The sequence below is a fragment of the Procambarus clarkii genome, chromosome 17, assembly GCF_040958095.1.
Source record: "Procambarus clarkii isolate CNS0578487 chromosome 17, FALCON_Pclarkii_2.0, whole genome shotgun sequence".
NCBI lineage: Eukaryota > Metazoa > Arthropoda > Malacostraca > Decapoda > Cambaridae > Procambarus > Procambarus clarkii.
Genome location: NC_091166.1, coordinates 19,161,131 through 19,233,219, shown reverse-complemented (window position 1 = coordinate 19,233,219; position 72,089 = coordinate 19,161,131).

Genomic DNA, 72,089 nt, shown 5'->3' with positions numbered 1-72,089 from the left:
TGGGTAAAGCAGGTCCTAGTCAACAACGGCTTCTCCAATGGTTTCGTTGAAAACATCATAAGAAGGAAAGTGAAACGCCATGCAACCTCTGAAGACACAACTAACACAACACCTATAACCCCTATTAGACTATTTTACAGGAACTTCTTTTCCACAGCTCATAAAAATGAGGAAAGGGTCCTGAAAGATATTGTTAATAGAAACGTTATCCTTACAGACAAAAATCAGAAGATACAACTGACGATTTACTATAAAACCAAGAAAACGGCCAGCCTACTCATGAGAAACTCTCCAGACACAAAGCAGAACGCTTTAAAAGAGACCAACGTCGTCTATGCCTTCATGGGGACTGTAAGCCTCAAAAAACTCAGTATATAGGCAAGACAACAACATCTCTTTCTACGCGTTTAACGATGCATAAGCAACAGGGCTCCATTAAGGAACATGTAATCTCTTCCCACAACCAAACTATTACCAGAGAAATCTTAGCAAACAACACAGAAATCATCGAAAGATACAGCGATAGCAGGCGGCTTGACATCTGCGAGGCACTACACATCAAGAAGTCAACACCAGCAATCAACAGCCAATTAATGCACAACTATATTCTACCCACTTCAAGACTCCGCTCCAATATAGAAGCATCAAGAAATATGGGCCAATAGGCCCTCTGCAATTACTTCCATTCTTACCTTCAATACCAATTGTTTCGTGTTCTATCCTTTGTTGAAAGTTTTGTTCACCTCATCCAAAACTGTTGTAACATATCACCTCACCCAAAATGCGGGTATAAAATGAAAAATGAAAGCTGTTTAAATCATAGCATAAGTAAGAACTCTGTTTAGTGTTTGCAGGTAATACGTAGTACTGACTCTCTCTCTAGATGGCATTTTAGATCAATTAGTTCATCTGAGTCTTTTACTATTATGAATATGTCATCTACATAACTGCAATATATAGTTTGTCTGCTACTGAAGACTCTGTCTTCGATGATTTCCATATAAAAATTAGCAAATAAAACTCCTAAGTGGGAGCCCATTGCTACTCCGTCTATTTGTAAATACATGTCTCCTTGTGGACTGATGAAAGGGGCTTCCTTTGTACATGCTTCGAGAAGACTCTTCAAGTGTGGCTCAGGTATGTCTAATTTGGGGGTGCTCTCATCTCTGTACACTCTGCCCAGTATCAATCCTATGGTTGTGTCGACTGGGACGTTGGTAAATAGGGATTCGACGTCCATGGAAGCAATGATTCCACCGAGCTGAGTAGATTTGATTAATTCTAAGAAATCTGCTGATGATTGTAGACTATACTTACTTGGAGTGTATGGACCTAGGAGTTCATTGAGTCTTTTTGCCAGGTGATAGGTTCGAGTGTCTATTAACGTTTCTATTAACAATATCTTTCAGGACCCTTTCCTCCGTTTTATGAGCTGTGGAAAAGAAGTTCCTGTAAAATAGTCTAATAGGGGGTACAGGTGTTGTGTTAGTTATCTCTTCAGAGGTTGCATGGCGTTTCACCTTCCTTCTTATGATGTCTTCAACGAAACCATTGGAGAAGCCGTTGTTGACTAGGACCTGCCTTACCCTACAGAGTTCTTCATCGACTTTCTTCAATCCTGAGCTGTGGCTGAGAGCACGGTCGACATAAGCGTTAACGACACTCCTATTGTACCTGTCTGGGCAGTTATTATTGGCATTGAGGCACATTCCTATGTTTGTTTCCTTAGTGTAGACTGCAGTGTGGAAACCTCCGCTTCTTTATATTACTGTTACATCTAGAAAGAGCAGCTTACCATCATTCTCCATCTCGTAAGTGAAACGCAACACAGAATTCCGCTCAAATGCCTCCTTCAGCTCCTGCAGATGTCTGACATCAGGTACCTGTGTAAAAATGTCGTCAACATACCTGCAGTATATAGCCGGTTTAGAGTTCATGTCGACTAAGACCTTTTGTTCGATGGTACCCATGTAGAAGTTCGCAAACAGGACACCTAGGGGAGAACCCATGGCGACCCCATCTACTTGCTTATACATGTGTCCATCCGGGCTCAAGAAGGGTGCCTCTTTAGTACAAGCTTGGAGTAGTTTCCTTAGAATGTTTTCTGGTATGTCAAGAGGAGTACAGGCCGCATCACGATACACTCTGTCCGCTATCATCCCGATTGTTTCATCCACAGGTACGTTGGGAAACATGTTTAGTGTCTGCAAGTTATAGTTGTGTGAGTGTAAGCTAAAGTCTTTAAAAATGCAATCAATTTTTACGAAACGCGTTCAAGTGTCGCGTCAGACTAGAAATAAAAATGAATTTTCGATATTTGATTTTTCAATTACCATCAACAATGAAAAGAAATATAAGAAATATTGAGAAAATTCGTGTTAGAATATATATATATATATATATATATATATATATACATATATATATATATATATATATATATATATATATATATATATATATATATATATATATATATATATATATATATATATATATATATATATATATATATATATATATATAAGCCTATACTTGCATAAACCACAAGTGAAGAATAACAATCTTTGGACAACACCCACCAGTGGGACTCGAACCCAGAAAGCACAACTACCTTCCAGTAGCCGGCATAACTAGTATGCTTTAACCCACTACGCCATCAGACCTTACAAAAGAAGTAGATAGTTCGAGATATAGAGATGTTTGAGATATATATCTCGAACTATCTACTTCTTTTGTAAGGTCTGATGGCGTAGTGGGTTAAAGCATACTAGTTATGCCGGCTACTGGAAGGTAGTTGTGCTTTCTGGGTTCGAGTCCCACTGGTGGGTGTTGTCCAAAGATTGTTATATATATATATATATATATATATATATATATATATATATATATATATATATATGCAGAATAACCACATATGAAAAATAGAAAATGCTTAACGCGTTTTCGGCTAATTCGCCTTCATCAGAGCAAAGTAGAATCCAAAGTAGGATTCTACTTTGCTCTGATGAAGGCGAATTAGCCGAAAACGTGTTAAGCATTTTCTATTTTTCATATGTGGTTATTCTGCATACTTGGATCAGTGTTTTTGTGATCATTGTTGCATATATATATATATTACCAAATCACCTCATTCTATATATATATATATATATATATATATATATATATATATATATATATATATATATATATATATATATATATATATATATTAGTATATTTTGGTAGCAGTCTTTCCTGTAGACATATATTATTAAATATGACCGAAAAAGTAAGATTAATAATTCTAACACGAATTTTCTCAATCTTTCGTACATTACGCTTCACTGTTGGAGGTAAATCAAAAATCACTTCTCCAAAATTCATTTTTATTTCTAGTCTGACGCGACACGGGCGCGTTTCGTAAAACTTATTACATTTTCAAAGACTTCACAAATACACAACTGATTAGAACTTGCGTTTCTCTGATTTTATATCTACATTTGAGTGAGGTGGGAAGGGTGATGTGGCATTAACACACGACAGAACAATAGGGGATATTAATAGGGTATTAAAAGTATCAACACAAGACAGAACAGAAACAATGGGTATTGAATAGAAGTGTTTGTAGAAAGCCTATTGGTCCATATTTCTTGATGCTTCTATATTGGAGCGGAGTCTTGAGGTGGGTAGAATATAGTTGTGCAATAATTGGCTGTTGATTGCTGGTGTTGACTTCTTGATGTGTAGTGCCTCGCAAACGTCAAGCCGCCTGCTATCGCTGTATCTATCGATGATTTCTGTGTTGTTTACTAGGATTTCTCTGGCGATGGTTTGGTTATGGGAAGAGATTATATGTTCCTTAATGGAGCCCTGTTGCTTATGCATCGTTAAACGCCTAGAAAGGGATGTTGTTGTCTTGCCTATATACTGGGTTTTTTGGAGCTTACAGTCCCCAAGTGGGCATTTGAAGGCATAGACGACGTTAGTCTCTTTTAAAGCGTTCTGTTTTGTGTCTGGAGAGTTTCTCATGAGTAGGCTGGCCGTTTTTCTGGTTTTATAGTAAATCGTCAGTTGTATCCTCTGATTTTTGTCTGTAGGGATAACGTTTCTATTAACAATATCTTTCAGGACCCTTTCCTCCGTTTTATGAGCTGTGGAAAAGAAGTTCCTGTAAAATAGTCTAATAGGGGGTATAGGTGTTTTGTTAGTTGTCTCTTCGGAGGTTGCATGGCTTTTCACTTTCCTTCTTATGATGTCTTCGATGAAACCATTGGAGAAGCCGTTATTGACTAGGACCTGCCTTACCCTACAGAGTTCTTCGTCGACTTGCTTCCATTCTGAGCTGTGGCTGAGAGCACGGTCGACGTATGCGTTAACAACACTCCTCTTGTACCTGTCAGGGCAGTCGCTGTTGGCATTTAGGCACATTCCTATGTTTGTTTCCTTAGTGTAGACTGCAGTGTGGAAACCTCCGCCCTTTTCCATGACTGTTACATCTAGAAAAGGTAGCTTCACATCCTTTTCCGTCTCGTAAGTGAAACGCAGCACGGAACTCTGCTCAAATGCCTCCTTCAGCTCCTGCAGATGTCTGACATCAGGTACCTGTGTAAAAATGTCGTCAACATACCTGCAGTATATGGCCGGTTTCAAGTTCATGTCGACTAAGACTTTTTGCTCGATGGTACCCATGTAGAAGTTTGCAAACAGGACACCTAGGGGAGAACCCATGGCGACCCCATCTACTTGCTTATACATGTGCCCATCCGGGCTCAAGAAGGGTGCCTCTTTAGTACAAGCTTGGAGTAGTTTCCTCAGAATACTTTCTGGCATGTCAAGAGGAGTACAGGCTGGATCACGATACACTCTGTCGGCTATCATTCCGATTGTCTCGTCCACAGGTACGTTGGTAAACAGCGATTCCACGTCCAACGAGGCTCTTATCCCTGTGGCCCGTGCGCCCCGCAGTAAGTCCACAAATTCCTTTGGAGACTTCAGGCTGAAGGCGCAAGGAACATAAGGAGTCAGCAGGCCGTTGAGTCGCTTCGCCAGTCTGTACGTGGGTGTGGGTATCTGGCTAATGATTGGCCGAAGTGGGTTTCCAGGCTTGTGCGTCTTGACATTTCCATACGCATATCCAGGTTTATATTCCCCAATAATCTTGGAGTGATGGTGGAGTCCGGATTTCTTGGCATTCACAGTTTCGATCAGTTTGTTGACCTTTGCTTTCAATTCGGCTTTAGTGTCCTTCGTTACCCTTTGGAATTTAGTTTGGTAAGAGAGTATGAGGTTCATTTTCGCCAGATATTCGTCTTTTTTAAGAATGACGTATATTGGCGACTTGTCACCTCTCCTGACAACTATCTCCTAGTTCTCACGAAGGCTTTTAGCTGCCGCTTTGAGCTCGGGGGACAGTATGGTGCTTCTGTAATTGCCTCGATTCTTTCCTACTTCCGCAATAAGTTCTACTTGTAAGGTATCTTTGGTAGTGACCTTCTTTTGTGTCTCGAGGTCGAATATGTCGTCCAACAGAATTTCCAACTCCACTTTCCGGGCCATCTCACTCGGTCTGGACATAACGTGACAGTTTATACCCAGATTTAGGAGAGTGACTTGGTCCTCAGTGAGGTTAATTCCTGCAAGGCTCAGGAAGCCATCTCCTGGTCGTGGAATTGCCATAGGTCCTCCATATAACGTTGTTAGTTTCTTGATAATCCTTGTTTCAGTGCTGAGGTGATGTCGGTCTGTGAGGATGTCGAGGTGTTGTTCAATGCGGGTACGGAGACTTTCGTCGATGTTGCTATTTCTCCATTCGTTTGTAGCATGAAGTAGTTGCGTTTTGTTGTCTTTGATTTCATTTTCTGCCTTGTATATCTGATCACGAATCAGATCCTGGCGATATTTTATCGTGAAGGCTTGATTCCTTGCTGCTGGGTCGTGCGTTTTAATATTAGTATATTTTGGTAGCAGTCTTTCCTGTAGACATATATTATTAAATATGACCGAAAAAGTAAGTTTAACCCTTACACTGCTCAGGGGTCCTGGGGACATTTACACCCCTGTGCGCAAGAAAAAAAAAATTCAAAATTTTTTTTTCGTCTTCTAAACATGTTAATTTGTGTCCCCTGAGCACGGGAAAAAAAAAATCGTAGGTGACATATTTTGGGCGCAATTGACGGAGGAAGTCTGGCAAAAAGTGGGCTTTGACAGAGCGGTCGTCAGACCCGGTCAGCGTCACCCGCGCTGACAGATGGGAGTTGCCACAAAGATATTATTACCTAATTGTTTCAATGTCTCCGATTGATTTTTTCTTAGTTTTTTTGCAGTAATATTATTCAATAGTGTGTATTGTAATATATTTATATAATAAAAGTGGTGAATAATCGCTATACTCAAAAGTATGATGTGCACATTAGTGATTCAATTATTATGTTTATAAAACATAAACATATTGTTTTGCTGCTATTACACTCTATACACAGGTTATATATAAGTATCTGCATGTTTTGATCACCATAACGAACCACTAAGTTGGTATTGAGAGTCGAAAAGCAACGAGGAGTTACCGCCACACACCAGCCAGCCACTCGCTGCCACTCCCTCAACACACGCACTAAACTTTCTTCCCCAATAATACCATTTGTTGTGTTATTACACTATATACAGACGTTATATATAGGTATGTATATATTTTGTTCACCACAACTGTACAGCTAAGCTGATATAGTTAGTTCAGGCACTAAGAGTCCTCGCTATACACAGATGGCGGCTGGCGGCTCCCTCACTCTGTCAAGGTCACACGCACTAAACTTTCTACCCCAACAATACTGATTGCAGTGTTATTACCCTATATACACATATTATATATAAATATCTACATGTTTTATGCACCGTAACTGTACACCTAAGCTTGTAGTGCGCCCAAAGAGCATAGTGGCCACCCTCTAAACAGCTAGACAAATCGTGCAGACGACGTCACCTCCGTCACCCATATGGCTCCTCCCAGCATAATCCTTTTGCTGTTATTACACTAATACACACATTATATATAAGTATCTACATTTGTGTTCACCATAGAGAACCACTGACCTGGTATGGTGAATGCAAACAATAACAGCTAGCCACACAGTCAGTAAACGATGCTGTCTCCCTCCATCTCTCAGCATCACTCCTCTCACAGCGCTAATTATTACAAATCCTGCTATTATCACAACCCTGGTTATTTATATCACAGTCATGGGTCATCTGTAATATTGTCATCGCTAAATAATAACAATTATATATTTATTTTTACATTTTTCGGCGATGTTGTGGTCACAAGCTGAACATCAATGCTGTTCGCTCATGCTGCGTGCGCCGGCCTTGGTTGCTCCAACAGTACTGTGCCTCTCACACCTGAGAATATTGCCCACGATTTTTTTATTAAATGGCATCTGTTTACAAGAGCCCTGAGGAAGCTACTGTGAACCCCGTGTAGCCGCGGGCCATTTGAATCAGACCTGGCACCCTATGGCGTATATATACGCCATGCGCACCATGGGACATGTTACTCAGGGTGTATATATACGCCATGCGCAGTTTAAGGGTTAATAATTCTAACACGAATTTTCTCGATCTTTCGTACGTTTCTTTTCACTGTTGGTGGTAATTCAAAAATCAATTCTCCAAAATTCATTTTTATTTCTAGTCTGACGCGACACTTGAGCGCGTTTCGTAAAACTTATTACATTTTCAAAGACTTTAGTTAACACATACACAACTGAATGGAACTTACACATCGAAAAATCCGGAAATCCGGACTCCACCTGCCAAAGATTATTGGGGAATATAAACCTGGATATGCGTATGGAAATGTCAAGATGCACAAGCCTAGAAACCCACTTCGGCCAATCATTAGCCAGATACCCACACCCACGTACAGACTGGCGTAGCGACTCAACGGCCTGCTGACTCCTTATGTCCCTTGCGCCTTCAGCCTGAAGTCTCCAAAGGAATTTGTTGACTTACTGCGGGGCACACGGGCCACAGGGATAAGAGCCTCGTTGGACGTAGAATCGCTGTTTACCAACGTACCTGTGGACGAGACAATCGGAATGATAGCCGACAGAGTGTATCGTGATTCATCGGGGGGGCACTCACTTCTACCGTTCAGGCATAATCCTATGTTGGTGGGCTTAGTATATACGTTGGTGCTTAAAGGGGTTCCTGTTTTTGTTATTAGTACATCCAAGAATGGCAGACTGTTATTTTCACTATTTTCATGTGTAAATCGGAGTACTGACTCTCTCTCTAGATGGCTTTTTAGATCAATTAGTTCATCTGAGTCTTTTACTATTACGAATATGTCATCTACATAACGGCAATATACAGTTGGTTTTTGTCTGCTGCTGAAGACTCTGTCTTCGATGGTTCCCATATAAAAATTAGCATATATGACTCCTAAGGGGGAGCCCATTGCTACTCCGTCTATTTGTAAATACATGTCTCCTTGTGGACTGATGAAAGGGACTTCCTTTGTACATGCTTCGAGAAGACTCTTCAAGTGTGGCTCAGGTATGTCTAATTTGGGGGTGCTCTCGTCTCTGTATACTCTGTCCAGTATCATTCCTATGGTTGTGTCGACTGGGACGTTGGTAAATAGGGATTCGACGTCCAGGGAAGCAATGATTCCACCGAGCTGAGTAGATTTGATTAATTCTAAGAAATCTGCTGATGATTGTAGACTATACTTACTTGGAGTGTATGGAGTTAGGAGTTCATTGAGACTTTTTTCCAGGTGATAGGTTGGATTTGGTTTTTGGCTGATTATAGGGCGTAGTGGGTTACCTGGTTTGTGTGTCTTAATATTGCCATAGGCAATATTAAGCCATAGTCGCCTTGAAGTTTATTCAAATGCACACTACCTTTCTTTGCGTTGATTGCTGTAATTGTTTTGTTTACTTTCCGCTTAAGGTCTTCCACAGGGTTCCTCGTGATTCGTTGAAATTTGGTGTCATCACTAAGGATGTCGCTAATTTTGTTCATGTATTCTTGGGCAGGAATCAATACACATGCTGCTGTCTTGTCGGCTTTTCTTATTGTTACGTCTTTCAGATTTTTTAGTTGTTTTGCTGCTTCTTTGAGTCGTGAGGTTAAGATTGTAGATAAATATGTTCTTTGTTTTTCCCCTGCTTCTGCTAGTTGTTCAGCCTGAAGTGTGTCAGTGGTGATGATTTTTTGTTGTCTTCTATCTTATGGATGTCGTCCAGAAGCATTTCGATTTCCAGACGTTTTTGATGCATCTTTGGTTTAGATATGAATTGTCAGTTTAGACCAAGAATTAAGAGGTCTCGTTGGTCCTGGGTAAGATCATAAGAAGTCAGGTTAATGTAGCCATCTTTAGGACGAGGGATTTTTAACTGTCCACCGTTTAGGGCTGTTAACTTACGGAGTGTCTTTGTTTCTACGCGAGTTTTATGTTGTTGTTTCAGGTTAAATAATTCACTGTTGATGGGTTACTTGAGTTGGATAGGGATGTCGTACTGGGTCCATTTGTTTAACAAATGCTCAGCTTATTCTGTAAGGGTTTGGAGGACTTCCTTCTTCTTGTTTAGTTGATGCCGTATGAGCTCTTGCCTATACTTATAGGTAAACTCTGTATTGCAGACTGCTGGGTCATGTGGGTTTATATTGGTGTATACTGGCAGCAGGTTTTCTTTTAAACATGTCTTATTGAATATGACCGCATATTCTGTATTTACTATTTTCTGTTTTAGGGCCTTTATCCCTCTAACTATTTTCTTAGCATCAGTGCTTAGCTGAAAGAGGAGTTCTCCAAAACTCATTTTCGTAATTTTAAGGTGAAGAAAAGAAGTGAATTACTATAGAATGTATTACACTTATTTATACAATTTGCACAACGTTTCGAACCTCCATGGTTGATTCTCAAGTGAAAGGAATTTTCGTTGTTGTTATTGTTAAAGATTTAGCTACTCAGGACGAAGTGTCCATGTAGCACGGGCTATGGTGAGCCCGTAATGAAGGAATTTTCAGGTTTGGTTGATTTTATACCCGCAATGGGTCAGGTGATAAGACAATAAAGGTGAAAACATGGGGAGATAGATAAGAACATAAGAATAGAGGTATCTGCGTTAGGCCTATTGGCCCATACGAGGCAGCTGCTATCTACATACAAAGATTAATCAAGTGTAATTGGCCTGTAGTGTTGAACGGTGTCTTCTGTGTTGGCATCGTTATGTTCTGGTCTTGTCCTTACTCTCATGGTGGGTAGAGTAAATAGTTCTGTGATTTGGGTGTTCATGGTAGGTTGTTCTATTCTGATATGAATTGCTTCAAGAATTTGTAATCTTCTTGCATCTTGGGTTTTGTCTATTATACAGATATTTTTGTTCAACATTTCTTTTGTTAGGGTGATGTCATGGGCTTGTCTCATGTGATTCCTGGGGGCACCGGATTGAAGATGGCATGTCAAACGCCTCGTCAGCTTTGTCGACGTCATACCTATGTACTTACTTTGAAGGTTACATCCTTCGTGGAGGCAAGTGTACATGTATACAACGCTTGACTGCTGTAGAGGGTTCTCCGTCGGCTTCGGCTGTTTTTGATAAGGAGTTCGGAAGTCTTCTTGGTTTTGTAGAATATTATCAGGTTTATGTTTTGTTTAGGAGTAATATTTTTTACTCCTTTACGGATTATTTCTTTCATTATTCTTTCCTCTTTTATATGTTCACTGTGCATGGTTGATTTGTAATATAATTTTAATGGAGGTATTGTGGTTTCTGTTCTAGGTTCAGGATTATACCAACGGTCAAAGTGTCTTCTTATAGCAGCGTTTATTTCCGCGTTGCTGTATCCGTTGTTCACCAATACCTGAGTTACTCTTTCAAACTCTCTACTCACGTTGCTCCATTCAGAGCAGTTTTATAAGCGCTCGACGAATATAAGCATTGAGAACACTGGCTTTGTATTTTTGGGGGCACTCACTTCTACCGTTCAGGCATAATCGTATGTTGGTGGGCTTAGTATATACGTTGGTGCTTAAAGAGGTACCTGTTTTTGTTATTAGTACATCCAAGAAAGCCAGACTGTTATTTTCACTATTTTCATGTGTAAATCGGAATACTGACTCTCTCTAGACGGCTTTTTAGATCAATTAGTTCATCTGAGTCTTTTACTATTACGAATATGTCATCTACATAACGGCAATATACAGTTGGTTTTTGTCTGCTGCTGAAGACTCTGTCTTCGATGGTTTCCATATAAAAATTAGCAAATAAGACTCCTAAGGGGGAGCCTATTGCTACTCCGTCTATTTGTAAATACATGTCACGTTATGGACTGATGAAAGGGGCTTCCTTTGTACATGCTTCGAGAAGACTTTTCAAGTGTGGCTCAGGTATGTCTAATTTGGGGGTGCTCTCGTCTCTGTATACTCTGTCCAGTATCATTCCTATGGTTGCGTCGACTGGGACGTTGGTAAATAGGGATTCGACGTCCAGGGAAGCAATGATTCCACCGAGCTGAGTAGATTTGATTAATTCTAGGAAATCTGCTGATGATTGTAGACTATACTTACTTGGAGTGTATGGAGCTAGGAGTTCATTGAGTCTTTTTGCCAGGTGAACTGGCATTGTGAGAAAGTATTCAGAAAGATGTTACAATACGAAACTGAAAAACTGTAATTCAGGAACAGAGGTATTGGGACTGAGAGGTAGGAGACATCTTTACATGGAACATGCTGTAGAACACAAACCTGTGGGGAACTATAGGTAGTAGACATCTCTAGAAGGAACACGTAGAACACATACCAACGGAACACTAGAGGTAGTAGACATCTCTACAAGGAACATGGTGTAAAACACAAACCTGTGGGGAACTATAGGCAGTACACATCTCTACAAGGTACATGGTGTAAAACACAAATATTCAAGGAATAATATGAATAAGACATATGTGAAGGAGAAGTATTGAGAGGAAAAGCAAGTAGGAAATATTTAAGAGGTGAGGAACAATATTACGATGTTTCAAATGAGGAAAATTTAGAAATGGTGACACGAGGTGTAATTAGGATATGTTGACATTATGTCTAATAACATTGTCTTCATGTGTTTTATCATAAAATTGTTTTCCTGTATTATCACATGTAATACTGTTTTCTCTGGTAACAGGGCGGCCCTCTCCTGAGTCAGCATGGAGGAAGGTGATACAAGGAGGACACACCCGGCTCGCTCACCAGATTCTGCAGAGAAACATAACAAGTACCTATAAAATCTCTTGTAAGTTGCACCTTCAGTATTGAACTTGAGATTTTATATCCCGTCTTTCCCACTGACGGTCGTCAAATGGATTGACTCCTGTCCAACATATTTATCGCACAAATATATATTAACTTGGGATTATTATGGTATATTTAAATTCAGATTTGTGTGCAGGTACTAGAAACTGCTGACTTATTTCTGTGTCTTGCACATGTATTGTGTAAATGTGTTTACTGTGTAAACACATTTTACGGGCGAGGAGGAAGGAGGAGGAGGACAAGGAGGAAGAAGAAGGTGGACAAGAAGGAAGGAGGAGGATAAGGGCTAGGAGGAAGTAGAAGGAGGAGGAGGGCAAGGAGGGAGGAATCAGGAGAAGGACGAGGAGGAAAGAGGAGAGCGAGGAGGAAGGAAGGAGAAGAGCAAAGATGAAGGAGGAGGCCTAGGTGGAAGGAGGAGGAGGAGGGTGAGGAGGAGGAGCAGGGCAAGGAGGAAGGAGAAGGAGGGCGAAGAGGAAGGATGAGGATTAGGGTGATGAGGAAGGAAGAGGAGGGCAAAGAGGAAGGAGGAGGAGGGAAAGGAGAAGAAGGGCGAGGAAGAAGGAGGAGGAGGAGGAAGGCGAGGAGGAAGGAGGAGGAGGAGGGCGAGAAGGAAGGAAGGGGAGGAGGGCTAGGAGGAAGGAGGAGGGCGAGGAGAAAGGTGGAGGAGGTGGGCTAGGAGGAAGGAGGCTGAGGGCGAGGAGGAAGGAAGAGGACGAGGAGGAAGGAGGAGGAGCAGGGCAAGGAGGGAGGAGGAAGAGGAGGAGGAGAAGGAAGGGGGAGGAGCAGGGCAAGGAGGAAGGAGGAGGAGCAGGGCAAGGAGGAAGGAGGAGGAGCAGGGCAAGGAGGAAGAAAAAGGAGCAGGGCAAGGAGGAAGGAGGTAGAGCAAGGCAAGGAGGAAGGACGAGGTGGAAGGAAAAGGAGGAGGAGGAGGGCAAGGAGGTAGTAAGGAGGAGGAGGAGGAAGCCGAGGAGGAAGGAGGAGGAGGGCGAGGAGAAAGGAGCAGGAGGGCGAGGAGGAAGGAGGAGAAGGGCAAGGAGGAAGGAAGAGGTGGGCGAGGAAGAAGAAGGTGGAGCAGGGCAAGGAGGTGGAGGAGGGCTAGTGTGAGGAGGGCGAGTAGGAAGCAGGAGGAGGAGGAGGAGGAGGGCTAGGAGGAAGGAGGAGGGCGAAGAGGAAAGAAGGAGAAGAAGGAGGAGGGCGAGGAGGAAGGAGGAAGAGGAGTGCGAGGAGGAAGGAGGAGGAACGCGAGGAGAAAGGCGATGAGGAAGGCGAAGAGGAAGGAAGAGTACGAGGAGGAGGGCGAGGACGAAGGAGGAGGAGGATGAGGAAGGAAGAGTACGAGAAGGAGGGAGGAGGAAGAGGAAGAGGAGGAGGAGGGCGACGAGGAAGGAAGGAGAAAAAGGAGGAGTAGAAGGGCAAGGAGGAGGAAGAGGGTGAGGAGGAGGAGGAGGACAGCGAAGAGGAAGGAGGAAACGGAGAGAGAGGAGGAAGGAGGAAAAGGAGGAGGAGGAGGAGGGCGAGGAGGAAGGAGGAGGAGAAGGAGGAGGAGCAGGGCAACGAACAAGGAAGAAGAGCAGACCATGGAGGAAGAGGAAAAGAGCGAGAAGGAAGGAAGGAGGAGGAGGAGGAGGAAGGAAGGAGGAGGAGGAGAAGGAGGAGAAGGCGAGGAGGAAGGAAGGAGGAGGATGAGGAGAAGGAGGAGGAAGAGGGCGAGGAGAAAGGAGGACAAGGAGGAGGACGAGCAGACCGAGGAGGAATGAGGAGGAGGGTGATCAGGAAGGAGGAGGAGCAGGGCAAGAAGGAAAGAAGGAGGGGGAGGAGGAGGAGGGCGAGGAGTAAGGTGGAGGATTAGGGTGAGGAGGAAGGAGAAGGATGATGGCGAGGAGGAAGGAGGAGGAAAAAGGCAAGGAGGAAGGAGGAGGAAGAGGGCGAGGAGGAAGGAGGAGGAGGAGGGAGAGAAGGAAGGAGGAGCAGGAAGGCGAGGAGGAAGGAAGGGGGGAGCGAGAAGGAAGGAAGAGGACGAGGAGGAGGAGGGCGAGGAGGAAAGAGGAGGAGCAGGTCGAGGAGGAAGGAAGGAAGAGGACGAGGAGGAAGGAGGAGGAGGACGTGGAGGAAAGAGGAGGAGCAGGTCGAGGAGGAAGAAGGAGGAGGAGCAGGGTGAGGAGGAAGGAGGAGGAGGAGGAGAAGGGTAAAGAGGAATGAGGAGGAGGAGGAGGGCGAGGAGGAAGGAGGAGGAGAAGGGTAAAGAAGAATGAGGAAGAGCAGAGCAAGGAGAAAGGAGGAAGGAGGAGGAGCAGGACAACGAACAAGGAGGAGGAGCAGGGCAAGGAGGAAGAAGAAGGAGCTGGGCAAGGAGGAAGGAGGAGGAGCGCAAGGAGGAAGGAGGAGGAGCGCAAGGAGGAAGGAGGAGGAGCGCAAGGAGGAAGGAGGAGGAGCTGGGAGAGTAGGACAGAAGGAGGAGGAGGGCGAGGAGAAAGGAAGTAGGAGGAGAATGAGGAAGGGAAGGAGGAAGAAACGAGGAGGAGAGGAAGGAGGAGGAAGGAAAGAAGAGGAGGAAAAGGAGGGCGAGGAGAACAGAAGGAGGAGGAAGAGGAGGAGGAGGGCGAGGAGGAAGGACGACGAGGAGGAGGAGGGCGAGGAGGAAGGAGAAGGGCGAAGAGGAAGGAGGAGGAGAGCGAGGAGGAAGGAGGCGGAGGGCGAGGAGGAAGGAGGAGGAGGGCGAGGAGGAAGGGGGAAGAGGAAGGTAATTAGGAGGAGGGCGAGAAGGAGGAGGAGAAGGGCGAGGAGGAAGGAGGAGGAGGAGGAGGAGGAGAGGAAGGAGGAGGCCGAGGAGGAGGAAAAGGAGGGCGACGAGAAAAGAAGGAGGAGGAAGAGGAGGAGGAGGGCGAGGAGGAAGGAAATGGGTGAGGTGGAAGGAGGAATAGGAAGGTAATTAGGAGGAGGAGGAGGGCGAGGAGAAGGAGGAGGGCAAGGAGGAGGAGGAGGGCGAGGAGGAAGGAGAAGGAGGAGGAGGAGGGCGAGGAGAAAGTAAAAGGACGAGGAGGAGGAGCAGGGCGAGGAGAAAGGAGGAGGAGTAGGGCGAGGAGGAAGGATGAGGGGGAGGAGGAGGAGGGCGAGCAGGAAGAAGGAGGAGCAGGGCAAGTAGGAAGTAGGAGGAGCAGGGGAACGGACAAGGAAAAAGAGCAGGGCAAGGAGGAAGGAGGAGGAGCAGGGCAAGGAGGAAGGAGGAGGAACATGGCCAGGAGTAAGGAGGAGGAACATAGCCAGAAGGAAGGAGGAGGAGCAGGGAAAGGAGGAGGAGGGCAAGGAGGAGGAGGGCGAGGAGGAAGGAGGAGAAGGGCGAAGAGGAAGGAGGAGGAGGAGGAAGGAAGGAGGAGGAGGAAGACGACGACGACGAAGAGGAAGGAAGGAGTAGGAGGAGGAGGAGGGCGAGGAGGAAGGAAGGAGGGGGGCAAGGATGAAGGAAGGAGGAGGAAAAGGAGGAGGAGTGTGATGAGAAAAGAAGGAGGAAGAGGAAAAGAGCGAGAAAGAAGGAAGGAGGAGGAGGAAGAAAAGGGCAAAGAGGATGTAAGGAGGAGGAGCAGGAGGAGGAGGAGGGCGAGGAGGAAGGAAGTAGGAGGGCAAGTAGGAAGGAAGGAGGAGCAGACCGAGGAGAAAGTAGGATGAGCTGGTCAAGGAGGAAAGAGGAAGAGCACGACGAGGAGGAAGGAGGAGAAGCAAGGCGAGGAGGAATGAGGAGGCCGATCAGGAAGGAGGAGGAGTAGGTCAAGGAGGATGGAGGAGAAGCAGGGCAAAGAGAAGGGAGAGGAGGGCGAGGAGGAAGGAGGAGGAGCAGGAGGACGAGGAGGAAGGAAGGAGGAGGAGGAGGAGGAAAGAACGAGGGGGAGGAGGATGAGGAGGAACGCGAGGAGGAAAGAGGAGGAGTGTGAGGAGGAAGGAGAAGGAGAAGAGCGAAGAGGAAGGAGGAGGATTAGGGCGAAGAGGAAGGAGGAGGATGAGGGCGAGGAGGAAGGAGGAGGAGGAGGCAAGGTGGAAGGAGGAGGAAGGAGGGAGAGAAGGGCAATTAGGAGGAGGACGAGGGCGAGGAGAAGGAGGAGGGCGAGGAGGAAAGAGGAGGAGAAGGAAGGAAGAGGAGAACGAGAAGGAAGGAAGAGGACGAGGAGGAAGGAGGAGGAGTTCGAGGAGGAGCAGGTCGAGGAGGAAGGAGGAGGAGAAGGGCAATGAGGAATGAGGAGGAGGAGGGCGAGGAGGAAGGAGGAGGAGAAGGGCAATGAGGAATGAGGAGCAGGGCAAGGAGAAAGAAGGAGGGGCAAGGAAGAAAAAGGCAAGGAGGAAGGAGGAGGGCGAGGAGGAAGGAGGAGGAAGAGGAGCAGGGCGAGGAGGAAGGAGGAGGAGAAGGGAGAGTAGGAAGGAAGGAGGAGGAGAAGGGAGAGGAGGAAGGAAGGAGGAGGAGAAGGAGGAAGGCGAGGAGGAGGGAAGGAGGAGGAGAGGAAAGAGGAGGGCGAGGAGGAAGGAAAGAGGAGGAAAGAAGGAGGAGGAGTAGGGGGAGGGCGAGGAGGAAGGACGACGAGGAGGTGGACGGCGAGGAGGAAAGAAGGAGAAGGGCGAGGAGAAAGGAGGAGGAGGGCGAGGAGGAAGAGGAGTGCGAGGAGGAAGGAGGAGAAGCAGGGCAAGGAGGAAAGAGGAGGATCGGGGCGAGGAGGAGGAGCAGGGCGAGGAGGAAGGAGCAGGGCGAGGAGGAAGGAGTAGGAGGAGGGCAAGGAGGAAGGAGGAGGGGGGAGGGCGAGGAGAAAGGAAAATGACGAGGAGGAGGGAGGAGGAGAAGGGCGAGGAGGAAGGATGAGCCGGGCTAGGAGAAAGGAGGAGGAGCAGAGCAAGGAGGAGGAGTAGGGCGAGGAGGAAGAAGGAGGGGGAGGGGGAGGAGGAGAAGAGCGAAGAGGAAGGAGGAGGAGGAGGAGGAAGGAAGGAGGGGGAGGAGGAAGTAGAGGGCGAGGAGGAAGTAAGGAGGAGGATGAGGAAGACGAGAATGAAGGAAGGAAGGAGGAGGAGGGCGAGGAGGAAAGAAGGAGGGGGAGGAGAATGGCGAGGAGGAAGGAGGAGGAGGTGGGTGAGGAGGAAGGATGGATGAGGAGGAGGAGGACGAAGAGAAGAGAAGGAGGAGGAGGAGGAGGGCGAGGAGGTGGGAGGAGGAGGAGGGCGAGGAGGAAGGAAGGAAAGAGGAGAAGAGCGAGGAGGAAAGAGGAGAAGAGCGAGGAGGAAAGAGGAGGGGGAGTAGGAAATAGGAGGGCGAGGAGGAAGGAAGAAGAAGAGCGAGTGTAACAAACTAGGCTGTTGTAAGAATTATCCAGAGTGGTTTATCGACAAAAGAGAATGGGAAGCTGAGCCGCATGGTGACCTGACCCCCAGGGGGATTCGCGGTGGAAATAACCGACGCGTTGTTCATAACTGCGTATAATGAACCATCCTATAGTATTCAGTAAATTAGAGAAAATTAGCCTTTATTCATTTTGCATTAAAATTGTATTGTATAATAGTACTGGATACAATATCAAGAGTATTCTAATTATTGAGTTTAAGTCACCATCAGTGACGTCACGAATCGGATCTAACTTTTAAGGCGGAGTGACCGGCGGTCATAGGTCAGCAGGGTTGACATGTCTAATATTTCTCAAAGTTTTATTAACCATTTTGGGGATCGGGAACAGCTCTGCCGTTAGATGTTTGTAATTTAATTCAGTAAAATAATTCAACCAGTCTGGATCAATTAAGTACAACAGAGTTTAATTGTTATAACTTAAACCTGGCTAGTAACTTGGTAAAACTTTGACTAGGCGGAAGGATACAAGGTTCTAGTCTGGGCTAGGCCAGACGAGGACAAATCAGTGTGAATACGGGAGCAGCTGGGAGAGGTCAACCATCTTACCTCTCCCCAAACCAGCACAACATCTTAGCTGGAAAACATAGAGGTATAGTTGCTATGGTTATGTATAGAAATAGTCTTCTCATTTGCCATTCAGGTCAAGTAGGGAGTGTTAAAGTGATAGGGAGTGAACACATTTAGATTTTGTTTTAGTTTTCTTGTAATAAATTAAATTTGTTATTAATTTGCATTTTATTGTTTCCATGTGTTTTATGTGTATACTTGTCCTGGTCACGTGGTCCACACGAGGCGGAGTTGCATTGGGCGCCGATTCTAACATCGAATCGGAATTATCATTACCGTGTAATTTATTCCACACTCAAGGTCATCGTTTATAGTGGGGATCAAGCCCCTAGGTTGATTAATTAGCGTGATCGATCCAGACCTCGATCATGGCTCTTGTATTACTGGTCTGGTGGTGGCAGCAGAGGTGACTCTAGGGTTTTGTTCAGAGCTTAGGTCACGTCATACTGGGTGTAGAATCCTAAGTCGGTCAATCGTCTTAGGACCACGTGGCGTGGAGTTGGCTTTGGTAAAAGTTTTGGAGTCCCTTGGTTTAGAAATAAAAGTAAGAATACGGGTAGAGGGAGTAGAAAGAAGGAAGTAAAGAGAGAGGAACCCGAACCCGTGTTACAATGGTGCACAGCGGTGGTTTCAACAATTTTGTTTGAAATTGTTGAAAGGCTCACGCGTCTAGCCGTTCGAACACGTGCGCGGATGTTAAGGAGACAGCCGTGGGCCAGGATTAGCAGTGCGCCCCACAAGTGCGTTTGAGTGGGGATTGGCGAATCTTGGGTCATGCGGGCTGATATGATTAAGGTTAGTTAGTAAGATTAGAATTAAAAAAAAAATAGATTTATTGAAAAGGAGACCGCTCCGAGTTGATTGGACTGGGTACCATACTCGACCCATTGCAATTAATTCAGAGGTGTTGGGAGCCACCATACTCTCAACAGCAGTTCCTTGAGGGCTGTCGGGGGCGGATATATCTGTGGGACGCCAGTAGATAGTCCGAGGGCGTTATTAGACGACCCAAAACGCTAGGAAAAACGTAATCCGTGAAGGGCGTTGCGGCCTCCGAGGGACGGACTAGTAAACTACCTAGCAGCGATTCAACAACTAAGTGATCGCACACTTAGTGGAGGTTGAGTCGTCCCTAGTCATAATTGTTGCTGAAAGCTGCGTGTCGCTCTGTTGGAACCTAGATGGTGTGGCCTCTAGGCTAGGTGTGGTACGGCGAGCCGGTAGGAACAATAATAAGATTAAGTCGAGTGCATTTTTTTAATTAAGTATACTTAAATTTATAAAGTAATTTCCGTTTATTTGCGTTGTTCTAGATTAATTTTTTTTCCCTAAATTCAATCCCCGGTTAAAAAATTTTTTTTTATCAAAGTGTTTAGCGTTTTCTTGCATATTAGGCTAAGTGCGTACATTTTTTTGCTATTCCCTGTTGTATTAGTCTAAGTCAGAGGCGTTGTTGCTAGAGTGTAGTTAATCCTCTGGACTTAGGGCTATATGTCGGTCACGATAGATAAGTGAAGGAGTTTAAGGGATAGTAAGTTGCGTGTAAATGTTATTTGTCCGCGGAATATTTCTAAGTATTTTGGGATAAGTTTTCGGCTAAGTCGATGTCGGAAACTCGTTAACTAATTAATTTGTATTCGTGGGTCACGTGTATGATCTGGGCGTCATTAGGATTCTCCAGTCGATGCGAGTGATATTTTCTAGTTTTTACCAGTAAGACGGTAGAATTGTGTTTGTAGACTTGGAATTCTGTTTTCAGTAGAAACGTAGGTGGAAAATTTTCTAAGTCCAGCTTGGGCTAGAATCTGACTTTTTGGCGGAAATTGATTTTCATGTTTCGTGTATATTCTGGGGTCAGTATTACTCTCTAGTGCGCGCAAGGGACGTAATTCTGTTCGTAAAGCATTAAACAGTGATAATTACATTTTTGCCGAATTTAGTTATTTTTCGAGAAAATCGTGTTGTAATTTTGTCAGAGTCCATTTGAGGTGAAAATCTCGGATTTTGACGAAAATTCGAATTAGTGAGTGTTGAAACCGCCCGAAGTGTCAGTATTGTTCTGCATACAACGTCAGTAGTAAATAACAACGTATTTATATCTGGGAACGAGAAACCCAAATTTTTGTGAATTAAAGGAGTTTTTGTGATATTTGGGGTGATAGAAATTTTTTTTTCCCTCAGAAAAGTCAGAAAAATTGGCAGAGTCCAGCAATTGAGTAAAAACGCAGTTTTTGATAAAAATTCAATTTTTAGTAAGCATTTATAGGTCCTGGGTGTCTATATTAATCGCTAGAGCGGTTTATTAACGTAAAACTAGTTATTTTTCCTTCAGAACAAAAATTTTGATTTTTCAGCGTTTAAGCGAAAAAGCGCGGGACTTAGTTTTTTTCAGCGCAGCTGGTCCCGCTCCATCAGTCATCAGTGGCCACGCTGCTCACTTCAAGCGCGTTTAGTATTCAAGTACAGTAAATATTCTTTATTAATCCATCACGAGTGCTACGCGTTAGTTGCGTTATCATTTAAATTGTTTTATATAAATTAGATTCTTTAATTTTTTTTAACGTAAAGGACTTAGGTTTCAGCAATAGAACTGCGGGATATTTCACGGTCAGACACGAGTGCGGGGCAGACACTCATTCATTGGATTCACTTCAGCGATTCTCTCGATAAATCGGTGTATTTCCTATTTTGGGAATTTAGTAGTTTTCTCTTAGAAAAGAGTTGTGATTTTTTTTTTTTTTTTTTTTTTTTTTTTGTGTAAGATCACGGTTGTAGTGAGTCCGGGTCGAGGGTGTACTAAAGGGTAGTTTAGAAGAGACGTGGCACACCAGGAATCACAGGAAATGTTTAACCCAGATAATAGCCAGTCAGTAGGGACCAGTGGGAATGGGAGTGTAGAGGATAGAACCTCTTCCGACACCACTGGGGACCGCTCAGGTAGCTCAACTGGCACCACAGGTGGGGCCAGTGGGACTGAAGCGACGAGTTCACGGGTTCTGCATGGGACTGGGCAGTCGAGGGTATCTTTCCATCCCTGGAGAGATACTATTATTGACATGAGTGGGGAGTCTTGCGAGGAGTCGTCCCATGAGTGGGGAGAGCCGTCTTGGGTTCCCCCACAAATAACATCGACGCCATGCCAGCAGGGTAGACAGGGGGCCTCAGTTAGTATGGCAGGACGTCCCACTTCGCTCGGTAGAGAACAGCAACCTGTTCAACGGGAACAGGAACAACCACACCAACAGCAGGAACTACCCAACATAACACCAATACCACAGCACCCACAACACCTAGGTACACCTCATCCGTCACTACAACAAAACCTACCCCATCCTCAATTCCCATACCCACCCCATCCTCAATTCCCATACCAACCCCATCCTCAGTTCCCATACCAACCCTTCCCCCAACCCCAGGCCACTCCATACCCATTCCAACCCCAGGCCACCCCATACCCATACCCATTCCAACCCCAGGCCAACCCATACCCATTCCAACCCCAGGCCACCCCATACCCACCTCAACCTCAATCCACACCCCAACCCGAGGCCACCCACACCATACCTCAACCCCAACCTCCATCCACACCCCAACCCCAGGCCACCCACACCATACCTCAACCCCAACCCCAGGACCCACCCACTGCCAGTAGCTCCGCGTCACATACAGAGGGACTTGCGAGTCTGATTCCCAAGTTGACTCTGCCGACACTCAGAGGTAGGGAGTTGTCGCTTATTAAGGTGGAACGCAACCGCCAGGTGGAAGACTGGCTTTGTGAAATTGGTTCGATGCTAGAAGCTGTCCCGGGGGATAGATCGAAAATTGCTCTCGCTATGGGGGCTTGCGTGCACGTAGCCGGTCCACTAGCGGGATTTACAGAGTTTCAGCACCTGACATCTTGGCCTCAGTTTGTCCAAGCGATTAGGGACAGATTCAAAGACAAGGTTTCAGAGGATGAGGCGTACTTTTATCTCGAGTCACTTAAGAGGGATGACCGAAGCACTGTCAAGGATTTCGGGTCAATATTAAAGAGAAGGGTTGACGACCTCACTAAGGAACTGGGGTTCGATTCGAGTCAGGCAGAGCAATTCGCTAAAGAGTTGTTCTGCAAAACGTTACCTTCCGATATGGGGCCATTGTTCCTTGCGGGGAGAGCGGGTGTGAGTTATGAAGACCTAGTCCAACAGGCCGCCACAGCCCTAGACAGGCGGACGCGCGCAGGGACATCGGGCACTCAGTTGTCGCCATACGTAGAGGCGGTAAGTAAAGGCGAGGGAGCCAAGCCGAGTCACTGTGGCGCGGGTTCATCAGGCATGAGGCAGCCCTCAGCGGCAAGTTCGAGCCACCCTGCGCGGGGTAACAACAGGGATCCGCGTAGGTGTTACTCCTGCGGGATGCGGGGGCACATACAGAGGGACTGTAAAGTCACTATTACGAGAGCATGAAAGCAGGCTCCTAGTGATGGTAGGCCTACGTTTGAGGTGAAAGTGGAAGGTGTGAGATTGACAGCTTTTGTTGATACAGGAAGCCAGGCAACGGTAATTAAAAAGTCAGCCTTCAGCAATTTTAAGTATACACGTCTTCAACGTTGCGCAAAGACATTAACAGCAGTCAATGGGGAAAAGATTGAGATCGTAGGTCAAGGTACAGTTAATTTTGAGATTGATGGGGAATTGCAGCCTCACACATGTACGATCGTAGAGAACCTTGATTTTCCTGGTCACATCTTAATGGGAACTGATTTTCTGTCGCGATTTGATTATTCCTTGTCTGCTCAAAAAGGGGCTAGGAACTGCAGGTTGCAGTTGGGACAGACTTCCTACCCAGTGGAGATGATCGACCATCCTCCGGTTGTAGCTTCAATTAAGAGGAAGCTGAAATATAATGCGCACTATCCAAAATTGATTTTTAAGTCTCTTCCAGACACAATTAAGAGGTCATGCGCATTGCATGCATTGACCAAACAGAGTTGCCCACCACATTCTGTTAAATTTATTAAAGTAGCCGTGGGACGTCACATACAACCAGGTACCACCCTTCAGGTGGCTGGGAGATGTGATAGTTTATTAATTCCTCATCACTTAGTTGTAGTGCTCGATAAAGGTGCACTCATTCCAGTTGTCAATCTTTCACATAAGACTTTTCGCTTCAGGGCAGGTGATAGGGTATCTCAGGGAACCATGGTGGAGGACACAGAAATCTTTCACCATGAGTCAGCTGAGACGCCAGCCGTCACTGCACAATGTAGTGCACTGAATATGTTGAATACTAAAACACCATCCAAAGTACAATACGAAACGAGAAATGTTGCACAGAATGTAGAGGAAATAGAAAAATTAATTTCAGCACTTGATTTGCAACATGTTGCACAGGCGGATAGGAAGGCACTGAGAGGAGTTTTACGAAAATTCCCGAAATTGTTTGCGACAGAGGATGACCAGATTGGTCTCCTTGATAAGATCGAGCACACCATTCCAACTGGTGACCATTTGCCTGTGTACACAAGACAGTGGAGGTTGCCGGAACAGGCAAAGAACATTATCAGGGAGGAGTGCCAGAAAATGTTGAGACAGGGCGTGATAGAGCCTAGTACGTCACCATGGCTCTCTCCTGTTGTGCTAGTTCGGAAACCGGACGGTAGTTATCGTTTCTGTGTTGACTACCGGAAGGTGAACGAATTAACTAAGGGTGATGTGTATCCGTTGCCCCGAATACAGGAGATAATAGATCAATTTGGTGCTGCTAAGTATTTCTCAACTCTTGACGCAAAATCGGCGTATTGGGCGATTCCGGTGGCAGAACAAGATAGGGAAAAAACAGCATTCTCGGATGGTAGGCACACTTATCAATTCCGTAGGATGCCGTTTGGTTTGAAGACAGCGCCTTCGTCGTTTCAGAGGGCCATCAACTTTATCCTTAGTCCGGTACTGGGTAGGCATTCTTTAGCGTACCTGGATGATGTTGTGATATATTCCAGGACGTTTGAGGAACACCTACAGGACTTGACTGAGACTTTGAAATTGTTAGATCAGGCAGGTTTCAGGCTGAATGTTCAGAAGTGCACCTTGGCGGCTCAGAAATTCAAATTTCTGGGGTTCCAGGTGTGCCCAGACGGTATCCGACCTGACCCAGATTCTTGCCGCGCCATTGCTGACATGCCTACTCCAAGGACAGCAAAGGACGTGCGTAGGTTTTTGGGGGCGGCCGGATATTTTCGTCGTCACATTGAAGGTTTCGCTGGCATTTCAGCACCCCTGACTGATCTGACAAAGAAAAATGCGAAGTTTGTGTGGAAATCAGAACATGACGAGGCCTATCGCAAACTGAAAGACCAACTAATCACGACACCGGTATTGGCTATTCCTGATTTTGAGAAAGAGTGGGAAGTGCACACTGACGCCAGCGGTATTGCTATTGGCGGGTGCTTAATTCAGCGAGACGCAGATAATTTACCCCATCCAGTAGCCTATTTCAGTAGGAAGGTCAAAGGACCTGAAGTTCGTTATTCAGCTACGGATCGGGAGGCACTGGCAGTAGTAGAATCAGTTAGGTATTTCGAGCCTTACCTATTTCAGCGGCATTTTGTAATCTACACAGACCATCGAGCGTTAACACACATATTTAAGAAGCGAACAAAATGCCCACGAATGTCACGCTGGTCTCACGAACTTTCGGCCCACTCGTTCCAGATTTTGTACAAGCCTGGTCCAGCCCATGTTGTGCCAGATACGCTAAGTAGAAATATAGCGGCAATACAGATTAATGAAAACATTGAAACCATTCCATCAGATAAAATGAGAGAATACCAGATGAGCGAGCCTAGATGGAAAGAGATTATTGAGTATTTAGAGGGAGGAAAATACCCCAAAAAGAAAAAGAACTTACCTATACATGATTTTGAGATGAAACAGGGCGTCCTGTATTATGTTAATAGCCAGAATGATAGGGCAGTATTTCAGCTAGTTATTCCGGACGCGTTGCGGTCATCAGCGTTAAAGCTTGCGCATGCTTCAAAAATTGCAGGGCATCCGGGGATCTTTAAAACGCACTTAAAAGCAAAGTCTCTATTTTATTTTCCAGGATTACTTTCTGAGGTAATCAATTTCGTGAAGTCGTGCCCTCGTTGCCAGAGGAGGAAAGGCACCCTTAAGGTACAAGCCCCCCTTCAGGAATTTCCTGAAATTCGTGAACCGTTAGATCGTGTGGGGGCCGATCTGATTGATTTACACCACAGTCATGCGGGTAACAGATACGTGTTGGTGCTAGTTGACCATCTGTCTAGATACACTACACTAGTTGCATTACCTCAGAAGGATTCTCGTACGGTTGCAGATGCGTTCTTGCGTAGGTTCGTTACTGTATTCGGACCTCCTAAAGTTTTAGTCTCTGACCGGGGTCAAGAATTCAATGGGAATATATTTAGAGAAGTTTGTAAGATTTTAGAGACAACTTCGGCTTTTACAACGGCCTACCACCCACAAGCAAACGGAATGACGGAACGGACTAATCGTTCAGTCAAGGATATGCTTGCAATCCTTGCTGAACATGATGCAAACACCTGGGATGAACACCTACCCTATGTTCAGTTCGCCTTGAATACTGCCATCCACCAATCAATTAACACCCAACCACTTCATTTGTTTACTGGTAATTCATGCAATTTCCCCTCAGGTCTGCTTAACAGACATAATGTTGCATACGGGGAGGACTATCCTTCAGAGGTCCTTGGTAAAATGAGAAATGCATGGAATATTGCAGCTGAAGCGTCCAAGAAGGCACGGACTCGGTATGCTCATTTTTATGACAAGAAAGTGCGCCCTCTTGAGTTGACGGAAGGAAGCCTCGTATTGAGAGTGAATGAGGCTGCGCCCGCCAATCAGAGCAGGAAACTAGCTCCGAGGTGGCGAGGACCATATAGAGTAATTAAAAGGGCGGGGCCGGTTAATCTTGTTATAAAAGGAGTGTTCGAGGACCAGGTGGAAAGGACAATTCATGTAAATAAATTGAAACAATATCATGCTAGAGAGGAATTAGAACTGCCTTCAGCGGGTCTAGTTCCTGACTCAGCAGTGCTGACTCATGGCTTCACCGACGAGTCAGAGGACGAGGATGACCCTCTGTTATCGCTCATCAGTAGTCAGGTGCAGTCTCGCCACCCTATGGTGACGAGATCTCGCGCTATACAGTAAAGTAACTTCCTTGGTTAGTATAATTTAGTATTCATTAGATTTTCCTGTAGAGGCAATGAGATGTACTATGTCTATACTTGACTCAGGTAGCAACTTTTACCGTGCTCTGGGGTTCCACCTCCACCAAACCCAGAGTGTATCTATGCTTCCGCTGTGTTGTGTCTGTCTGTTCCCAGGTCTGATTGGTACACCGACCCAGTTGTTCCAGCCACACGTGAACCCTTGTCTGTAAAGACCGAGGGGGGAGGCACGTTACACAAAGCCCTCCCCCCACCAGACCCAGTAACCCATACATCAGTTACTTTGGGGATGAGTGACTGTCCAAGAGTCACCCGGCCGACGCCTCACGTCACTAACGAGGTTGTCAGGGCCAGCGAGCTGTCCACATTATAGCAGTCACCGGAGGTGCCATACAACGCCGGGGTAGCTGTCTCGAGATCACCACTACCCACCTGCTGCGTCATCAAGACTGCAGCCATTCCAGCAGTGTTGGAGGAGAGGTCAAGAAATGGAAAGCGCGTAGCAGTACTCAAGAGTTTCGCCGGAAGATTAACGATTACGTCATCTGAAGTAACAAGAAAGCGGAAATAAGGCGGTCACAGGTGGAAGGCACGGTTTCCCTACAGAGTACCGGGACTCGCCAATAGAAGGTCGCAAAATTGTCTCCTTTGGCCTAAAGTCGGCGGTACGAGGGTATACACAGTTGGTGTTTACGGCCTAGTAACCGGGTGACATCAAGAAACGCCTGAGATGACGTGAGCAATGATGGAAGACGAGATTCACCTGTTCTGCAAACAAGCAACCCGCCTCTACGACCTTCTGACACCACTCCTGCTAAGAGACACTGTTGGTACATCCAGTTCTGCTCTGCTGTGGTCATCTGCGACAAGTTTAACATCAAGACTACCGTGTGAACTGTGATTGATACGAAGGCGTGTGGACTGTCGAGAGCAAGATTAATGGCCGAAGTAACAGTATTCTACAGCTGTCACTTGGCACTCCGCTCTACTACACTCTGTCGTCATTCAGGAGTACCGGATGGGAGTACAAGAGGACCAGGTATTGATGTCTACACATGGGGAGAAGCAAGATCGACACCGTCATCGTCAGCGACTACATTCAGCATCCAGCAGCATCGATTTTTTTTTTTTTTTTTCGATTACTCAATATGAACAATTGATACAAACAACAAAGTTGGCTCTGAACATCTGTGTAAAGAACATCTGGACACTTTTGTTTAAATGTTGAAAAACAGAGTTAGAATCAATTCTTTATAAATGTTGAAAAACAGATTTAAAATAATTCTGGTATAATATATGAAAATTTAACTATAAATTGGTCAGTAATCAAAATCGAAGCCCCTGTGTAATTGTCTCAGCCCAGAACAAACGGTTATGGAAAATTATGTTGTGCTATTTTTTTCAGAATGTTTGAACACAGGAGAGGCGGACCAATATAAACATTGACACTTCTAGTGAGTGAGAACACTTGGCTGTACAGTCAGCTGAAACCTGTGATATAGTATAGGAATTTTTTTTTATTTTTAGATACATGTAATAAACATTAGGTGTGTTCCTTGGCATGTCAAGGGTGACATTGATGGGGAGTGGTTAGTACACGGATGAGTACTTGATAGTTCCGTAGTACGCTCCCGGATGACTGAAAGTTCAGTCTGATGATATAACGTTAATGTTTATGTTTGAGCACGGTGTGGCCGGCTCTAGAGGACACATGGACTTGGCTAGTGAAGAGCCAAGAGAGTTTAATAGCTAGTTTTTGATGGTAGAGTAGGGACATGTTATTTAGCTATGTCAGTAAGGATAGGATGTATGTTTCCTGATATTAGAAGATTGCTGTCAGTTGACAGCTGAGAAATTTATGAATTTAAACATGTTGATGTTGGACTATTATTTGTCAAATTTTATTAGTTAGGTTAGCTTTTGTTTGTGGCATGAGTTGAATTGTGGGTTTGGATACTAAACCTCGTGAATTTTAACAAATTAACAAGGTTTACTAAGTGCTTGTGCGGGGGGGTTGTAACAAACTAGGCTGTTGTAAGAATTATCCAGAGTGGTTTATCGACAAAAGAGAATGGGAAGCTGAGCCGCATGGTGACCTGACCCCCAGGGGGATTCGCGGTGGAAATAACCGACGCGTTGTTCATAACTGCGTATAATGAACCATCCTATAGTATTCAGTAAATTAGAGAAAATTAGCCTTTATTCATTTTGCATTAAAATTGTATTGTATAATAGTACTGGATACAATATCAAGAGTATTCTAATTATTGAGTTTAAGTCACCATCAGTGACGTCACGAATCGGATCTAACTTTTAAGGCGGAGTGACCGGCGGTCATAGGTCAGCAGGGTTGACATGTCTAATATTTCTCAAAGTTTTATTAACCATTTTGGGGATCGGGAACAGCTCTGCCGTTAGATGTTTGTAATTTAATTCAGTAAAATAATTCAACCAGTCTGGATCAATTAAGTACAACAGAGTTTAATTGTTATAACTTAAACCTGGCTAGTAACTTGGTAAAACTTTGACTAGGCGGAAGGATACAAGGTTCTAGTCTGGGCTAGGCCAGACGAGGACAAATCAGTGTGAATACGGGAGCAGCTGGGAGAGGTCAACCATCTTACCTCTCCCCAAACCAGCACAACATCTTAGCTGGAAAACATAGAGGTATAGTTGCTATGGTTATGTATAGAAATAGTCTTCTCATTTGCCATTCAGGTCAAGTAGGGAGTGTTAAAGTGATAGGGAGTGAACACATTTAGATTTTGTTTTAGTTTTCTTGTAATAAATTAAATTTGTTATTAATTTGCATTTTATTGTTTCCATGTGTTTTATGTGTATACTTGTCCTGGTCACGTGGTCCACACGAGGCGGAGTTGCATTGGGCGCCGATTCTAACATCGAATCGGAATTATCATTACCGTGTAATTTATTCCACACTCAAGGTCATCGTTTATAGTGGGGATCAAGCCCCTAGGTTGATTAATTAGCGTGATCGATCCAGACCTCGATCATGGCTCTTGTATTACTGGTCTGGTGGTGGCAGCAGAGGTGACTCTAGGGTTTTGTTCAGAGCTTAGGTCACGTCATACTGGGTGTAGAATCCTAAGTCGGTCAATCGTCTTAGGACCACGTGGCGTGGAGTTGGCTTTGGTAAAAGTTTTGGAGTCCCTTGGTTTAGAAATAAAAGTAAGAATACGGGTAGAGGGAGTAGAAAGAAGGAAGTAAAGAGAGAGGAACCCGAACCCGTGTTACACGAGGAGGAAGGGGGAGGGCGGAGAGGAAGGAAGGAGGAGGACGAGGAAGAGGAGGAGGTGGGAGAGGAGTAAAGGGGAGTAGGGAAAAAGAGTAGTAGGAGGGCGAGGAGGAAGAGGAGGAGAAGGAGGGCGAGGAGGAAGGAAGAGGAGCAGATCGAGGAGGAAGGAGGAGGAGGGCGATTAGGAAGGAGGAGGACAGGGCAAGAAGGAAGGAGGAGGAGCAGCGCAAAGAGGAGGGGAGGGCAAGAAGGAGGGGAGGGCAAGAAGGAGGAAGGAAGAGAAGGAGGAGGAGGGCGAGGAGGAAGGAAGGAGGAGGAGGAGGAGGAGGAGGAGAAGGAGGAGGGCAAGGTGGAAAGAGGAAGAGCAGGGCAAGGAGTAGGAGGAGGGCAAGAAGGAGGAGGAAGGGAGAGAACGAGGAGGAGGGCGAGGAGGAATAAAGGAGGAGGAGGAAGAGGATGGGAAAAAGGAGGAGAAGAAGGAGGAGGAGGAGTGCGAGGTGGAAAGAAGGAGGAAAAGGAGGAGGGCGAGGAGGAAGGAGGAGGAGGAGGAGGACGATGAGGAGGAAGTAGGAGGAGAAGTATGGTGAGGAGGAAAGAAGAGGAGGAATGAGAAGAAGGAGGGCGAAGAGGAACGAGGAGGATTAGGGGCGAGAAGGAAGGAGGAGGAAGGAAGAGGAGGAGGAGGGTGAGGTGGAAGGAGGAGGAGGAGGGCGAGGAGGAATGAAGAGGTGGAGGGCAATTAGGAGGAGGAGGGCGAGAAGGAAGGAGGAGGAGGAGGGCAAGGAGGATAGAGGAGGGCGAGAAGGAAGAAGGACAAGGAGGAAGGAGGAGGAGGGCGAGGAGGAAGGAGGTGGAGCAGGGCGAGGAGGAAGGAGGAGAAGCAGGGCAAGGAGGAGGGACAGGGCAAGGAGGAAGGAGGAGGAGCAGGGCAAGGAGGAAGGAGCAGGAGCTGGGCATGGAGGAGGAGGAGGGCGAGGAGAAAGGAGGAGGAAGAGGAGGAAGGAAGGAGGAAGAGGGGAAGTAGGAAGAAAGGAGGAGGAGAAGGGCGAGTAGGATGTAAGGAGGAGGAGGAGGGCGAGAAGGAAGGAGGAGGAGAAGTAGGAGGGCCAGGAGGAAGGAAGGAGGAAGGAAGGAGGAGGAGGAGCAGGAGGAGGGCGAGGAGGAAGGAGGAGGAGGAGGAGGAGAAGGAGGAGGAGGAGGACAAGGAGGAAGGATGGAGTTGGAGGAGGAGGGCGAGGAGGAAGGAAGGAGGAGGAGGAGGAGGCCGAGGAGGAAAGAATTAGGGGGAGGAGGACGAGGACGAAGAGGAGTGTGGGAACCGACCTGTGAGATTTATATTTTATCATTTATATGAATTTATATAGAATTTATGTTTATGTTAATTTATATCTTTTGATAGCAATTGGTATGATGTTAAGTGGACTGTATTTCTGCAATAATCTCACAAATCGATCCTTACACATTAGGGGGGTATATTAAATTTATATATATGCAGCCAATCAAACCACAGTATTAACTATATATATTAGTAAATAAATTGGAGGTGCCTTATCTTATTGTACACAAGGCTTAGTCCACCAGGTATAACCAGGATGTAGACACCAAAATATCCTAGATTGAGGCTAGCTTCCATCACCCTGGTAACTGATATACCAAGCTTGCTTCCTCTTCTTGACCTGTCAAAGGGCACTAGCTATAAATGTGGGATATCTGGGGCTTGACTCAATTTATTCAATTATTAAATTAATGAAATCATTTACGAAGGACCACCCACTTTTAAGAAAAGAGGGAAACTAATAAAAAGTGATCATTAGAAACACAAGGAAGAACCAGTGTCTATGGCTAAATATTAGGAAGCATAATCACTTAAATAAATTACTGGGCTGTATAGTTAATTAACTTAAATCAAAGCCTCAAACAACTACATTGGGGGGTTATTGCTAGAACTTCATACACGTCTAGGAACTAGTGTGGTTCGTGCACCAGTTCATTGTGTAATAACTAATCTTATGACCAAATTAAAGAATCTATAGAAGATTATCACCAAAAATTATAAGGATTATTAGCATCAGGAATTAATCATTCAAATAAACACAGAAAATCTCCAGTGCACATGAAAGCATCCGATTGGATAGAATGATGTATAAATAATCAATTTTAGAATAAAAATGAGTAAAAAAAGTCTTAGCTTTAAGACGATTTCTATGACATCATTCACGCCTCATCCTCGTGATCTCCGGAATTCCTCATAGAAACACTTAGAGGTGAATAACACGAAGTTAGGTAACAGCTCGTTGACTCCTCACATGCGAGCTGTAATTTAAGGGATATTACGTAGCATTGAACTAGGCTACTTAAATCTCTATATTCATGAAATGGAAAATAAATTTGATGTGGTACTAACATTGGATTTGTTATGGTATAACAATATAACGATATAACGACAAGCTGCCCCGACATATACAATCTCTAATGATGCATCAAAAGGGAACTATATACTTATCTAAGGGTAAAAATTATGTTGAAGCTTGCCGGTATCGCGTCTCAAGCTCAAACTTCCGCAATGTCGTACACGTGGTTGATAGCTTGGCTTGAATATCGACGCGTTATTAGTTGGCCGGTCACTGCAGATCATGTAGAACAATAATAACTCATTCTGTGTTGAGTACCAGTGTAATTCTTGCAAATAATCTCAACGTCACGTGTCTCAGACTCGGACGCCACAACCTTGTTGCTAAATTCTGCAACACGAGACCTCTACGCCACACACAATGGCGTCTCGATACACAATGGCTTCTCCCCCAACCGCGTCCCGCATTCGCCACAGAAATTATTTATCACGAATAATATTATTTCGCGTAATTGTGGCTGAAAGACTTTAATAAAGACTTGGTTGTAATTCTGGGGATTTAAATATTATTACTTTCTTGCTTTATGGTAGTAAACAAGAAATGTAGAAGGTTTTAAGTTTCTCCATGGCATTCACGCGTGACGGTAAAATTATTACTTGATAACAATTGTGACTAAAATTCTCGATTTAGAGTTATTTGGGAGTTATGTTATCCATAAATAACTATCACACGGAGTACTGATGATTTTAGAGAATCACATTCAATTCTCTAACACACTGGATATAAATGTGTTTAACCAGGTATAATCTGACGCAATACTCAGTCTGATGAGTCACAGAGATTATCATTCACAGACAAGTTACCAGTGATATATCGGACTGGCAAAAGTTAACATTGGATAACGACCAAAACTCAGGAACAGATAGTTTAGAGAACTGCAGCAGTAATGTGGAGGAAGAGGGTATTGTGGTACAAAATAACAGCAATATTACAGAGCCAGATAATATAAACAATGAGACAGAGTGCATAGATGAAGGAATTGGGACGAAAAACGGAGATGGCTCCAATAAAGAGGTAGACAAGACAGTCACAGATATAAATACCTTGAAAAACGCAAAACCGGAACACATTTGCAAATTCTACGCTAAAGGAATATGCAAATATGGAAAGTTAGGAGCAAAATGCCATTTTCTGCATCCTCGAAAATGCAGGAACATGTTGGTGAGGGGTACATGCCGTTTTGGAAAAGGGTGTAGATACTTCCACCCTAAATTATGTCAATTTTCAATTAGGAACAAAAAATGCTACAATCTTCAGTGTCCGGAATTCCATGTGAGAGGTACAGAGCGTTATAGACGGGAAGATCAATATGACACTACTGGAAATTTTTTAGAGGAAGGCAGAAACAGAGTAGTAAATATAAGAGAGAGGAACAGTCAGATGGAACCACTACAGGATTACAGAGGGGAACGGAGATACCCACAAGACTGAAATTCAAATTACCAACAAGCACACAGGTACTACACCAGACAACACCCGTCCTACTACCAAAACTGGACGAATCACTTCCAAAACGACACACCCTGGACGCAAACACAGTGGCCTCCTTATCAGAGCCTCATCTATTAACACCAAGTAAGGCTTCCAGCACTTCCACTAACACGATAACATCATTTATATTTGCCAACATCCAGGGTATAAAAACACGCAAAACCAACAAAGTTCAATTTATAGATGGTCTCCTTCATGAGGCAAATGCAGTGTTTGCAGCCCTAACAGAAACCCACACAAAGGACTACCATGATGGTGAAATATGGATCTCAGAGTACAATCTTTTCAGATGTGATAGGAAACACCGGCTTCAGGGTGGGGTCAGCCTCTACATCAAAGACACACTCATCTGTACTGAGCTGCTAAACACCTCAAATGATATGGTGGAAGTGCTGATAATCAAAATAGAGATTCTAAATGTAGTTATTGTCCTTGTATATAAGTCATCGGAGGCAAACCCTCAGCAGTTTAAAGACCAACTAATGAAAATAGAACACTGCTTGGAAAACCTCACAAATCCAGCTCCGAACATCATCCTGCTTGGGGACTTCAACCTACGGCACCTGAAATGGAAGCACCTGGCTAATACAGTAATATCAGAAAGAATACCAGGAAGTAGCCTAAATGAACAGGCACATGCAAATGACCTGCTACGGATGTGCGACAGGTTTGCCTTAAACCAGCAAATAGTAGAACCAACTAGGAAGGAGAACACGCTGGACCTCATTTTCACAAATAATGATGAATTGATCAGGAACATAATGATTACAAATACCTGTTACTCAGATCACAACTTAATTGAAGTTATGACAACCATGGGGAGTAGACCTTCAAAACCAGTCCAGATTCCCGGTGGAGGAGATTTCAGCAAATTCAACTTCAATAATAAACAGATAAACTGGGAGCGAATAAACAAGGACTTCACAGAAATAAACTGGGAAGAACAGCTAGGAAATGCAAACCTGAACCAGTGCCTGGAAAAAATAAGCTCAGTAGCACTAGAAATATGTTCAAACCGCATACCTCTAAGAAAAAAGAGGAAGAGATGCAGATTGGAACGGGAACGTCGTTCCCTATATAGGCGAAGAAAACGAATCGCGGAACAACTTGAGAGTCGCACCCTATCTCAAGAACGGCGAAGAAGGTTAGGTAGATAAATAGAAACAATTGAACGGAAGCTACAAGAATCATACAGAACCCAGGAGAGGAAAAGAGAGCAAAAGGCCATCAGTGAAATAGAAAGAAATCCGAAATATTTTTTCTCCTATGCAAAATCAAGATCAAAACCACATCTAGTATCGGGCCCCTGCGAAAGGGAGATGGAACTTTCACCGATGACAACAAAGAAATGAGCGAGCTACTGAGGACGCAGTACGACTCTGTTTTCAGTGAGCCATTAAACACACTAAAGATTGATAACCCAAATGAATTTTTCATGGATACGATACCAACATCAAATCATATATCAGACGTCACCCTATCCCCACTGGATTTTGAAGAAGCCATAAACAGTATGCCTATGCACTCTGCACCAGGCCCGGATTCTTGGAACTCCATATTCATAAAGAACTGTAAAAAACCACTATCGCAGGCCCTCCACATTCTGTGGAGACAAAGCCTAGATACTGGCGTTATTCCTGATATACTAAAAACAGCAGAGATAGCACCACTTCATAAAGGAGGAAATAAGGCAGAAGCCAAAAATTACAGAACGATAGCGCTAACCTCGCACATCATAAACAATTTTGAGAGAGTGCTAAGCAGTAAAATCACAAAATACATGGAATCACAGCAACTCCATAACCCCGGACAACATGGTTTCAGAACAGGGCGCTCTTGCCTGTCGCAGTTGCTGGACCACTATGATATGGCATTAGATGCTATGGAAGAAAAACATAACGCGGATGTAATTTACACAGATTTCGCAAAAGCTTTTGATAAATGTGACCATGGTGTTATTGCACATAAAATGCGTTCAAAAGGAATTACCGGAAAAATAGGCAGATGGATCTACAATTTCCTGACCAACAGAACCCAATGTGTAATAGTCAACAAAATAAAATCCAGCCCATCAACCGTGAAGAGCTCAGTCCCCCAGGGTACTGTGCTTGCTCCAGTACTTTTTCTCATCCTCATTTCGGACAAAGACAAGAACACAACCTATAGCACTGTATCATCCTTTGCAGATGACACTAGGATCTTCATGAGAGTAGGCAACATAGAGGACACGGCGAACCTCCAGTCAGATGTAGATCAGGTCTTTCTATGGGCTACAGAAAATAATATGGTGTTTAACGAAGATAAGTTCCAGCTCATGCGCTATGGAAAAAATGAAAATATAAAAACGGAAACCACGTACAAAACTCAGGCAAATCATAACATAGAACGAAAAGGCAATGTAAAGGATCTGGGTGTACTCATGTCGGAAGACCTTACCTTTAAAGAACACAATAAAGTAGCCGTCACAAATGCAAGAAAAATGACAGGTTGGATAACAAGAACTTTTCACACTAGAGATGCTATACCGATGATGATACTTTTCAAAACGCTTGTGCTCTCTAGAGTGGAGTACTGCTGCACAATGACAGCACCTTTCAAAGCTGGAGAAATTACTGACCTGGAGAGTGTGCAGAGATCCTTTATTGCTAGAATCCACTCAGTAAAACATCTAAATTATTGGGACCGACTAAAGAGCCTAAAACTGTACTCCCTTGAGCGCAGGCGGGAGAGGTACATAATAATTTACACGTGGAAAATATTAGAGGGGCTGGTCCCAAACCTGCACACAGAAATAACATCACATGAGACCAGAAGACATGGCAGGATGTGCAGAATACCCCCGTTGAAAAACAGAGGTGCAACTGGTACTCTGAGAGAGAACTCTATCAACATCAGAGGTCCGAGACTGTTCAACACGCTTCCACTACACATAAGGGGCATAACTGGCCGACCTCTCACAGTGTTCAAGAGAGAACTGGATAAGCACCTCCAAAGGATACCTGATCAACCAGGCTGTGACTCGTACGTCAGGCTGCGAGCAGCCGCGTCCAACAGCCTGGTTGATCAGTCCGGCAACCAGGAGGCCTGGTCGACGACCGGACCGTGGGGACGCTAAGCCCCGGAAGCACCTCAAGGTAACCTCAAGGTAATACTGGTGTTTGGTTTCGTAAGAATTCCAGTATCCATATGCAGATATAATAGTTAGTTCATGTGACCATTACTGTTAGTAAGTTTTAGTAACTACAGTAATTAGTATATTTTAATACTAATTTATTATAATACAATAGTATTGTATTAGTGTTGGAAATTTCCATCATAACTCCGGGGGGAGATTTCTCGGGTCGCAGTGTAATGTTGAGTGCTGACATACCCATCCCGAAGTTAGTATTAATGTTCATATGTTAGTATGTTAGTACACACATAACGGATGTCCCGCAATTGTCAAGGACGCACAAGAAACTTAAGTCTTGCAAGGAAATTCATGTTGAATGGAACATGTTATTGGAAATCATCTAAAGTTAATGACTAATAAAGCTTACAATAAACTCTGTGACTAGTGTCGCTATGACATGTAATGTTTATGTTACTAAGTCTTAAAGTCTTGTAAACTCTCAGATAATCTAGACGAAATAATGTTATTATTAATAGCCTATACAACAAATTAAGAATTAAATCATACAATTTAAAGTAACTGGGAATCCACTGTGATGACGATGTTCTGGGTCATTGTGACTTGTAACGATTTGTTACTTGACATCACAACACAGTATCATCATGATTACTTAAATTGGATGGGAAGATATTTGCTCTTGGTCAGAGCTATAATAGGCTTGTAGTCTCCGTTTGCATTGTTGAGCAGCAGCTCTAGTGGGGCAGTTGCTCGGTGGACCAGAATTGTTGTCCTCGGAAACTGTTGGTGAAGCTGGTTCTGGTAAACACTTTCGTTCTGCTAATTCGAGAGGTACCAACTTCTCTAAGGTTTTTAGGGTAGTGTTACCTCGGCACAAAACCCTTACTACTCTCACTACTCTCAGGATGCCTTGGTGATCTGGGTGGATAGCAACAATTTTGCCTATGGGCCACTCTGACCTTGGTCCATCACTGTCAACCAATACTAGGTCTCCTGGTTTAAGTTGTACTTTATTATAGGGACTCGAAGCTCCGTAGTGGTACTCTCGTAGAGCTGTGAGGAACTCTCGAGTCCACACCTCATTCCACCTTTCAATTACTCGTGAGAGATGTTGGTAACTTTCTACTAAGTCACTCCTGGTTACATGTGAAGGGTCGACGGGGTCCTCTTCTGCCAAAGGGATGAGAGGGCTCAGCAGGCCTCCATGTATCAAGTGTGAGGGACTCAGAGGTTCTCTCTGTGAGAAATCATCTGATAGGTATGTTAATGGGCGGTTGTTGACTCGCGCCTCGATTTCCACGACAAGTGTTTGGAGTTCAGAGTAACTAATTTTCTGTCAATGTAAGGTCTTCCTTAAACACTTCTTGACAGTTCCTATCATTCGTTCGTAGAACCCACCTTGCCAGGGGGCTCTTGGAGCAATAAATTTCCAGTGACATTGTCGTCTCTGCAGGACTGACTGCACTTCTGTACATTCCATACCTCTCGCAGACAGGCTTCTCCTGCCACAAAATTTGAACCATTGTCCGATATCATTAGTTTTGGACAGGATCTGCGAGCTGCAAATCTACGAAAAGCTTGGATGAAGGCTTCAGCACTCATATCTGAAGTCACTTCTAGATGTACGCCTCGTGTGATAGCACACGTGAAGAGGCAAATGTAAGCTTTCACTGGTATCTTATCTGGATTGCCAGTGAGAAGCAAGGCTCCTGTGTAATCGACACCAGTGGTCTCAAAAAGACGAAGATGAACCTCTCTTTCTTCAGGGAGTGGTGGAAGTCTTGGATAAGGACACACTCGAGCATCGTATCTTTTGCAGATCACACAGAATTTAATAATTGATTTGATGGTTTGACGACCTTGAGGAAGCCAGTATTTCTGTCTAAGGTAGGTGAGAGTGTCTAACACTCCACCATGCAAAGTACCATATTGATGGTGATGTAAAACTAGAAGTTTGGTAATGATGTGGTGACGTGGTAGAAGGATCGGATTTTTTGTATCCAGATCAATTTTGGCAGGAAGCAAACGTCCTCCACACCTTAATATATTATGGGTGTTGGCATCATACCAAATACCTAGAGACTTAGTTAATTTATCTGGAAGATTTTCATATTCACTACCATATGTCTCTTGCTGTGCACGTTTGATCCAGTAGAGGATAGGATTGGGAAACTTATGTCTGATTCCTATCTTAGCAAGAAAGTCAAACACATGTGCTGTCACTCTTAATAACTTAATCAAGTTAGAATAATTGTGAGGATTAATAGCTAAGATACGATGAGATTCTGGTTCATTCATGGGAGTAGTGATATTGGTCACTATGACTTGTGGCTTTTGTTTGGGCCACTGACCACCAACAAGCCATGAAGGTCCATTAAACCACATCGAAGACTTGATAAGTTGTTTTAGTGTTAATCCTCGAGATACGTAATCTGCAGGATTATCCTTAGTGGGAACATGTCTGAGTTTATATCCAGCAGATAATTCATGAATTTCCCTAACACGATTACTAACGTAGGGAGTTTTATTATTGTTGTTTCTTACCCATTGTAAGGCTGCCTCATTGTCTGACCACACGACGATCTCACCAAAGTGGATATTATTGAGTGTCTTGGTCAGGCAATGAGCCAATCTGACTCCCACCAGCAATGCAGTTAACTCCATTTGAGGTAAAGATCTCTTCTTAATATAAGCAACTCTTGCTTTAGATGTGAGCAAAATTTATTGTGCACTATTAACTAAGTAGGCTACAGCACCATATGCTTTGCCAGAGGCATCGCAAAAAACGTGCAAATTTGTGGGCAAGTTTTGTCCTGAAGCATTACAAGGAAATTTCAAAACACCTAACTGATTGAAATCCGTTGTGAGTATCTGCCATTTAGCTTGTAACTCAATTGGCAACGGATCATCCCATCCCATATGTTTCTGCCAGCATTCCTGCATTAGGAGTTTGCCCCTTATTAATATAGAACTAAGTAAGCGTAAAGGGTCAAACGGTTGACTGACATACGAGAGTAATTTTCTCATGGTACGGGATGAATTATCGGTTTGTACTGACTTTACATTCATCTCCTCAGTACTTGTGTTCCATTCCACACCCAGAACTTTTAATTGATTAAGTACCTGATAACCTGGAAAATCTTTCTCGATTATCTGGTTTAATGATTTATTATTTGAGGCCCATGATTGTAGTTGCATATTGGCTCCTAACAACTCACGGTTAGCCTCATGGTAGATTTCTACCAAATTGGATTAATCATTTGCAGTTCCCTGGAAATTATCGACATACAAGTTGTCACTAATTTCTGCCTTATAAGGGCTATTTGACTTCCTCAAATGTGTATCTAATGTTGCTTGCAGTAGAAACAGGGAGGAAGTCGCTCCAAATAGCACTGAGGCAAAACGATAAGTGATGATATCACTGATAGGATTTAGTGGGTCCTTAATCCAGAGAAACTTGGTGTAATTACGATCCTCTTCCTGTAAACCTACTCTAAGGAAAGCTTTACTGATATCAGCGGTATAAACAAAAATACCAGTACGGAATCGTAATAGCACATCATGTAGCCTTTGTGTTAGGCTAGGTCCCGTTTGGAGACATTCATTCAAAGACACACTGCTTGGCTTTACTTTAGCACTACAGTTGAAGACAATACGTATTGGTGTCGTCAAAGAATCTTTCACCACAGCGTGATGGGGTAAATAGTGACCTATTTTCCGGTCATCATTATCAACAACCTCGATAAATTTACTATTGAGTTGTTGTTGGAGTAGTTGATGATACATGTTCAGTTTGTCTGGCTGCTTCTTCAGTCGTGTTAATTGAGACTGTAATTGTGAGGCTGCTATGAAATAATTAACTGGAAGTTGTGGATGATTCAACTTCCATGGTAGTCTCACCCAGTATTGTTTATCTTTATAGACAACTGTATCCAGATATTGCTGGTAAGTCCACATATCATCAGGGCTTGGTTGTTCAGGGATAATACCTAAAGTGTCTAAATCCCAAAGATGATGTACAGGTGGATCAGACTCAATATCTTCAGATATTTCTCTGAAATGTAGGGGTGACTGTTCCAAGCCTAGTCACGCCACTACTGTATTGTTAGATTGTTGGTTGTTTGATGCTGGATTTTGTTGGAAAAGCACCGGTCCAGTAAGCAATTTGCCTCCAGCAGATGACAACAAATTCATTCCGTGTTGTCTGGTGCATCCCGTTATAAATTTATGATAATGGTCAACGCCTATAAGTATTCCAACATCAGTGAGGCAGTCAGAATTTATTTTGTAATCTGCTAGCCTCATGCGGTTTCGTTTAAGATATTTCGCAGTGCGAGCTAATCCTGCGACCTGCAGGTCTGTAGGAAGTTTGTCTACTACTACCGCTTGTATTGGACTAGTGGAAGATCCAAGTCTCACTAATACCTTAACTACTTGGTATTCACGAGGTCCACTATTAGTCAAGAAACCAGAATTATTCAATCTCACACTTTTGGCAGGTTTTAATTTTAACTGCTCGACTAATTGTTGTGTGATGAAGGTTTTCTGTGATCCTTGATCAAAAAGACCTCTAGTGTTAACTCTAGATTTCCTGTTAATTAATCTAAGTTGAGCTGTAGGCAGAGTAGTATTATTGCCTGACTCAGTAGCAAGTACATTTATTTCTTGGTGTACTTTGCAATATTGTACTGTGGTAGAATTCGTGGAATTCTCCCCAGTTGGCATGGATTGGGTAGAAGTTTTTCTACATAAGGCATAGTGATGTACACCTTTGTTGCATCTACTGCATGAACGTAGTTGCACTACACATTTATTGGGATCATGAGAGCCCATGCACTTGGTGCACCTGTGTATTTCTTGTAACCGTTTAATCCTGGTATTAAAGTTAGGATAAACAGGGCATTGGTAGGTGGCATGTCCTTGACTACAAAACAGACACCTTCTCTCTCTGGTTGACTTTGTCTCTTTAGCAGACAAGTCATTAGTTACATCAGAAGGAGATACTGAATAAGTACCTACACTACCACTCCTTTTCCCAGTGGATGGAGTAGTCCTAGGTTTTGATTTATTGGACTTATTCAAAGTCGATTTGGGTTTGACTCAGTTGTCAAAGTTAGGTTGTTTAGACTCAGGTTTAATCTTATCATGAGTCTTCAACCTGTTAACCGTTATTCTCAGTCCCTCGAATATTTGGTCGAGAGTGAGAAACTCGGTTTTATAGTGTGAGCAGATTTCTGCTAAGATATTTCGAGGTAATTTCCTATGCAAAAGTAAATTGATTGACCATTCTGAGGCTGGTATATCAACTTTAGTACCTAAGGCCTTCACTAGGGACTCTACTTCTAGCCTGAAGCTTTGATGTGAGTCTAGTCTGTTACTTGGTGCATTCAGATCTAGCAACTGGTAATAAAGGTTAGCTATACTCAACTCCTTGTTGCAATAGTTCAACTTTAGCAGTTTTATAGCTTCCTCATAATTACTCTCAGTGAGAGCTAGGTTATTTATGACCTTTTTAGCCTCTCCTTTGAGAAGACTAATCAGGTATGAGAATTTAGAAATCTTGTCAAGAGAAGATTTTCTATGTATATGAACTTCAAATGAAGTCCAAAAGTTGTCCCAATTTTCTGTATCCAGCCCTGCAAATGTAGGTAAGTCTAAAGTAGGTAAACGAACCTCAGGTAATTGGTTACTGGATTGTGTCGGGGTTCACCACAAGAGGGGCGGGTAACAGTATACCCAAGGTCACTCACCGTAGCCCTGCGGGTCTTCACTCTATCCTCGCGGCGCCACTGTACGCCAGGAGAGTATCCCAGTCAATCCCAACCAGCCTCTGATCGAGAATGAGTGAGAACACAGCTTGTTCTCTTTATAGCTGTGTGCCCGCCCCGACACTAGGCTCTACTACTAACCACAAGGTCGCCAACTGGTGTTTCCCCGTGTCCAGTAACACGTCAGTGGTTTTGTTGAGTTGTGTTAGCAGTGGCAAGAACACACTCAATAGATCTGATATCAGGCAGGTATTTATTTCTATCACTCTTTCCTTTCATGTATTATATAGCCACAAGAAACATGGAGGGGATGATACAAAACGCCAAGGTATTTTGTGTTTTACTTAAAACTCAAGACATCACATAATTATATCAATAATCAAACAGCTATTTCAGGCGGAAGTCGCTCGTTCCCACATATAATTATGAACTCGCCAAGCTGGCAATGCTCCCCCTCATGTCAATGTCAAAATCAGCTGAGCGACTCCCCCCTCACTGCGTGATCTCTCACTGCACTTGTTTGTTGGCGAAATATGCCCGTTTCTTTAAATTCTCAAGGATCACTAAATGTTCAAACACATAATATCTGTGACAATAGCAATAGAACGTAATTACTTCGCTGCACTGATCTTGAGCTCAATCAAACATTTCTATATTAATGAACACAATAATTCACTATCATGGTATTACGCTCTGCACTTCATTTAATGTTAACGTATGCAAGTATATATCACTGGAGTTCTCAGTAATTCCTTTCGTGGGCGAATATTCAATTAATCACTGCACACATGAATGATTATTCAATATACAAGCATAGACATATATATATATATATATATATATATATATATATATATATATATATATATATATATATATATATATATATATATATATATATATATATATATATATATATATATATATATATATATATATATAGATAAATCATAGACATCAATAATAGTAATAATATAGTTACTGGGCACATAGCCTAACACCAAATACTGGTACATTTATATATATATATTGTCTCACTAAATGATCATATTAAAGTCTCATGAAAGACATTATCAACACAGTAAATTCATCAATTACTCCGGGTGCCTGCACACACCAATACTAATAATAGATACCGTGAGTGCCCTATGTAGCCCCACTCTGCTTGGGCCTTACTGTGACATAGGTGAGCCTTGCTCACGACATACAAAATACTCTGGCTAAATAATATAGCTGACTAAAGGGGAATTGGGAGGGAAACTAGAATCACCTACTTCCACCTATCCTCCGGTGAGAGTTGAGTTGTAGCTCCTGGACCAGGCTCCTGCCTTGTGTAGGAAACGCCCCCACACACACTCTGTCGTGTCCTCCAGGAACTCAATCAACGTCCCAAAATAAACGCGTCATCTCCGTGTTCTGTCCTCCACGGGTTCGTGCTCCTCCTCCACGTCTTGTAGGGTTGGAGTCGGTCTCCCGGCCGTCAACTTCTCCTCCCAACTACGGCTGCCTGCCTACGTCTCGGCTGCAGTCGTTCGGATTCCCAATTAGTGTCTTCTTTCACTGCTTCCCAGTGGATTGGCCCAGCCGCTACGTCGTCACTGTGAAGCTATCAGATGTCCCAGACGATACTGCCTAGTCTTCACCTGCACAGCACCCGACCCTGGAGCACTTGATGCTCAATATTCCGTCAATTCCCTCTTCGGTCCACACATGGAATGAAGGAAGACCTCCCGGCGTACTGGCAGACTACGAGTGATGCATGAGATCCACGGGAGTGGCGTATTACTGTCAGATTGACAGGATCAACCTTCACACATCCGTTCACCTTGACGTGTCGTGTCAGACTGATGGCGCCGCCGTGGCGCTATGACCGGACCCCCTTTCCTTCATGACGTCATACTTGCCAAGGGAGGTTTTCATTGGCTCCCTGTGCCACATCGCTGTCGGTGACCAATCTGGTGCCACTGACGTCACACAGTTTTGGCGGCAAAACGGAGGAGCCCACGCCATATTGGCTTCCTAAAGGGCCTATACCACAGGCCAAAATACTCTTCTTTTACAAATTTCTCGCCACTTCGAGAACACTACACTCTCCCACATATATCAAACTGATGCCTGCGACGTAGAGAACGCTCGGGTAACGTGGACATGACTCTTACAGCAGGCATGGGAGAAATATAAGGGGGGGAACACCGTCACATACCCCTCCCCTTAAAATAAGAGTCATGTCTGATTAGTGTATACGGGAGAGGGCATCCGCAACCACGTCCTTCCCCCTGATGTGCTTGATATCCAGCCGGTATTCTTGCAGTAGCAACGCCCACCTCGTCAGACGTTGGTTGGAGTTCCTCATTTTGTACAAAAAGGTTAGAGGGTTATGATCTGTGAACACAAGAACAGGTCTCGCCCCTCCTCCCACGTACACATCGAAGTGCTTCAGGGCCATAACTAGCGCCAATGCCTCCTTCTTAACGGTACTATAGGCCCGCTGGTATTTCACAAACTTCTTAGAGTAGAAAGCTACTGGCCTATGTATCTCACTTCTCTCTTGAGCCAACATGGCCCCTATCCCAACGTCGCTGGCGTCCACGTACAGGATGAATCTGGCTGAGAAATCTGGGGATACTAATACCGGGGCCTCCGTTAACAGTTTCTTGGTCTTCTCAAAAAACTCTTGGCAGGCCTCTCCCCATCTCCATCGCACATTCTTGGAGAGTAACTCGGTCAGGGGATGTGCTATCGTGAAAAAATTCCTGCAGAACCCACGATAGTATCCTAACATCCCGAGATACCTTAACAACTCTTTACTCGTTCTGGGCATGGGGTATTCCTTAATGGCTGACACTTTGTGATCTACAGGGGTTACTTCTCCTTGGCCGATGGCGAAGCCTAGGTACTCCAAGTGGGCCTTCTCAAACTCGCCTGTTTAGTTAGCCTCCTCTAGCCTTCTAAACAATTCCTTGAGTCTCTCCAGGTGCGTCTTCCAATCGTCGGCGTACACAACGATGTCATCGATGTATACTGTGCAGCCTCCGGCCCCCCTTAGCAACTCATTCATCATGCGCTGGAAACAGCTACCGCTGTTTTTCATTCCAAAGGGTAACACCTTGTATTGGTACAGCCTGTCCGGTGTTGCGAAAGCTGATATTTTCCTAGCTTCAGGAGTCAAAGAGATCTGGTAGTACCCCTTGAGCAGATCGACCTTGGATACGTACCTCGCACTGCCCACCTGGTCGATGCAATCGCTCACTCTTGGCATGGGGTGAGAATCTGCCACAGTGATGGAGTTCACCTTTCTGTAGTCTGCACAAAAGCGGAACGTACCATCACTTTTCTTAACTAACAAGCATGGGGAACTCCACTCACTTTTGCTAGGCTCTGCAAGGTCGTTCTCAAGGAGATACTCCACCTCCTTCCTCATCAGCTCTCGCTTCTCCGGGCTTACCCTATACGCGCTCTACTTGACGGGCCTGGCGTCCCTCACCTCCACCTCGTGCGTTACACTCTTGTGTCGTCGGGGCACGTCGGTAAAGAGAGAGGCATTCTCCCTTAGTAGGTGCGTCAGGTCCGCGCTCTGTTGCCCTTCCAGGTGTTGTAGCTTGTCCTCGATCTTCGCCAAACTCTCCGTATTGGTGAGACGGGTGCCGTCCGCTCTGGACCACTTTCCTTCCTCCTCTGGAAGTTCCTGGTCCACCTGCATGCACAAAATCGTCTTCTGTTGGGGGCCTCGGGTCACCGTCCCGTCCTGCACGGCGGCTCCTCCTTCCTCAGGGAAGAAAGGCTTCAGGCGGTCTACATGACACACCTGTTTCTTGCGGGGTCTATCCGGCTTCCCGATTTCATACGATACAGGACCCAACCGCCGTAGCACCTGGTATGGTCCCTCGAACCACGACTCGGTCACTCTACTCTTACCCGGCAGCAGTACCATCACCTGGGACCCAACCTGGAACTCCCTCGGTGTAGCTCTCTTGTCGTATCATTCCGACATCTTACGCTGCGCCTCCTTCAGATGTTTCCCAGCTAGTTCCTTTGCTAGGGTGAGACGCTCCTTGAACTTTTGAACGTATTCATTGACCGTTCCCACGGTCATTCCTGGTGTCCATTGTTCCTTCAGCATGGACAGAAGTCTTCGCACCTCGTGTCCATACACCAGCTGGAAGGGTGAGAAACCTAATGATTCTACCACCGCGTTACGTATGGCAAACAACGTGGGGTATACTGCCTCATCCCACTCAGCCCCCTGTTCTGTGCAGAACACTCTCAGAACGGTCTTTAAGGTGGAGTGAAACCTTTCGATCGCCCCTTGCGACTGCGGTCGGTAGGGCGACGACTGAATCTGAGTCACTCCCCAACTTGTCACTGTCTGTCTGAACCACTTAGATTGGAATATACTTCCACAATTTGTCTGAATTTTTCTGGGCATCCCCACCCTAGAGAAAAATCGTTGTAGTTGCCCGGCTACTCCTCTCGACGTCAAACGTCGGGATGGCTTCTGGAAATCTGGTGGACGCACACATGATCGTCATCAGGTAGGTATTTCCTCGTTTCGTCCATGGCAACGGTCCCACCCCATCGACCAACAGACGCTCGAATGCAGGCCCAAACGCAGGAACAGGGACCAACAGGGTCTTCGGTATCGCGGGTTGGCTCTTCCCTGCCCTCTGGCATGGTAAGCACGTCTTACAATAACGCCTCACATCGGCGTCCATACCTGGCCAGTAGAAATGATCCCTGATCTTTCGCAACGTCTTGGTCACCCCCAGGTGACCTGCAGAGTCCACAAAGTGCGACAGGTCCAACACTGCCGCTCTGCACTGGGCCGGCAACACTACCTGGTGCCTCGTACCTAGACACTCTTCTCCGGCCTCCATCCTCACCAGCCTCCACTGTCTCATCAGCATGCCGTCCTGTATGTAAAATTGAGTGGCCCTCTCAGGACCCACACGTCCTCCTTTGGCCTCATGAATCAATTCGGGGAACTCTATCTGCTGCAGCTCTCCAAGACGAGTGCGGTCCACTCCGAGAGAACTGGCGAGGGTCACCTATAACTCACCATCCGGGCTGCCTTCGCCCTCCACTCGTTCTCCGAGTCCCACGAAGAGGTGGTCGATTCCCAGGCTGTCGGACGTCTCCTCAGCCCCATCAGGTTCACTCCCTCTGTGTCCGTTGCACTGCCTCGGAATCACAGCACAAACCGGGAACGACGCTGTGGCGATTCCTTTCTCGTCCCCACAGGCGTTTAAAACTCCGCCTGTCTTCTTATAGTGCTCCAAGCACTCCTCGCCCTTCACGAGGTTCGGGAGGACACATCCCCCACATACGTCATTTCCGAGGATGACTTGTGCCTCCATCTTGGGTATTGATGCACAGACCCCCACCACTAGGGTCTGGCAGCCATAATCAGAATTCCGAGTCACCTGGTGTAGGGGCATCCGCACTGGGCCTCCCACAGTGGTCACACTTGCCACCCCCACACTGGTACTCTCGTAACCCTTGAGGGAACAGGGTTTTGCTCACCAGGGTAAAATCTGCCCCAGTGTCTCTTAATATCTTCACCAGGATGGGGTCGGCGTCCCCCATCCTTACAGTTCACTCACAAACGAATGAGTGAACTCTTTTCTCCCCACTCAGTACGGGTTCATCCCGCACCCTCTCGGCCATCTGGTCTTCGACCCTCACAAAAGCAATGTTCCCCCGCTGCTTAGGGCGTTTGCAGTCCCGCGAAAAGTGTCCGAATCCCCCACAATTGAAGCAGCGAAGCTTCCCCGTCGAAGACCATCCACCACCGCTCGCCCTGGCACCGCCTCCAGAGGCCGTCGCTCCGTGTGTCTTCCTCACACCATCCGTCGACTCCTTCGTCGCAGCAACAGCTCCTGAGCTCTCAGCTTGGGATTTCTTCACCGGCTCCACAACACTCTTCGATCCTCTGTTGTCCCCACTCGAGAGGTGGGACTTGGGAGAACTCGCTCCTGTCCTCCATCCGTCCGTCCTTCTATAATTTCTACCATATCCAGAATATACGGGCGGTCGGTGCTGTCCCTCTCGGCGTGGGCGTAAGACTTCTTCCAGCATGTCAGCTCTGTCGGCTGCGGCCCTCAGGTCCTTTATGTCCTCCTCCTTTACTCTAACCCTTATCTCAGGAGAGAGCACGGACATAAACTTCTCCATGACCATTAGCCTCTTGACCTCTTTAGCCGACTTCGCTCCTTCAGACTCTAGCCACTTAAGGAACTTCCTCTCCATGTCCCTCGCCGTCTCCGCATAAGATTTTCCTGGCGAACGGGTACATTCCCTGAATCTCTTCCTGTAGCATTCCGGCGTTAACTTGAACGAGTGGAGCACGGCCTTGTTTACAGCATCGTAGTTGGTACACTCTTGGAGGTCGAGCATATTGTAGGCCTCGCGAGCTTCACAAGTGAGCCTACCCTGAACCAGCTCCGTCCACTCCGCCCTCGGCCACTTCTTCAAGGTGGCGACCCTCTCGAAGTGATCGAAGAAACCTTCAGCTTCATTTGGTACAAAGACCGGCAAATCTCGCTCCCTCACTCGGCGGTCTTCCTGCTGTGGCGGAACAGGTGGAGCTAGCCCTAGCTCAGCTCGCTTCAGCTCCACATCCTTGTTAGCTTCTATCTCCTGCTGTTTCAGCCTAGCTTCTAGCTCGTGCTCCTCTCGCCTTAGCTGTGCTTCTCGCTCTTGTTCTTCCCTGCACAGCTGTGCCTCTGCTTCTCGCTCTTCTTTGCGCTGCTGTGCCTCTCGCTCTTCTCTGCGCAGCTGTGCCTCTCGCTCTTCTTTGCGCTGCTGTGCTTCTCGCTCTTGTTCTTCCCTGCGCAGCTGTGCTTCTCGCTCTTGTTCTTCCCTGCGCAGCTGTGCTTCTTGCTCTTCTTTGCGCTGCTGTGACTCTCGCTCTTCTCTGTGCAGCTGTGCCTCTCGTTCCTGTTCTTCCCGCTTCAGTTGTGCTTCCAGCTGCAGCTTCATTATCTCCAGCTTAACGCTGCGCCTGCTGCCGCTAGATCCTCTGCTGCTTCAACCAATGCTCAGGTGTTCTCCCATACTGGCAGGTGTTTGTGGCCATTCCTCCCCCAAAGCTTCGTCTCGTGCCCTGAGCTGTGCCATGATCTCCAGTCTTCTCTCTCCCACTTTGGAAGATCTCAGCTTTATCCCAAAATGGTCTGCTATCGATTGTAACTGTGCCTTGGTGCACTCCTTCAGCACCTGCTCATCTCTAGTGTCATTGAACCTTGTTACTTTATCATCCTCCATCTTGTGCTCTGAGTGATAACCTGCACCTAATACCTAATACCACTGCAAAGTACCACAACTGCAACCTTTATCTTGATCGTAATCCTGGCGAGGTCGCCAATGTCGGGGTTCACCATAAGAGGGGCGAGTAACAGTATACCCAAGGTCACTCACCGTAGCCCTGCGGGTCTTCACTCTATCCTCGAGGCGCCACTGTACGCCAGGAGAGTATCCCAGTCAATCCCAACCGGCCTCTGATCGAGAATAAGTGAGAACACAGCTTGTTCTCTTTATAGCTGTGTGCCTGCCCCGACACTAGGCTCTACTACTAACCACAAGGTCGCCAACTGGTGTTTCCCGTGTCCAGTAACACATCAGTGGTTTTGTTGAGTTGTGTTAGCAGTGGCAAGAACACACTCAATAGATCTGATATCAGGCAGGTATTTATTTCTATCACTCTTTCCTTTCATGTATTATATAGCCACAAGAAACATGGAGGGGATGATACAAAACGCCAAGGTATTTTGTGTTTTACTTAAAACTCAAGACATCACATAATTATATCAATAATCAAACAGCTATTTCAGGCGGAAGTTGCTCGTTCCCACATATAATCATGAACTCGCCAAGCTGGCAATGCTCCCCCTCACATCAATGTCAAAATCAGCTGAGCGACTCCCTCCTCACTGCGTGATCTCTCACTGCACTTGTTTGTTGGCGAAATATGCTCGTTTCTTTAAATTCTCAAGGATCACTAAATGTTCAAACACATAATATCTGTGACAATAGCGATAGAACGTAATTACTTCGCTGCACTGATCTTGAGCTCAATCAAACATTTCTATATTAATGAACACAATAATTCACTATCATGGTATTACGCTCTGCACTTCATTTAATGTTAACGTATGCAAGTATATATCACTGGAGTGCTCAGTAATTCCTTTCGTGGGCGAATATTCAATTAATCACTGCACACATGAATGATTATTCAATACACAAGCATAGACATATATATATATAGATAAATCATAGACATCAATAATAGTAATAATATAGTTACTGGGCACATAGCCTAACACCAAATACTGGTACATTTATATATATATATATTGTCTCACTAAATGATCATATTAAAGTCTCATGAAAGACATTATCAACACAGTAAATTCATCAATTACTCCGGGTGCCTGCACACACCAGTACTAATAATAGATACTGTGAGTGCCCTATGTAGCCCCACTCTGCTTGGGCCTTACTGTGACATAGGTGAGCCTTGCTCACGACATACAAAATACTCTGGCTAAATAATATAGCTGACTAAAGGGGAATTGGGAGGTAAACTAGAATCACCTACTTCCACCTATCCTCCGGTGAGAGTTGAGTTGTAGCTCCTGGACCAGGCTCCTGCCTCGTGTAGGGAATGCCCCCACACACACCCTGTCGTGTCCTCCAGGAACTCAATCAACGTCCCAAAATAAACGCGTCATCTCCGTGTTCTGTCCTCCGCGGGTTCGTGCTCCTCCTCCACGTCTTGTAGGGTTGGAGTCGGTCTCCTGGCCGTCAACTTCTCCTCCCAACTACGGCTGCCTGCCTACGTCTTGGCTGCAGTTGTTCGGATTCCCAATTAGTGTCTTCTTTCACTGCTTCCCAGTTGATTGGCCCAGCCGCTACGTCGTCACTGTGAAGCTATCAGCCGTCCCAGACGATACTGCCTAGTCTTCACCTGCACAGCACCCGACCCTGGAGCACTTGATGCTCAATATTCCGTCAATTCCCTCTTCGGTCCACACATGGAATGAAGGAAGACCTCCCGGCGTACTGGCAGACTACGGGTGACGCGTAAGATCCACGGGAGTGGCGTATTACTGTCAGATTGACAGGATCAACCTTCACACATTCGTTCACCTTGACGTGTAGTGTCAGACTGATGGCGCCGCCGTGGCGCTATGACCGGACCCCCCTTCCTTCATGATGTCATACTTGCCAAGGGAGGTTTTCATTGGCTCCCTGTGCCACATCGCTGTCGGTGACCAATCTGGTGCCACTGACGTCACACAGTTTTGGCGGCAAAACTGAGGAGCCCGCGCCATATTGGCTTCCTAAAGGGCCTATACCACAGGTCAAAATACTCTTCTTTTACAAATTTCTCGCCACTTCGAGAACACTACACTCTCCCACATATATCAAACTGGTGCCTGCGACGTAGAGAACGCTCGGGTAACATGGACATGACTCTTACAGCAGGCGTGGGAGAAATATAAGGGGGGGAACACCGTCACAATTGAGACATAGCATTATTTGTATTAGATTTAGATTGTGTTACTAGATTGGATAGTAAGTAAAGTCTATCTTGAGTCTCATCTTCATACTGGGAAATATCTGCTATAATTCGATCCATTTCATCAGGATCAGTTTCTATGGTACTCAGTAGGTCAAGATAAGACTGACTTGTAGATTTAACTTGATCAAATTTCAGATCAGCCACTCTCACTGATGTTTCTAAATGATAAGAATCAATGGGAGTTGCTTTAGATAAGTCCTCAGACTTGTTAATTAGTCTAGTTAAATGACCTTTGAGGCCAATATAGGTTCTCCTTAATTGTTCAGGAGTAGCCATGATGGGTTTAAGTCCAAACTTCATGGGATTTGAATAAGTATTACTAATGAAGCTTGGGTACTTGCTCATTGGTTGACAAGTAATATTAAGTATTGCCTAATTTAATGTGGCTAAATTATACTCTACCTCACTCGAGGTTAAATGTACCTACCTAACAATAAGTAGCTATTTATTTTGAGCAGTGCTTGAACGTCACCATTAACTTTCGTCCGGCTAGCTCTTCTATATCACCATTAGATGTAATGGTGATCATTCAGCAGCACTCAAAATATATACACACAAAATAATGAGTACAAGAAGAAATAATATGGATATACCCTAATCAGAGTTATCTCAAGGTTTAATCCCACCCTTGATAGGGTCAGCACAAAAGGTATAATACATATACTACTAACTAGCTTTTTAGGTTTTTTGGATTTTATAGTTTATAAGTGTGCACTTGCACACACAAGTGAGAAACAATTATGTACAGTTAATTTTGGCTTGTTAGCCACAGCCGTTTGTGATAATTGATTGTGTTGATCAATTTGTCAACTACATGTGACCTAGACTCACCTGACAGGTGTACACCATCTCTTATCAGGTTTTGTCTGTATGGTCTGGTTGTAAATTGGATATAAGTGGCATCCAATCTCACTCGTTTTTTCAGCCTGAAATTTATGTATTTGGCAGCTCACTGGTAATATTCTGGTGTTACTCCCCAACGATTATCATGACTCAGTTGGCGTGGTTCCACTAATGTGAATACTACCGAAATGCTGATGAGTCTAAATGAAGAAATTATGGTTTTAAGGTGATTAATCACCTCAGCTGGATGACGAGTAGGATGGATGTCATTACCACCTAAATAAATAATGGTTAGATGGTGAGGCCACTCTAACGCAGGTGTTAGTGTGGAATTGTTATAAAAGTTATGAGCTGTTGCTCCTGGTGACCTAAAGATTATTACTTCAGTATGAGGTATAGGTCTAAGTGTTGTGGGTAATTGACTGTGTCCCACGAGTGCTACCTTATACATGAAGTGTAAGTAGCAATGACTTGGTGTGACTTAGGCTAACCTATGTGTTACGCTGCCGATAGACACAATTAATTAAAATGGTTAGTCTAGACTACTTCACACGGTGATTAGTTATTACTAATTAGTATGTATATTTATATTTTATGTTTATCCGGTTCGATAAGGACCATAATGTGGGATATCTGGGGCTTGACTCAATTTATTCAATTATTAAATTAATGAAATCAATTACGAAGGACCACCCACTTTTAAGAAAAGAGGGAAACTAATAAAAAGTGATCATTAGAAACACAAGGAAGAACCAGTGTCTATGGCTAAATATTAGGAAGCATAATCACTTAAATAAATTAATGGGCTGTATAGTTAATTAACTTAAATCAAAGCCTCAAACACCTACATTGGGGGGTTATTGCTAGAACTTCATATACGTCTAGGAACTAGTGTGGTTCGTGCACCAGTTCATTGTGTAATAACTAATCTTATGACCAAATTAAAGAATCTATAGAAGATTATCACCAGAAATTATAAGGATTATTAGCATCAGGAATTAATCATTCAAATAAACACAGAAAATCTCTAGTGCACATGAAAGCATCCGATTGAATAGAATGATGTATAAATAATCAATTTTAGAATAAAAATGAGTACAAAAAAGTCTTAGCTTTAAGACGATTTCTATGACATCATTCACGCCTCATCCTCGTGATCTCCGGAATTCCTCATAGAAACACTTAGAGGTGAATAACACGAAGTTAGGTAACAGCTCATTGACTCCTCACATGCGAGCTGTAATTTAAGGGATATTACGTAGCATTGAACTAGGCTACTTAAATCTCTATATTCATGAAATGGAAAATAAATTTGATGTGGTACTAACGTTGGATTTGTTATGGTATAACAATATAACGACAAGCTGCCCAGACATATACAATCTCTAATTGTGAGGGGATGGTTCACCAGCTCACTTACAATAGTGCTCTTATGCCTGTGGGAGCCAGTACACTTGTTAAGTGCACTTGTTAAGTGGGCGGACTTAAGTTTGGTAACCAGCAACCGCAACATCTAGTGTTTGGGCTCATGTGAGAGCCCCAGTCATCAGCAGTCCATAAATGTTACCCTGGCCGGGGTGGCATGTCTGTGGACAGTGCTAGAGCTGATAGCATCATCTCATTGTATGGCATGGAGCCAGACACTTTGAGCAGGAACAGCTAGGCCGCCGGCGTGGGTGTGTGGGCCTCCCACGCTCGCTGGCCACTTGAGTCGTTGTCATGGAGACAGCCGCCATCTTGGTAAACATCTTGAGCCGCCATGTTGGTCGGCCATCTTGGAGTTGCCCTAGGGGCTATGCTACACCGTCGCTGATTGGATGAGAGGGGTAGGCCGCTGTATGCCTTCCTCTCATTGGTTATTTCGAGAAGGACGCGGGGAGTAGCCGGTGTAGCATCATTCCGAACACAGCTGCCACCTTGTCAAGACGCTCTCTGTACTCAATTCGGCCAAATTGAAGTATAGGGCGTCGTGGTGGCTGGACTACTCAACTGCTGATGCTTCCTGCTTCACCTACAACAACGGTCGTCACAGAATCCGGCCGAAGTCGTCGCTTGGAGGGGTTTAAGACATTTTTGCGCAGGGGGTAGAGGTACAGTGATCTGGGATCGTGGGGAATGTGCATACGAGCAGCAACAGACTCGTAGATCCCATACCAGTGATGATTAGACTTGCTAGTGCTCTGTAGCAGTCGATGGGAACGGGGAAATTCGTGTCAGTGTTAAGGCAAATTTCCCCGTGTTTGTGTGAGACGCTATCGTTGTGCGCGTCACCTGGGTATGAACGCTTCACTTCACCGGTGGGTCGTGGGTGCGAACTCAGCCGTGTTGAGTGGGAGGGGTTCGAGTGTGCGCCAATTTTCCGTATAAGTACCACGTAAGGTACTACCGCCGCTTACGCCACTTGGAACGAGCCAGCCACCTATAGCGGGGGTGCCTGATGTATGGGAAGGTGTGTAGCCGGCAGTGTGAATGAGTAAGTACCTATGTGTGTATTTCTGGTGATTAGTAGTCTCTAAAAGCTTGAATTCGAGGTCAAGTGTTCCGTCACATTGTCACGTAGCACCTGTTCAGGTGGAGTGAATTGTGGGCGAAGAGATATTCACCTCTGTTGTCATCTTGTCAGTCCAGAGGGACTTAAGTCTGGTGTACACAGACGTACAGTGTGTGTGTGTGTGTGTGGGTACACACGGGAACAGAGTATACATAGATTAGCCAAGGACTGAGAGGAAGTCCATGTAATAATTATATTATTTCATTGTGGTAATCATTTTTGATCGTCCGTGGGACGGAGTGATATCATTTCCATGTGTGGTCTTGCAGGTGTGGAATTCCAACACTGAGCGCTCAGGTATGTGTAACGCCAGTGATTCCTGGCAATGATTATTGTGGAGTGTACCACAGTGTGGACTTAATTTCTTGTATTGTTCCCAGGGCCGTGACAAGTGTGATTTATATTTATATATATATATATATATATGTGTTAACGTAATTTTGGTGAGTTTTGGTGAGTGACGAGGCCGTCTAGAGAGACCGCCCCCGCTCTGTCGAGTAACGTAACTCTCGAGTGTTTATCGACATGCGTGATCGATAAATCACTCACCCATGTGATTTAAGGAGTGTGAGATTCTCCTTAGTGTTCCCAATAACGTTTGATAGCTGTAGGCTACATGTGTCAGCAGTAATTATATATATATATATATATATATATATATATATATATTAGTATATTTTGGTAGCAGTCTTTCCTGTAGACATATATTATTAAATATGACCGAAAAAGTAAGATAAATAATTCTAACACGAATTTTCTCAATCTTTCGTACATTACGCTTCACTGTTGGAGGTAAATCAAAAATCACTTCTCCAAAATTCATTTTTATTTCTAGTCTGACGCGACACGGGCGCGTTTCGTAAAACTTATTACATTTTCAAAGACTTCACAAATACACAACTGATTAGAACTTGCGTTTCTCTGATTTTATATCTACATTTGAGTGAGGTGGGAAGGGTGATGTGGCATTAACACAAGACAAAACAATAGGGGATATTAATAGGGTATTAAAAGTATCAACACAAGACAGAACAGAAACAATGGGTATTGAATAGAAGTGTTTGTAGAAAGCCTATTGGTCCATATTTCTTGATGCTTCTATATTGGAGCGGAGTCTTGAGGTGGGTAGAATATAGTTGTGCAATAATTGGCTGTTGATTGCTGGTGTTGACTTCTTGATGTGTAGTGCCTCGCAAACGTCAAGCCGCCTGCTATCGCTGTATCTATCGATGATTTCTGTGTTGTTTACTAGGATTTCTCTGGCGATGGTTTGGTTATGGGAAGAGATTATATGTTCCTTAATGGAGCCCTGTTGCTTATGCATCGTTAAACGCCTAGAAAGAGATGTTGTTGTCTTGCCTATATACTGGGTTTTTTGGAGCTTACAGTCCCCAAGTGGGCATTTGAAGGCATAGACGACGTTAGTCTCTTTTAAAGCGTTCTGTTTTGTGTCTGGAGAGTTTCTCATGAGTAGGCTGGCCGTTTTTCTGGTTTTATAGTAAATCGTCAGTTGTATCCTCTGATTTTTGTCTGTAGGGATAACGTTTCTATTAACAATATCTTTCAGGACCCTTTCCTCCGTTTTATGAGCTGTGGAAAAGAAGTTCCTGTAAAATAGTCTAATAGGGGGTATAGGTGTTGTGTTAGTTGTCTCTTCGGAGGTTGCATGGCTTTTCACTTTCCTTCTTATGATGTCTTCGATGAAACCATTGGAGAAGCCGTTATTGACTAGGACCTGCCTTACCCTACAGAGTTCTTCGTCGACTTGCTTCCATTCTGAGCTGTGGCTGAGAGCACGGTCGACGTATGCGTTAACAACACTCCTCTTGTACCTGTCAGGGCAGTCGCTGTTGGCATTTAGGCAAGTTCTAATCAGTTGTGTATTTGTGAAGTCTTTGAAAATGTAATAAGTTTTACGAAACGCGCCCGTGTCGCGTCAGACTAGAAATAAAAATGAATTTTGGAGAAGTGATTTTTTATTTACCTCCAACAGTGAAGCGTAATGTACGAAAGATTGAGAAAATTCGTGTTAGAATTATTAATCTTACTTTTTCGGTCATATTTAATAATATATATATATATATATATATATATATAATCGTAGTGTCACGGTGCCCAGTGTTATTGTGTTATTTACTGTGTGGTGATTGCAATATATTGACCTATGTTCTAGGGGTCATTTGCAGCAGTAAGTAAGTAAGTGTGTGCAGTATCCTAATATTTGGAAATTAGAGTACTTGCCGTGTGTGTTATTGCAAAGGGGCTGTTATTTGATGGTGATTGTTGCTAGTGTTGAGCATCACCGTATGTGATTGCAGTTCAGAAAAGTCATTGTGGGGCAGTGTTCTAGAGGATTCATGTCCTGTATGTTATTTTACTAGATTCTGCAGTATTGTCATTGCAACCGGATTGTAATGTAAATCACTGTGATTTGTTAGTGTGATTTGTCATTGTCGTGGGTGAACTCGGCTGTAGACAAGTACTTGGGTACCAATATATTCTCCTGGTTATCTGGTAGGACATCGAAGTCCAGTATTCAGTGAGGTGATTGCGAGGCAACTAATATAACGTAACCAAGGGAACGCCCATTGCTTTAAGAGAACTTGTTCTTTGACAATTTGAGTAACGTAGAATACGTTTGGGTTGATTTACTTTCCTGCAAGCAGCTACGGTAGTCTCAAGGAGCCTAGCCATCAGCCAGATAAGAATTAGAGTATTGTCTGTCGTAATTAACGGTCAGTGGGCCGGGTAATTGACGTGTTTCAGGAAGTCAAAGTAATTAACCTCGATCCTTGTTTGATCGACTCACACGAAGGCTACATTGTTCCATTAACGTAACGTCGTTATCTGCCCGGAAGTACCGGCACTTGTTTGACTCGTGGGAGGAGTAGCGTCATTTTAGAATGACGTAAACGTGGGGCTAATTACTGTTATTAGCCGCCTGAATTGGCCTGAGTATGGAAGGCTTAGACGGAATTCATACCTTAATGTAAATTGCTGAGCCAGTGTGAAAGGTTGCGTATTTTAATTGTTTAATTATTGATCTTGAGGATAGTAATTAATTACTCTAAAGGTAATCACGAGTGATTACTGTTACGGCCCTCTCGGGTCGCAACCGGGTTCTTACTCTGATGTTGTTAGAGGTAGGGTATCCGGCCCCAAGCTAGTAGTGGCTTTCAAGGGATGCGATCCGTAACACAAGAAAAATAAAAGGGGAAGGGAAATAAAGTCAAGAACCTAATAATATAATTAACACCTTCACCATAAATACTATATAAAGATTAACACAAGGGGGAGGAATAAACACTAGAATGCACAACGTAGTCTTCTTCTGAAGACTCTGAACGTTCACGGTGCTTAACGGTGCCAAGCTCTTGGTCCTCTCGTGGCCTCACGACGAATCCTTTGATTCTCTCGAGTCTACCCTGGCCACAGGCCAGCCAAATCACAGTTCCACTGGGGGCACCGACGTGGAGGCCTTCAACCACAAGTGCAGCTGGCAGGTTCCAAATCAGTGACGCTGGTTAAGCCACTCCACGATCGATACTAAGGTAGCCAACCCTAGTCAGGAGCCTCGTGTGATACCACAGATCACTCTCCTTTCCACAACACCCCAGTGGTTAAGCGTCTCCACCAGTCAGTCCCGGGTATGACAATCCTTCAACTGCCACTTCACAGGCAGGTTAACACCACAGTGTTCATCCGGGGGGCGACTCACAGCTGCTGCAGCAAACACTTGGAGACGAGACGACTGCCTTGGGTAGACTGATCCAACTTCCATTACAGCAGTCCCAGGTCGACTCTGTAATCAGACACGTCATCAGTAACAGGGACACTCTAAAGTACCTCACTTACAGGCTTAGACACAAACGCCCGAAGTATCCATTCCATAGATGGCGTTGCTGTCTAAGCTCCACCTCACCAGAGGTCAGCAGCGGCTGTGTTATGAGCTAATCAGGACTGGAAACTAGCCCTTGTGGCCAATACACCTCGTCCTCACCAGGTGTCGTCGTCCATTTGGAGGGGGTTTCGGGAGCTGACCCACAGATGGCGTGGTCGTCACTGCTCCAGGCTCGGACGCTGGATTCGGGTCCGTAACAATTACCGTTCTCTTAGCACTTTGGACATTGTAAATCAGAGTTTACCATCGCTGAGTGATTAGTAACCGATTAACGTAAATTAACGTAACTAGTAAAGAGATTAATCAGCTGTCTGGAAGTGCAGGGATTAATGGGATTTTCTCACTGAATGCTCGACGGGTAGAGTGTTGTTTAATTTCCGCGTTACTAGTGATAGTTGTAAGAGTTGTTAATTTAACGTAAATGTTACCTTGTTATTAACGTAAATGTTATTGTGTTATTAATGTAAATCAATTGTAATTGATTGTTGATCGTCCGTGGGACGGAGTGTTAACGTAAGGATTAATTTGAGGAAGGGTGCTAGAGTTGCCAGTGAACCCATTAGTTATTGTTGTCATTGAAAGACTACTGATTTGATTGCATTGCAACCGCTGTTGCAGGTGTAGACTGCACTGAGGCGTAGAACAGTTAGGAGGTTACTGGAGACGTATTTCAGAACCTACTGTGTCATTTGTTGTAATTGTGATTATAGATCTGCTAGTTCTTGTTTCTTGTTGATTCCTCTGTGGTCACGCTTATGTTCGAGTTAGTTCATTATGCAGTCCGAGGGGCTGGTGTCTAGCTGTCATTGATAGTGTCACAGGAAGGATTTCGAGTAACGTCATTGACATTTCTTTTTGTTTTGTTGTAGTAGTTAGTACTTTATTGAATAAACTAAGTTGTTATGGTTAACACTGTCTTTTCGTTACACCCCCACACATTATTATTGTTATGCAAATGTTCTTCACACTCGACTAATAAAGTTGAGACTAATTTTCTGAGCTTTGGATCAAATATACGGCACCACACAACAATAAATTATTGTTGTGAGAGCCCGTGACTTACTCGTTAAATACGCTTCGGCGATTGGCGAAGGTCGGCGGCCTAAGAGAGGGGATTTCAATTTTCATTGGGGTCTCGGCGTTTGCTCGCGCCTAGTCAATTGTTCATACATGGTCCCAAAGTGAGGAATGAGCTGTTTACTGCACTGGTGTGTTAGCTAAGCAAGTCCTTCCTCAGGCGACCTAGTTGAATATCACGACAGGAACAAAGGTTAAAGAATAAAGAAAGTTCTTAGAAATTTTCCGAGCTAAAATTCCTTATACCAATTTCAATTTATTCCACAAATTCTCAAATAAAAACTCTCACACTAATGATGCATCAAAAGGGAACTATATACTTATCTAAGGGTACAAATTATGTTGAAGCTTGCCGGTATCGCGTCTCAAGCTCAAACTTCCGCAATGTCGTACACGTGGTTGATAGCTTGGCTTGAATATCGACGCGTTATTAGTTGGCCGGTCACTGCAGATCACGTAGAACAACAATAACTCATTCTGTGTTGAGTACCAGTGTAATTCTTGCTGATAATCTCAACGTCACGTGTCTCAGACTCTGACGCCACAACCTTGTTGCTCAATTCCGCAACACGAGACCTCCACGCCACACACAATGGCATCTCGATACACAATGGCTTCTCCCCCAACCGCATCCCGCATTCGCCACATAAATTATTTATCACGAATAATATTATTTCGCGTAATTGTGGCTGAAAGACTTTAATAAAGACTAGGTTGTAATTCTGGGGATTTAAATATTATTACTTTCTCGCTTTATGGTAGTAAACAAGAAATGTAGAAGATTTTAAGTTTCTCCATGGCATTCACGCGTGACGGTAAAATTATTACTTGATAACAATTGTGACTAAAACTCTCGATTTAGAGTTATTTGGGAGTTATGTTATCCATAAATAACTATCACACGGTGTACTGATGATTTTAGAGAATCACATTCAATTCTCTAACACACTGGATATAAATGTGTTTAACTAGGTATAATCTGACGCAATGCTGGTGTTTGGTTTCGTAAGAATTCCAGTATCCATATGCAGATATAATAGTTAGTTCATGTGAACATTACTGTTAGTAAGTTTTAGTAACTACAGTAATTAGTATATTTTAATACTAATTTATTATAATACAATAGTATTGTATTAGTGTTGGAAATTTCCAACAATAAAGCCGGAATCCTAATATATGACAGCTATATCAGAGAAAACACTGTATAATAGATAAGATAAGGACAAAGGCTTAATTACCTTTATCTACTTAACATTAACTTTCCAGAAATGATTAAATAAACGGGTTTCAGTAGGACACTTCCCTTGCTTATGTTGACAGCGTGTTGATGATGGTAGAACACTTTGATCTCCATAACACTTCGTCCAGGAGAAATTATAGGAGCTGAATTTGCTCCCCTGCGCCTCTGGTCTTAACAAACAATGGCAGACCACTCCCTACTGACACTACTGGCTCACTTTGTCTAGATATCAATAAGTAATAGAAGGGTCACATTTACTTTATTTTGATACTGATAATTAAGTTAATTCAAATGAGATGTTTTTATGATGTAAAAAGTCCAAAGACTTCTTACATCATAAAAATACTAGGAGGTATTTAAGAATAATTCCCAACAGAATAGCTGGTGAATTAATCGTACTATGTGGCAATGATATCCCGTTTTCTATTGACAGAAAATTCCACTACAAGCTACATTTTCTATGGGTAACTTGTGTATACAACACAGCAGCAATATTATCTGCAAATTGCATGTAATATTATTAAATGTTGTCGGGTTTTCCGACAAGGAGAAAAGGAGGAGGAAGAGGAGGGCGAGGAAGAAGGAGGAGGAGGAGGAAGGAAAGAAAAGGGCGAGGAGGAAAGAGGAGGGGAGGAGGAAAGAGGAGGGAGAGGAGGAAGGAAGAAGAAGAGCGAGGAGGAGGGCGGGAAGGAAGGAAGGAGGAGGAGGAAGTGGGAGAGGAGGAAAGAGGAGTAGGAGGGCGAGGAGGAGGAGGAGGGCGAGGAGGAAGGAGGGTGAGCAGGGCAAGGAGGTAAAAGGGGGAGCACGGCGAGGAGGAAGGAGGAGTAGCGGGGCGAGGAGGAAGGAGGAGGAGGGCGATTAGGAAGGAGGAGGAGCAGGGCAAGAAGTAAGGAGGAGGAGGAACAAGTCAAGGAGGAAGGAGGAGGAGCAGGGCAAAGAGGAGGGGGAGGGCAAGAAGGAGGAGGAAATAGGAGGAGCAGGGCAAGCAGTAAGAGGAGGGCAAGGAGGAGGAAGGAAGAGAAGGAGAAGGAGGGCGAGGTGGAAAGAAGGAAAAGGAGGAGGAAGAAGGAGGAGGAGGAAGTAGGAGTAGCATGGTGAGGAGGAAAGAAGAGGAGGAAGGAGAAGGAGGGCGAAGAGGAAGGAGGAGGATTAGGGCGAGGAGGAAGGAGAGAGAAGAGGGCGAGGAGTAAGGAGGAGAAGGAGGGTGAGGTGGAAGGAGGAGGAGGAATGAAGAGGTGGAGGGCAATTAGGAAGAGGAGGGCGAGGAGATGGAGGACGGCGAGGAGGAAGGAGGAGGGCAAGAAGGAAGGAGGGCGAGGAGGAAGGAAGAGGACGAGGAGGAGCAGGGCAAGGAGGAGGAGGGCAAGGAGGAAGGAGGAGGGCGAGGAGATAGGAGGAGGAAGAAAGAGGAGCAGGGCAAGGTAGAAGGAGGAGGAGCAGGGCAATGAGGAGGGAGGAGGAGCAAAGCAAGGAGGAAGGAGGAGGAGCAGGGCAAGGTAGAAGGAGGAGGAGCAGGGCAATGAGGAGGGAGGAGGAGCAAAGCAAGGAGGAAGGAGGAGGAGCAGGGCAAGGAGAAGGAGCAGGGCGAGGAGAAATGAGGAGGAGCAGGGCTAGGAGGAAGGAGAAGGAGCACAGGAGGAAGGAGGAGGAGCAGGGCAAGGAGAAGGAGCAGGGCGAGGAGAAATGAGGAGGAGCAGGGCAAGGAAGAAGGAGGAATGAAGAGGTGGAGGACAATTTGGAGGAGGAGGGCGAGGAGATGGAGGAGGGCGAAGAGGAAGGAGGAGGGCAAGAAGGAAGGAGGAAGAGGAGGGCAAGGAGGAAGGAAGAGGACGAGGAGGAAGGAGGAGGAGGGCGAGGAAGAAGGAGGAAGGAAGAGGACGAGGAGGAAGGAGGAGGAGGGCGAGGAAGAAGGAGGAGCAGGTAAAGGAGGACCGAGGAGGAACAGGGCCAGGAGGAAGGAGGAGGAGCAGGGCAAGGAGGAGGAGGAGGGCAAGGAGGAAGGAGGAGGGCGAGGAGATAGGAGGAGAGTGAGGAGGAAGGAGGAGGAGCAGGGCAAGGAGGAAGGAGGAGGAGCAGGGCAAGGAGGAAGGAGGAGGAGCATAGCAAGGAGGAGGAGCAGGGCAATGAGGAGGTAGGAGGAGCTAGGCAATGAGGAAGGAGGAGCAGGGCAAGGTAGAAGGAGGAGGAGCAGGGCAATGAGGAGGGAGGAGGAGCAAAGCAAGGAGGAAGGAGGAGCAGGGCAATGAGGAATTAGGAGGATTAGGGAAAGGAGGAAGGAGGAGGAGCAGGACTAGGAGGAAGGAGAAGGAGCAGGGCAAGGCGGAAGGAGGAGGAGCAGGGCAAGGATGAAGGAGGAGCAGGGCAAGGGAGGCTATGAGGCGGAGTAGGGTAAGGAGGAGGAGGAGGGCATCGAGGAAGGATGTCGAGGAGGAAGGATTGAGTAGGAAGAGGAGGAAGGAGGAGGAGGAGGGCGAGGAGGAAGGAGGAGGAGGAGGGCGAGGAGGAAAGAGGAGGGCGAGGAGGAAGGAGGAGAAGGAGGAGGAGGGTGAGGAGGAAGGAGGAGAAGGGCGAGGAGGAAGGAGGAGAAGGGCAAGTAGGAAGGAGGAGGAGGAGGGCGAGGAGGAATGAGGAGGAGGAGGGCGAGGAGGAAGGAGGAGGAGGAGGAAGGCGAGGAGGAAGTAGAAGGTGGAGGAGGAGTAGGAAGAGGATGAGGAGGAAGGAGGAGCGCATGGAGTGTGAGGAAATATGGCTCTAGTTTAATTCAAATAAATGTATAATTCTATAAATGCAAAATAAAGATTAAATCTGAGATAGCTGGAATGACCAGAATGTGGTGTTAAATGAGAGAACCAGTGACTTATGGATCTCTATGATCATGTGTATTTAGTTATTATTCTATTCTGCAGTGACTGTAAATTCTATACATGCTAGAACCAGCTTCTCATGACACATTTTGTGGGGTTTTCTATGAGGTTAGTCTACGTGAAACATATATTATATGATTATAATAATGATAATATGCATACACATAGATTAAATAAAATGTAATGCAAAAAATACTACTGCACGATAAAGATTAATAATAAATAATCAGTGCAATTTTGTATGTATGATTCTTACACTGAGAGAGAACTATCTACAATAAGAACTAAATAAATCTCAGCTGTGACAGAGGAACGTAGTTGACGTCCAATCTCTACAACAGTTTGGAATCAATCCTGAGATAATGATCCTTGAAACACGTGACCGTAGTGGTCGCTGCGGTCTCGCCTACACTGGTACTCCAGCTGAAATGCATATATTATGTAAATTCCACTCCAAACCCAGAATCATTCTATATTAGTAAATTCTAAATGGATCCGGGGATTAGCCGTACACTTACGTAGGTTTTGGTGTCGCCAAACATCGTAACGAACAGGGAGGTAACCTAATTCTATTTTAAAGGCCTCTAAAAAGAATTAAGGATACTTATCTTCCCTGCCGAACATGGTGTCCGTAAGATTGAAGTTGCCGGATCAGTCTGGAGTCTGTAGATGGCCAGATGATCCTAAATAATGACTAATCTTGATAAGCAGACTTCAGAACACCTATACAACGGCGGTTGTCTCGTGTGTCTCTCTTGCCAGTATGGCGAATTCTCTCCCTTCCTGCTCGAAAGTCGCGCATGCGCATAGCTCCCAGTAGGGGTTCCGAGCATAAATTATATGGAAGGAAATGCGTTGTGACATATATTTACGTCACAATAAAGGTATTATGTGGCGAATCCTCTTTTCTTGTGATGTAATCAATTAATTTAGACGATATTAAATGAACGAGAAAAGGTCTGGAGTGGAGATACAATTTATCATTATACTGACACAGCAAATCGTGGCCGCATAAATTAATTCCCGTAAACAATGATATATTTATTAACGAAAAGTGAATCAATTAATAAATGCTTATCCTTATTAAAAGACAAAATAAGGCTAGATTGTACTGGATATGTTAATATTTATTTTTATTTGTACTCAATTTTTGTACCTCTATTTTTATTTGTACTCAACGCATTTTTTTCTTTTTACCCATTAGTTTTATGCTTTAGTCAGTAGTGTTTTTTTTCCTGCCCGAAACGCTTTGCGTAATAGTGGCTTTAGGCATTGTATGTACTAGCTCTATCTATAAAGCCAACAAACTCTGTAAAATGTCTTTATGTATGTACCTTTGCCTAAATAAAAATTATTATTATTATTATTAATATGAAATGTTTCTGGTGGCTAGCTGACTGACGTAACATTTCCACGATTCTAAGGAAAATTATATGACGCTCCACATCCTATTGCAATGAATTCTGTGATGCTAAACTACGGATTAGTAGTGTTAGTTAATTATTAGACTTAATACAGGAAATACATCCCATTGTACTAAGGATTATTAAATGAGTATTGAATGATTAAGAAGCCTAATACAGGAAATACATCCTATTGTAGTAAGGATGCGAAATAATTGTTGGAAATTTACAACAAGGAAGAAGGAGGAGGAGGGCGAGGAGGAAGGAGGAGGGCGAGGAAGAAGGAGGAGGGCGTGGAGGAAGGAGGAGGAGAAGGGTGAAGAGGAAGGAGGAGCAGGGCAAGGAGGAAGGAGAAGGAACAGGGCCAGGAGGAAGGAGGAGGAGCAGGGCCAGGAGGAAGGAGGAGGAACAGGGCAAGGAGGAAGGAGGAGCAGGGCAAGGAGGAAGGAGAAGGAACAGGGCCAGGAGGAAGGAGGAGGAGCAGGGCCAGGGGGAAGGAGGAGGAACAGGGCAAGGAGGAAGGAGGAGCAGGGCAAGGAGGAAGGAGAAGGAACAGGGCCAGGAGGAAGGAGGAGGAGCAGGGCCAGGAGGATGAAGAGAATACTATTTTCTTCATACTATTCTATATATACTATTCTCTTCATATACTATTCACAAGTAGGAAGGAGGAGGAAATGGGCGAGAAGGAAGGACGAGGAGCATTGCAAGGTGGAGGAGAAGGGCAAGGAGGAAGGAGAAGGAGGAGGAGGGCGAGAAGGAAGGACGAGGAGCATTGCAAGGTGGAGGAGTAGGGCAAGGAGGAAGGAGAAGGAGGGCGAGAAGGAAGGAGGGAAAGGAGGAAGGAAGGAAGGAGGAGGGAAAGGACGAAGGAAGGAAGGAGGAGGAGGGTAAGGAGGAGGAAAAGGGCGAGAAGGAAGGAAGGAGGAGGGTGAAGCAGAAAGAGGAGGAAGAGGGCGAAGCGGAAGGAGGAGGAGGACTGCGAGGAGGAAGGAGTGTAACAACTGAAGTTGTTTTAAAATAAGTAATTGTAGGGGATGCAGTGGTATACGCCCTTGTACAAGAATTGGAGTCAGGCGGTAGTTGACCTGACTCGGGAACCATGGAGTATCTCTCCTGGGATTAGCGGTTAGGCTTACAAAAGCCTCTGTCTTAAGCAACGTATAATGAATTATTTTACAGAATTCAGAAATTTAGAGAAATTCAAGTCTTCATTCATATTGTATACAATAGAATTCCTGTTCCAGTATCAAGAGTATTCTCAATAGTCAGAATACTGAATAAGTCACCTTCAGTGACATCACTAGTTAGGACTAGCCTCTGACATGGATTAATTTTGGCGACCCTGGTCAAGGGTCACCAAAGCCTTCCACAGTTAGTAATTCTCAAAGGTCAAATAGCCATATTGTAATTGGAAATAACTTTTCCCTAAGATGCCTGTGCAATTACCTTCAGTTTAAAAGAGTTCAACCAAATAATTAGACTTGTTATTTGTATTTTATTATTTCCATTTTTGAATGTATCCATGTCCTGGTCACGTGGTCTCCAGGAGTCTGAAGTTTTAGTTGGGCCGCAAGCCTAACAAAGGTTAAGAGTTTATTTATCCCTTTTGTTGCTATAATTCTCACACTTAGTGTAGATTCTTCCCCCTTTTCCACGTAATTTGGGGATCAAGCCCCAAGGTTGTAATGATCGATTTATTGGTCCAGACCCCAACTGATTGACGCTTCAGGTTAATGGTCTGGTGGTGGCAGCGTAAAGGGATCCCTTGAGTTTGCTAGAAAACCTGGTGCGACGTCACGTGTCTGTAGAAGCTTAGCCGATCAAATGGCTAAGACCACGTGGCGTGGGACTTTAGAGTATACTCTGTATAGCTTTAGAGTATACTCTGGGGTCCTTTGGAATTCTGTTAAATTTCAGTAAGCATCTTCACGGGCAGGATGGTGGACAGAGTAGAACCAATACAGTCCCGTGTTACAATGGTAGGCAGCGGTGTTTCAATAATTTCTTAACAATTATTGAAACCTCACGCGTCTTTCCGTTAGGTCATGCTGCATGGTCTGAGTTCAACCGGGGGCCACGCGCTAAGTTCGCAGGAAGCATATGTAGTGTGATTTGCATAGAGTAGGCGATTCTATAGCCTCGTGGAGTGCTGGTAGTTTTAAGTTAGGATGTTAAGTTGAGGACCGCCTACATTGAGTGGACAAGGTATATTACTCGACCTCCTCCAATTACTGTAAGGGTGTCATGTGGATGCCACATACGACAGCAGTTCTGGGTTGAACTGTCAGGGGCAGTATTTTCTGTGGGACGCCACGAGGGTACTGCAAGGGTCTGCGGGCGGGCAAGTGCGAGCGACCCTAAAGCTAGGTGTTACAGTTAATTCATGAAGATGGTCCCGGCTATTCAGGGATGAGTGAATAACGGGGTTGGCAACCGGATAGATGACTAGTGATCACACGCAAGTCATTGTCGATTTGGATCTAGTCATAGCGATTCTCGTGCATGCAGCTTTCTGTACGGGGTTGATCCAGTGGTCAGGGTCACTAGGATTCGGACAGTTGGTTAATGGGTAGGGAAAAGCTATAGGTTAAATCGAGTTCCTTAAAATATATATGAAGTTCCTAAGCTAAGTATATATGTGTGTTCCTAGGATAGATAGCTAGAATTAAGATTTTCGTCGTGTGGTGCTGCGGTTTTGCTTACACTTGGTCGTGGTGCGGTACAGAAGCCGTATGCGATTTTTTTCTAAGTCCACTGGGCTGCAATTTCGGGTTAATTGCGGAAAATTCGAATCGTGTGTGTAATCAATGCAGGTTCGTTCAGTGTTGTTCAGTACACTTCGCCGGTTAGGAGAAATATTTGCTTTTTTTATCGATTTTAACGCGTTTTCCCCGTTTTGGGAGATAGAATTTTTAAGAGTCCAGTTTGGTTGCAAACCTCAGATTTTAGCAGAAATTTGGATTAGCGTGACAAATGCATGTCCCATGTGTTAGTTTTCTTCTTTATTGCGGGCTATTAACGTTATCCTAGTTTAAAAGTTGTAAATTAAAATTTTTAATTTAAAGCGTTTAAGCGAATTTGGCATGAGAGTATGTATTTTTTTTGCGGGTTGACTCGACACAGAGTTCAGTGCTAACTTTTTTAAATTATTCAAGCACCATCTCGCCCAAGCGCGTAGCCAGTTGTTTCTCGAATATAGCCATTCAATTAACGTAACTAAATTTATTTAACGTAAAATATATAATTTGAAATTTTTATGGTAATCCCTTTTTGTATTAGTATTCAGTAGAGTAAACTCTATCTTTCATCTCTTTAATGCCGAATGTGGGTCACCTGTAACGAGTGCAAAGAATTTCATTCATTTCGCCTGGGGTCTGGGGTGACAAAGACACCTGTCAGCGCCTTGTCTAAACAATGCGTTGATGTATGACGGTTCGCTGGATAGAATTTTTTTTTTTCTTAGTTTCGAAATGTATAAGAACAAACAGAGAACTGGTGCATGAATGTTTTTTTGTTTGTTGATTGTTATGGGTTGTGAGGTGCATTGATTTGACACATGGGACAGGAGATGAGTCTCAGTGTGGGGGAATATAGTAAACATAGATGTTTTCCATGGATGCACAAGCGACTCCACGCTCACAACCCCCCCCCCACAACCCCAACCCCTCCCGACATGTCCACCCCACGCAACTCCATGTCCATCCTACCCCCAGGCTGCCCCATGTCCACCTTACCCCCAGGCCGCCCCATGTCCACCTTACCCCCAGGCCGCCCCATGTCCACCTTACCCCCAGGCCGCCCCATGTCCACCTTACCCACAGGCTGCCCCATGTCCATCCTACCCCCAGGCTGCCCCATGTCCACCTTACCCCCAGGCTGCCCCATGTCCATCCTACCCCCAGGCTGCCCCATGTCCACCTTACCCCCAGGCTGCCCCATGTCCACCTTACCCCCAGCCCGCCCCATGTCCATCCTACCCCCAGGCTGCCCCATGTCCACCTTACCCCCAGGCTGCCCCATGTCCACCTTACCCCCAGCCCGCCCCATGTCCACCTTACCCCCAGGCTGCCCAATGTCCACCTTACCCCCAGGCCGCCCCATGTCCACCTTACCCCCAGGCTGCCCCACGTCCATCCTACCCCCAGGCTGCCCCATGTCCACCTTACCCCCAGGCTGCCCCATGTCCATCCTACCCCCAGGCTGCCCCATGTCCACTTTACCCCCAGGCTGCCCCATGTCCACCTTACCCCCAGCCCGCCCCATGTCCATCCTACCCCCAGGCTGCCCCATGTCCACCTTACCCCCAGGCTGCCCCATGTCCACCTTACCCCCAGCCCGCCCCATGTCCACCTTACCCCCAGGCTGCCCCATGTTCACCTTACCCCCAGGCCGCCCCATGTCCACCTTACCCCCAGGCTGCCCCACGTCCATCCTACCCCCAGGCTGCCCCATGTCCACCTTACCCCCAGGCTGCCCCATGTCCACCTTACCCCCAGGCTGCCCCATGTCCATCCTACTCCCAGGCTGCCCCATGTCCACCTTACCCCCAGGCTGCCCCATGTCCACCTTACCCCCAGGCTGCCCCATGTCCATCCTACCCCCAGGCTGCCCCATGTCCACCTTACCCCCAGGCGGCCCCATGTCCACCTTACCCCCAGGCCGCCCCATGTCCATCCTACCTCCAGGCCGCCCCATGTCCACCTTACCCCCAGGCCGCCCCATATCCACCTTACCCCAGGCCGCCCCATGTCCACCTTACCCCGAGGCCGCCCCATGTCCATCCTACCCCCAGGCCGCCCCATGTCCATCCTAACCCCAGGCCGCCCCATATCCACCTTACCCCCAGGCCGCCCCATGTCCATCCTACCCCCAGGCCGCCCCATGTCCATCCTACCCCCAGGCCGCCCCATGTCCATCCTACCCCCAGGCCGCCCCATATCCACCTTACCCCCAGGCCGCCCCATGTCCATCCTACCCCCAGGCCGCCCCATGTCCATCCTACCCCCAGGCCGCCCCATGTCCATCCTACCCCCAGGCCGCCCCATATCCACCTTACCCCCAGGCCGCCCCATGTCCATCCTACCCCCAGGCCGCCCCATGTCCATCCTACCCCCAGGCTGCCCCATGTCCATCCTACCCCCAGGCTGCCCCATGTCCACCTTACCCCCAGGCTGCCCCATGTCTACCTTACCCCCAGGCGGCCCCATGTCCACCTTACCCCCAGGCCGCCCCATGTCCATCCTACCCCCAGGCCGCCCCATGTCCACCTAACCCCCAGGCCGCCCCATGTCCACCTTACCCCCAGGCCGCCCCATGTGCACCTTACCCCCAGGCCGCCCCATGTCCATCCTACCCTTAGGCCGCCCCATGTCCACCTTACCCCCAGCCCGCCCCATGTCCACCTTACCCCCAGGCTGCCCCATGTCCACCTTACCCCCAGGCCGCCCCATGTCCACCCTACCCCCAGGCCGCCCCATGTCCACCTTACCCCCAGGCTGCCCCATGTCCATCCTACCCCCAGGCTGCCCTATGTCCACCTTACCCCCAGGCCGCCCCATGTCCACCTTACCCCCAGGCTGCCCCATGTCCATCCTACCCCCAGGCTGCTCCATGTCCACCTTACCCCCAGGCTGCCCCATGTCCATCCTACCCCCAGGCTGCCCCATGTCCACCTTACCCCCAGGCTGCCCCATGTCCACCTTACCCCCAGCCCGCCCCATGTCAACCTTACCCCCAGGCTGCCCCATGTCCACCTTACCCCCAGGCCGCCCCATGTCCACCTTACCCCCAGGCTGCCCCATGTCCATCCTACCCCCAGGCTGCCCCATGTCCACCTTACCCCCAGGCTGCCCCATGTCCACCTTACCCCCAGGCTGCCCCATGTCCATCCTACCCCCAGGCTGCCCCATGTCCACCTTACCCCCAGGCTGCCCCATGTCCACCTTACCCCCAGGCTGCCCCATGTCCATCCTACCCCCAGGCTGCCCCATGTCCACCTTACCCCCAGGCGGCCCCATGTCCACCTTACCCCCATGTCCATCCTACCTCCAGGCCGCCCCATGTCCACCTTACCCCCAGGCCGCCCCATATCCACCTTACCCCAGGCCGCCCCATGTCCACCTTACCCCGAGGCCGCCCCAT